The sequence below is a fragment of the Peromyscus californicus genome, unplaced genomic scaffold (assembly GCF_007827085.1).
Source record: "Peromyscus californicus insignis strain IS unplaced genomic scaffold, ASM782708v3 Scaffold_2__1_contigs__length_46816999, whole genome shotgun sequence".
Lineage (NCBI taxonomy): Eukaryota > Metazoa > Chordata > Mammalia > Rodentia > Cricetidae > Peromyscus > Peromyscus californicus.
The window spans coordinates 28,722,058-28,783,005 of NW_026294540.1; the positions used below are offsets into that span (position 1 = coordinate 28,722,058).

The 60,948-nt window shown below is 44.4% G+C and overlaps 2 protein-coding genes across 2 annotated transcripts; one reads left to right on the plus strand and one right to left on the minus strand.

The window, feature by feature from the left end:
* Window positions 1–9,361: 9,361 nt before the first annotated feature.
* LOC128120631 (NXPE family member 3-like) lies at window positions 9,362–19,647 on the minus strand. The gene is made up of 5 exons (XM_052754788.1): window positions 18,913–19,647; window positions 18,112–18,194; window positions 13,777–13,842; window positions 12,744–12,956; window positions 9,362–10,471 (listed from the first exon to the last, which is right to left on the minus strand). Exons 1-5 carry the CDS (start codon window positions 19,641–19,643, stop codon window positions 9,939–9,941), a joined length of 1,626 nt encoding a protein of 541 aa, XP_052610748.1. The 5' UTR covers window positions 19,644–19,647; the 3' UTR covers window positions 9,362–9,938.
* An 18,145-nt stretch (window positions 19,648–37,792) lies between these two features.
* LOC128120304 (NXPE family member 3-like) lies at window positions 37,793–60,537 on the plus strand. The gene is made up of 5 exons (XM_052754127.1): window positions 37,793–37,922; window positions 45,833–46,575; window positions 47,384–47,466; window positions 53,400–53,612; window positions 59,930–60,537. Exons 1-5 carry the CDS (start codon window positions 37,866–37,868, stop codon window positions 60,460–60,462), a joined length of 1,629 nt encoding a protein of 542 aa, XP_052610087.1. The 5' UTR covers window positions 37,793–37,865; the 3' UTR covers window positions 60,463–60,537.
* Window positions 60,538–60,948: the final 411 nt, after the last annotated feature.

The following is a 60,948-nucleotide window of genomic DNA, read 5'->3' on the forward strand; positions in this document are numbered from 1 at the left end:
AGCCAACTCATGCAATGAGCACAAGATCTGGTCCCATTACCTGGATGCCTCCCAAACAGATCAAGCCAATCAACTGTCTCACCCATTCGGAGGGTCTGATCCAGTGTGGACCCCTCAGCCATTGTTGTGCTAGAAACCTCATCCAACTACTGAGGGATCTGGATGCAGAGATCCATGACTAGGCCCTGGGTGGATCTCTGGGAGTCCAATCAACGAGAATGAGGAGGGTTTATATGAGCGAGAATTGTTGAGACCAAGGTTGGATAAAGCACAGGGACAAATAGCCAAATGAATGGAAACACATGAACTATATTTACACTTTTTACAAACTCACATTCAACATATATATATATACATGTATATATGTTGAATGTGAGTTTGTAAAAAGTGTAAATGTTGAATGTGAGTCTAAATGCTTAATGTACATACATGTAGTAAATGGCCATGCTAGTTGCAAATATAAGTTTAAATAAGAAGTGTAAAAAAAAGTAAATCAGAAATGTAGGTTTATATATTGGGATAGAATAAGCTTCAGGCATAAAGATATTGTGTAGGCTTATGTAATATATAAGTAAGGTTTATAAATTTAGTGTGAGAAATATAGAATTAGGGTAGCATAAACTTTAGGCATAAGGATATAGGCTTTAGGTCTGGGGACATGGTGAAGGTTTAATAGAGACATTACATGGTGAAGGAACCGGGGACACAGAAAACAGCATCCATAGCAGACTGTAAACTTTGCAGGTCTAAAAGCCACCAATAACAACTGCAAAAAACAGCTTCAGAGATTGCTAGCTTCAGAAAACAGCAACAAAACAAGTGTAGCTGAGACCCACGAGGCATCAGCACAGCACAGGTGGCAGACCCCTGAGACAGTGAGAGCAGCAAGGTTCTGCAACCTTTGTGATGCAATGCTGTGAGAAAAGTGAAGGGCAGGCAGTGGCTTGAAGAGCCCAGCGGTTTGCTTCTGGAAACCTGAATGGTGAGCAGCAATGGAGACTGTAGAGACAAGATTGCTTCTAGAGGCCTAGAGCAGAACAATGTTAGTTAGCACAGGATGATCACCTGAGACATGCAGGAGCCCAGAAAGTTGGAGGTAAGAGCTGTACTCCAGGCTAAACAGACCAGGGCCCTTTGGAAACTGCTGAATGCTCCAGACTGAACAGCCAGACTAGGACTCTGTAAGAAGTGCTGAAACACAGCCAAGATCCCAGCAGCAAGTTGTGGCTGGATCCATGGAGTTGCCCTAGGGCTACATTTGGTGGTGCAATGGGAGAGTGTATGGAGGATTGTGGGACACAGGGTGCTGAACACTGGACTGTCAACTGTTAGTGAAGCAGGTAATGGGACCCTCCCAGAACCAGGGTTGCTGTGGGAAAGCCACAGCTCAGCTCATAGCAGCTGGAGTGTGGCATGAGATGAAGCTCACTAGCCTCAGGACACGGAGGTCCTGAGAATGCCTGATTACAGAAGGCTACAGACTGCAAAGCACAGTGGTAGCTGAGAGTGAATGTTTCAGAGAGGCTTGCTTGAACTCAAAAAAATTTTGGATATGGGACTCCTCATATTTGGAGCTGTTTGCTTCAGAGTCATTATGACTCTGACAGGTATACAAAGACTTAAGGGCAGCTGCCAAGCCAGGCCCTGATTTTGAGTGCTCAGAGGAACTTTTAGGCCTGGTACCAGAACTCTTTTTGAACTTTTGAACTTAATAAATGAAATGGACAGTAGTGATTTCATTACAATGGGACAGTTTGAATTTAATTACACATACACAATCTATCAACTCTGATGATTTATGGAACTGTTTATGTAAAAATGGAACTGCTGAAAAATGGAACTGTTTAAATAGAGAAGTTTTTTTTTCTAAGTAGGCTTCAGATTTAGTTTAAAAAATTATAAGGAAAAGGGAGAATTAATATTCCTCAGTCTATACAATTTAAAAAAATTTTTTATGTTACTTGAGTGAATTAATGTTATGTTTGTATAGTTCTATAGATGCAACCAACCATCTTATTAAATAAGAAACACAGAGCTGAATCAGAGAAGAAAGCCAAGAGGTCAGAACTAAGAGCCTTACCCTTCCTGCTTCAGCCAAGAGAGCTCTCTGAAAGGGACCTACTTCCTGTGTGTATGTCTTTATATAGTCTAGCTGTTCTGCCTTCTCATTGGTTGTAAACCCAAACACATGACTGCCTCGTCACTGCCTGTCTGTAGAGAATTCCAGGTCTTCTATGGTTGGTATTGAGATTAAAGGTGTGTGTCTCCAATGCTGGCTGTATCCTTGAAAACACAGAGATCTACCTAGCTCTGTCTACCAAGTGCTGGGATTAAAGGCATACACCACCACCGCCATGCTCTTGCTGTGGCTCTAATAGCTCTGACCCTCGGGCAACTTTATTTATTAAAATACAATTAAAATCGCGTTTCAGTACAAGTAAAATACCACCATATAGTTCTATTAAGAAATTGCTTTTGAATGTAGGTTTGTCGGAAAGTATTAATGGTTAAATTGAGAGCATTGCTTTTGAATGTAGGTTTGTAGGAATCATAATTGTGTATAGTAATATTTATGTTAGAGTTATTATGTTAACCTATTGATATTGCTGCACCATAGTTTGGTGAAGTTAAGGAAGTATTTGCTTGATGTGAATACATCAGAAGTTTATCCTGTTTTGTTAGTAAGAAATTCAAATGGTTCTATTAAGAGTTTGCTTTTAGATGTAAGATTGGGAGAATTGTACCTATGTATAGCGATATTTATGTTAAAATTATGTTAATCTGTTAATGTTAATGATGAAGCTAAGAGAGTCTTTAAGTTTGATGCGGTTGCATGATGAGTTTTTATTTAAAGGGCTTGATGCAGCTAAGACACCTGTAATCACCTTAGACCCATTCAAAAAATAAATGTCATTTTTATCATCCTCTACTCTTGTACTGGGAGTTGTGACAGTTGTGGAGATTGCTGTGAGATCTCAATGGGGAGTTGTTTTATATGTATACATATATATAATGTATACAAATATATATAATATATATGTGTATATATATTATATATATTTGGAGAGAGAGAGAGAGACAGAGAGACAGAAAGAGAGAGAAGGGGGGACCTGTTTGAACCCATTTAGATTTCATAGTGGCTTTACCCAGCAGGTCTGCATAAAGAGGATGACTGGACCATGGGCCTGAGTACCAGGTATCTGAGATGGTCTGCACTTTGCTTTAGTGGGGGGAGGTCTTATGCTCCTCCCCTTGGTATTCCTTTAAAAAGCCTTTGGCCGAGACAGTCAGGACACAATGGACTAGGATCCAGGCCCTCCCGAGGATATCCTGTACTTTCTGTTTCTCTCCCCTCTATACTTGTATCTAATATTTCATATTGCTCCCATTCAAGAGTACCCTGGGGAAAAGTGGGTGTAGGATGGCCCCCCACAATTAGCCACCTCCATCCCCAGCTTTCTGGGAAGGAAACAAGTTACACAGCTCTTCCATTGAAGAGACAGCCCTGTGTGTCTAACATTCCTGGTTTCCCCAGGGCTTATCTGTGAGCACAAGGAACTTGGTGCTCCGAACGTCCCCTCTCTACCAAATTTTTAAAGAAGAAATTGTGGCTGTAGTAAAGGCCAAGACTGAATGCATTGCCTGCATAGCTAACCTAATTAACATAGACAAGCATAAGAGAATAATAAGAAGAGCTAAAGAAGCATCAAGGAAAAGTAAATCCACTGTAAACATGATAGCTATTCAAAGGTCACTGAGAGAGATGTGTATTTCTTTCTTTTTTTAACAGTGAAGGAGAAGGTTTATTGTAGATAAGTGAGAGAGCATACTCAGAGTCAGGGACACCTGGAAGAGTCCAGAGTGAACATGACCCTGAGCCATGTGAGGAGAAGGGGGGAAGAGAAGGGAGAAAGGGGAACCAGATGTAGCAACCAAGAGGACCAAAAGAAGAGCAGAGGAAAAGGTCTAGATAGACAAAATGGTTGGATTATACAGGAAAGGGCAGCTGGAGAAGGGCAGCCAGCTCCTGGACTGGAGAAGTTTAGGGTAGGGGATGGGGTATGCCAGTCAGGAGGACCCTGTAACAGATAAGGACTGAGGGAGGCAAGGAGAACCTAGAGGCCAGGTTCACTTGGATATGTTAAGTATGCTAGTTTCCTCTGCCTCAGCAGCCTGCCTCTGCCTCCAAAGCAGTTAAGTCATGACCTGTCCCCAGGCACCTTTCCACCATCATTTATGTGACATGTACACCCCTTACAAGTGCTTGCCAGGCACAGCCTGCTCTTTTGCCTCCTCTTTCCTTCTCTGCAGCCTCTTACTCCTCTCTTACCTCTCTTGCCTCTCTTCTTCCTCTTGTTTCTCTGTCTGCCTGCCTCTCTTGTGTCCCCACTCCAACACGGACTCTCGCTCTTTCACTCTTGCCTTCCTCCTTCCCACCAAGAACCTCTTGCACTAAATCTGTTGTGCCTGGTTTGCTTAGTGGCATACCTTGGCAGAACCTGCTGAAAGGTACCTTTCTTTTTTATTTATCATTACAAAGTAGACACCTCAGCTGTTTGTCTGTTCGAAAACCTAATATCCCAATCTTTTTGTTGATAATAAATAAAAGAAAAAGGGTTGTAAGGTCTTTTATATGACTACTTCCTGTAGAGATTGAGGCATCATTGTTGGAGGTGGGGATCAGGAAAGCTGGAATGCTGGCCATTGTTAGGGTCCTGGAGAAGTCCCACAAAAGACCACCACCTACATATGGAATCAGCAAGAGTGTTTAGTATTTTGAGAATAAAGGTACCAGCATGCTGGGGCTGCACATCTAACACAAAGGCAAAATGGCAAGCCCCCAAGAAAAGCTTTTATACACAACAAAACAGGCTCTTTTATACACAACTAAAGGAATTCTAAAGGAAGTGACATAATTCTATCTAGGATTGGCTTACCCAAGTGACTATCATATTGCACATTTCTAATTGGTTAGAGCTAGCAGGGGTGGGCTAAGGCTATAGCTTTTCCTTTCTTGGGCAAGTCTGGACAAGTCCCAGGCTTTGTCCTTATTTGGTTATTGCCTTAACACACCAGGTGGGGAAAGGAAGTTGGCCCTGACCTAGTATGTGCAGTTCTCCTCATCCTTAATTTTGGTGGCATTGGTGATTGATTGGCCTTTGTTTCCATCTTTCTTAGAAACTGTCTTGTTTAGTTTCACAAGGCAGGAATTGAGGATTAGTTTTTAACTGAGTTATTAGGATTCTGTCCCAGGGCAACCTGACTCAGCCACTATTCAATCACCCCTGTAACAATATAACAATATAAAGAGATTTCTATTAAGAGGTGTGCTCAACTGTGACTGGGAAAGTTGCAAATGTTCCAGGGAGGACCACCGTGACCTGTATGCATTCCCACCCTGATAAACCCCCTTGAGGTTTCAAGAAAAATGTGCACACTGACGTAACTGTATCCCCCTCTGTGATCACTCTGTAACCAGACAATGATTTTATGAAATTAGCTTCTAGACATAAATCAATCAAAGTGACATTGTATGGGAATTGTAATCTTGCGGGTTTTGTGGGGTTTTCCTTTAAAAGCCCTTATGGGGCTGCAGTAAGATGCGACTCTTGCTCTTTGGAGCAGAGTTTGCCCATCTGTATAGATGTTTCTTTAATAAAATCCTCGTGCTGTTGCATCAACTGGACTGGAGTCTGGGTTCTTGGGGCACCCACCTGAGACCCTAAATTTTGGGATCCAACACTCTCACCCAATGTGAGGTTGAACTATTGACCTTGTGTACATCCTACTTCACAAATGAGTCTGTCAGATACGCTAAGCCTATAGGCTGAAGATGATGCCCCAGCACTGCGGAGAAACCTCTGGTGACTGTCCAGGTAGCTGGCTGTTTCTGTCAACTCACAAATTTTTTGGAAGTTGCTTGCATGCACTTCCTGTTTTTATTTTTGTTAGCTAATATTATTTCCTTCTTGGGTCTCTGAGGGAGTTGAAGATTAGTTAGTTATAGTTGAAGACTAGTTAGGATAGAAAGTGAATTAGGTACATTTTGGACTTACCAAAATAGGATAGATGATGGAATTATTTTCTCTGAATTTGTTAAATAAAAATGGACTAGACATTGTTTAGATATTTATGACTTGTATATATTGTATATAGTCATTGTACTTTTGTATATAGTTTTTCTTTTGTTAGTTATAACCTTTTTCTTTTTTTTCTTTTTATTAAAATAGAAAAGGGGAAATATGGTGGTATTTTACTTGTACTGAAATGTGATTTTAATTGTATGTTAATAAATAAAGTTGCCCGGGGGTCAGAGTTATTAGAGCCACAGCAAGAGCATGGCGGTGGTGGTGTATGCCTTTAATCCCAGCACTTGGTAGACAGAGCTAGGTAGATCTCTGTGTTTTCAAGGATACAGCCAGCATTGGAGACACACACCTTTAATCTCAATACCAACCATAGAAGACCTGGAATTCTCTACAGACAGGCAGTGACGAGGCAGTCATGTGTTTGGGTTTACAACCAATGAGAAGGCAGAACAGCTAGACTATATAAAGACATACACACAGGAAGTAGGTCCCTTTCAGAGAGCTCTCTTGGCTGAAGCAGGAAGGGTAAGGCTCTTAGTTCTGACCTCTTGGCTTTCTTCTCTGATTCAGCTCTGTGTTTCTTATTTAATAAGATGGTTGGTTGCATCTATAGAACTATACAAACATAACATTAATTCACTCAAGTAACATAAAAATTTTTTTTAAATTGTATAGACTGAGGAATATTAATTCTCCCTTTTCCTTATAATTTTTTAAACTAAATCTGAAGCCTACTTAGAAAAAAAAAACTTCTCTATTTAAACAGTTCCATTTTTCAGTAGTTCCATTTTTACATAAACAGTTCCATAAATCATCAGAGTTGATAGATTGTGTATGTGTAATTAAATTCAAACTGTCCCATTGTAATGAAATCACTACTGTCCATTTCATTTATTAAGTTCAAAAGTTCAAAAAGAGTTCTGGTACCAGGCCTAAAAGTTCCTCTGAGCACTCAAAATCAGGGCCTGGCTTGGCAGCTGCCCTTAAGTCTTTGTATACCTGTCAGAGTCATAATGACTCTGAAGCAAACAGCTCCAAATATGAGGAGTCCCATATCCAAAATTTTTTTGAGTTCAAGCAAGCCTCTCTGAAACATTCACTCTCAGCTACCACTGTGCTTTGCAGTCTGTAGCCTTCTGTAATCAGGCATTCTCAGGACCTCCGTGTCCTGAGGCTAGTGAGCTTCATCTCATGCCACACTCCAGCTGCTATGAGCTGAGCTGTGGCTTTCCCACAGCAACCCTGGTTCTGGGAGGGTCCCATTACCTGCTTCACTAACAGTTGACAGTCCAGTGTTCAGCACCCTGTGTCCCACAATCCTCCATACACTCTCCCATTGCACCACCAAATGTAGCCCTAGGGCAACTCCATGGATCCAGCCACAACTTGCTGCTGGGATCTTGGCTGTGTTTCAGCACTTCTTACAGAGTCCTAGTCTGGCTGTTCAGTCTGGAGCATTCAGCAGTTTCCAAAGGGCCCTGGTCTGTTTAGCCTGGAGTACAGCTCTTACCTCCAACTTTCTGGGCTCCTGCATGTCTCAGGTGATCATCCTGTGCTAACTAACATTGTTCTGCTCTAGGCCTCTAGAAGCAATCTTGTCTCTACAGTCTCCATTGCTGCTCACCATTCAGGTTTCCAGAAGCAAACCGCTGGGCTCTTCAAGCCACTGCCTGCCCTTCACTTTTCTCACAGCATTGCATCACAAAGGTTGCAGAACCTTGCTGCTCTCACTGTCTCAGGGGTCTGCCACCTGTGCTGTGCTGATGCCTCGTGGGTCTCAGCTACACTTGTTTTGTTGCTGTTTTCTGAAGCTAGCAATCTCTGAAGCTGTTTTTTGCAGTTGTTATTGGTGGCTTTTAGACCTGCAAAGTTTACAGTCTGCTATGGATGCTGTTTTCTGTGTCCCCGGTTCCTTCACCATGTAATGTCTCTATTAAACCTTCACCATGTCCCCAGACCTAAAGCCTATATCCTTATGCCTAAAGCTTATGCTACCCTAATTCTATATTTCTAATACTAAATTTATAAACCTTACTTATGTATTACTTAAGCCTACACAATATATTTACATTGTATACGACTACTTTATAAACCTTACCTAAGACTTACTTAAGCCTACACAATATCTTTATGCCTGAAGCTTATTCTGTCCTAATATATAAACCTACATTTCTATGATTTACTTTTTTTACACTTCTTATTTAAACTTATATTTACAACTAGCATGACAATTTACTACATGTATTTACAATAAGCATTTAGACTCACATTTAACATTTACACATTTTACAAACTCACAATCAATATATATATATATATATATATATATATATATATATATATATATATATATATATATATATATATATATATATTGCTTTTTCAAGATAGGGTTTCTCTGTGTAGCTATGGAGTCTGTCCTGGAACTTGTTCTGTAGACCAGGCTAGCATCAAACTCACAGAGATTCACTTGCCTCTGCCCTCTGTGTCCTGGGATTAAAGGCATGCACCACCACCACCTTGCTTATTTATACTTCTTAAAAGCTTCTATTCTTAAGGAAACTCTATAGAACTACCTTAGCAAAGATACTTCTTACTCTTAACAGGACTAACTTACACTAGGAAGAACCTCTTAGAAAACTTTCTATAGGGCTACCATTAGCAAATAACTAACTTAGCAAACACCTGAAATAGATTTCTTTACACCTAGAAGAGATTTTAGGTTATCTTCCAACAAGACAGTGAGTAATTTTCTTTGGACTTCATTTAGGAAATAAAAATATAAAAGTAAACTGTTATCAAACTCAAAAAGAGAATGAGAAGAAAAATCGTCTAAGGAACATTCTGTTTCTGAATTGCTCACCTAGCCACTCCACAATAGTCAATTTCCCATCAGGAGAAGATAATTGTCTAAGTTGAAGTTGTGTTTCAGACCTGCATCATTCAGCAAGCTCCCCTGTTAGACTATTCGCCTTGAAAGCTTAATGTATTTCTTAGTGACTTCAGTGACCTTATAGGTAGATATTTGTCATCCAGCTACCATGAAAAACACTCTGTGAAGCTGTGAGGCAACATAAGGCATTTTCTCCAAGGTGCCTGTATAGCCAAAAGCAGTGCAGCTCCAAGCTTTATATCCTTTTCAGCTTTTTTTTTTTTTTTTGGTTTTTTGAGACAGGGTTTTTTCAGCTTTTCATTGGAGCTGAAATTCAACAAACTCTCAGACAATTTTCCTCCTTCTTAATTTTTTAAAACGTGTTTATTAAGTTTCCTATGAGCATTTTTAATCATATCAGTGTTTCTCTGGAATCTTAAACAAAACTCAATCTCATAAGCTTTTTTCATTTTAACTATCTCCTGGGAAGCAAGCTGTTTGTTTTCTCTCAGATTTTTGGGAGTCCTTCTCCGTCTCTGGTTCCTCGAGCTTTGATCTCCAATCCCTATTCCCAAATTTCTCCTTCTGTTTAAACTCTGTCTGCCAGCCCCATCTATCCTTTCTCCTGCCTTGCTATTGACCAGTTCTTTATTACACCATCTGGTGTTTTAGACAGGCACAGTAACACAGGTTCACAGAGACAAAAGGATCAGTACCCTCTCTAGCCACCAGCCTAACTCCAGGTCCACCACATACAACCTCTTGCCTTCAAAAAGAAGACACTATGTAAAATATGATCTCATTTTTATAAAAATAGATTTATCCATGTGGTGCACAGAGAGATGTATAAAATGGTGACCCAAGTGCTATAGTGGGTAAGCCAGGGGGAGCTTCATTTTTCCATCATTTGCTGTTCATCCTTTAGATGGCCACACTCAGTCTCTCCATCCACACAGCCTCAGGTCCCTCATGATTATTCAGGTGGGACAGACAAAGGACAGAAATAATTCCACTTCATTGCGGACAATGAGTTTCTTGGGATGGATGTCGTCTGGCAGATCCAAGCTGGAGGTCATTTCCCAGGCATCCACAAAGGCCACTTGGAGACCCACAAAGGCAGCTCGAAGAAACCTGTTCACCTGGAGTGTGAGCCAGTCACTGTCATACACGGATTTGTAGCCAGTATTGGCCAGTTTGATAACCACCAGAGTACTGGGTTCCCGGTCCAGCAGGGCTTTCACAGCTGCCCGAATCCCTGTCAGTCTTTGAGCAAAGATGGATGGAGGGAAAGTGGTAAAGTGGGCTCCCACACCCAGCACCACCACCGTGTAGGGTCCTCCAGCCAGGCCATGCAGTTCTCTGGCCACAGAGTGTAGGGAGGCCACTGGGGTGCGGAGAGAGCGCAGGGGCCAGCCGTGGGCCCTCCAGTGTATCACTGTCCCCCGAGTAGTTTCCACAGCCATCAGAGGACCTGCCTGATATGTGACATGTAGATCAACTGGCTTCAGGGCTGTTGGGAGGAGGAGAAAGAAAGTATTAACATAGGGGATCAGCAAGATGGCTCAGTCAGTAAGGGTGTTGCTGCCAACCCTGATGACTTGAGTTTGAACCTCTAAGATTCGTAGAGAGAGAATCAGCTCTTACACGTTGTTCTCTGATCTTCTCACATACACTTTAATACACACACACATGCATGAGCTCACAAATATTTAAGATAAAGTCTTTTGTTGCTGGTGCTAGATTTTAACCTTCTTTGTAGCTGAGAATGGCCTTGAGTTCCTAATATTTCCGCCTCCATCTCTAGAGCACTAGGACTACACGTGTGCACTTCCACACTCACACTGAAGAAGTATTCATGTCTCCACTTACAGGTGGGACACTGAGATCCTAGAATGTTCAGTATTTTACCTTGATCACAATGATGGCAGGAGATGTGGCTCAGCTCATAGAATGCTTGCCTAGTGTGGCTAGGGCTAGTGAGATGACTCCTTAGGTAAAATTCCTGCTGTGCAAGCCTGACCACCTGAGCTCCATTCCTGGAAGGAAGGAAGAGCTGACTTCTTATTGAGAGCTGCTGGTAGCAAAAGACCGTGGGAGTATACAGCAGGTGACAACTAGTGTTCAGAAGGTCAACCTATTAGAACAAAGGGTTCTGTTAGAGGAAACTACCATACAAGGTGTTATGGAATTACTGCCTTTTGAATGAATTGGTTGTTTCTTGTTGTAAACTTCTTGTGTGATAACAGCTACAATTCTCTCCATTTACCGTGCATTTCCATGTATGTGTACATGCAATGTCATGATTGCATCTCAATCTTATGGGCTCACATATTTGTGGATAATCAAGAAGATGGTTTCTTATTTAACTATACAATTTATGTGAATAGAAACATACTAAAATATGCTTCATAACAAGGTTTATTGTTCCATGTGGACTGTAGACACCCAGAGGTCTTGTTCTTTACCCTTATCCACTGACAAAGCAAAATTGGCCAGACTAAGTGTCCTTGTAGAACTTTCACAGAGTGGAATTGCAGGTGCCTGGCATTGTTAGATGAAAACTCTTCAGAAGAATTATACTGAACCAGAAGTGATAGTGCAGTGTCTGGCCTTGGCATATCTTAGTCTTTTAAGAGATCAATAGCACATATGTTACCCTAAACTTCCTTCAATGGCCCCTCCCCACTCTGATTAAAAAAACAGTTAACACTTTGTATTTATTTCTACACCAGTGTTTAATGCAAGATTTTAGGCTCAGTAGAATAGTTATATATAGGTCCTGAGATTCAGTGACTAACAGAAAAAGGCTGTTAACTGACTAACCATGTCTGGATATTACTAATCACATAAAATAGTACATGTATTCTTTGCCTTTTCCTTAAATCGCTCATTGGTTTAGTTTCTGCCCTTGTAACCATTGTACCTATCCCTTTAAGAGATAGTCAAAACTTCTTACAACCTCCAGCTGTTGGCAGCCACCAATTAAGCTGACCAAGTCTTTGCCAAGTGTGACTCTTATCAGAACACTTGTCCTTGAGAGTTTACTTTGTAGTTTTTACGAACAAGTTGTGATTGAATGGAGATATATATATGCTTGAGGGACAAAAAAGGAGGAAGGTGGTAAGAACTAGGTAGAATAATGAGAGAACAGCAGGAGGGACTGAGATGAGCTAATATGAGAACAGAAAATAACTTGTGTAGATAGAATTGATTTAGAAGAATAAAGCGAATGGACTAAAGAACTCAGTGTGCTTAGATTCATTTCACATCCCTCAGATCAGTATCCTAGATGCTTGTAGCTTCTGTTCTGGACCCTGGTAGAATTCGTGAACTTCTCAAAGTCTGTACACACGTTCCATGACACATGCACAGCTTTGAACACACTTATTACACACACACACACACACACACACACACACACACACACACACACACACACATGCATGCATGCACGTGCGCGCGCGCACACACGTGCACGTACTCCTAGCTGGGCTTAGTGGTATATGCCTTTAATTCTAGCACTCAGGATGCTCAGGCAAGTGGATTTTGTGAGCTTGAAGCCAGCCTGATACCCATAGTGAGTTCTGGGCCAACCAGGACTACATAGTAAGACCCTGTCTCATAGAACGAAGAAGACATCACACTCCTTCACTTATCTGCCTTTCAGCAAGGCCCAGCATCCTACCATACCTTTCTACTGAGCATGGGAGTCTCCTTCAATATTTTCTGGCTTTTCCATCATGAGTCCTCACAGACCCCCCTCTCCCCTCATGGTCACTCACAGGGCACTGTGTCTCGCAGATACTCCCACCACTGCCGAAGTGTGGAATCCCCCATCATGTAGACGATGCGGCCAGCCAGGCAGTTCAGGATGCTGTCCACAGTGGGGAAAGAGTGGCTAGAACAGAACGTGGAATGCCATCTGTCTCGGTGGTAGAAGCCAGAGGGTTTTGGAGACAGGTGGCCAGGGCGGCATGGGGGCCTTGAGGGCAGGGCTATAGGACACAGAAAAGCAGAGAAGATTAAACAAACAAAAAAATGAACGTTTCATAAAATATCAGGCATTCTTTATAGTTTATTTGTATTTTTTTGCATTTGTTTATTTGTGTGCAGGTGTGTGAATGCCACAGTACACATGTGGCAGACAGAGGGCAGCTTTTGGGAGTCAGTCTTTTCCTTTCACTGTGTATGTTCCAGGGTTTGAACTCAGGTCATCAACCTTGGCAGCAAGCCCCTTTGCACACTGAACCACTTCAGTGATCCAGGCATTCTTCTACATACTTTATATGTAGCACATCAATGCACTCTTACAGACCCTGTGACGTCCTATTATGGAGTGTGTGTATGTGTGTGTGTGTGTGTGTGTGTGTGTGTGTGTGTGTGTGTGTGTGTGTGAACACATGAGTGTTTGAAACAGTCTTATGTAGCTCATAATTGCCTTTAACTTCCTATGTAGCCAAGAATGGCCTTGACTTCCTAATTCTCCTGCCTTGACCTCTAGAGTGCCGGGACTCGAGGTGTGCATCTCCACACTCATGATGTAGCCCTGTTCACATCTCTACTTATGGATGGGGACACTGAGATCTTAGGATGCTAAGTGATTTAATGTGATCAAGAACAAGGAATGATGGGCCATTCGTGGTACCCATGTCTTGGGGAGGCAGAGGCAGATGTCTATGAAGTCAAGGCCAGCCTGGTCTACACAGCAAGTTACAGACCAGCCAAGGCTATGTAGTGAGACACTGTCTCAAAACAAACTAATGAACAAAAAGAACATAAATGGCTGTAGGTGAAGCTGAGTTTATGGATGCTCACCTAGTATGTTTGATGTTCTGGGTTCAAGTCTCATCAGTGAATAAACCAGTTCTGTCAGCTTCTGGCCTGTAACTCAGGAGGTGGAGGCAAAACGATCAGAAATTTGAAGTTGTGCCCACAAGATGGCTCAGTGGGTAAAGCCATTTGGTTTACAATCCTGGAACATGAGTTCTATTCCCCAGGGCCCACATAAATGTGGAAGATGAGAACCGACTCCACAGAGTTTTCTTCTGACCTCACATGTGGGGAGCCATCCCTCACCCCTTTATTTCTACAGAGTATTCTTGAGTAGGAACATCCAGAAATATTAGCTAGAAGGATAGAGGGGAGAGAAACAGAAAATACAGAATAGCCTTGAAAGGGCCTGGATTCTAATCCATTGGGCCTCAACTTCTCTGCCCCAGAGTATTTAAAAGATGCCAAGGACTAAAGCAAAAGACCTCCCCCAGCACAGCCAAGAGCAGACCAATTCAGACCGGCTCTCAGGCCCATAGTCTAATCATCCTCTCTATGCAGACCTGCTGGGTACAGGCACTAGGAAACCTAAAAGTGGGCTCCCACACTCACACACACACACACACACACACACACACACACACACACACACACACACACACACTAATCATGGCACATATGCACCCACATCCACATCACATGTCCACATGTAAAATAATCATAAACAGATAAGTAATTTTTAAAGGACATCAAGATGTCTCCATCACCAAACTTGATGGCCTGAGTTTGATGCAGGGACCCACATGGCCGAATGAGAAAACCCATTTCTGCAAGTTGCCCTCTGACCTCCACACCTTTGCGATGCCATGCATGGCTACACACACACACACACACACACACACACACACACACACACACACACACACACAATTGTTATGGGATGTCTTTCTATATGCTATAAATATGTGTTGCTATGATTTGTTAATAAAGAAGCTGCTCTGGCCTATGGTGAGTCAGGTTATAGCCAGATAGGAAATCCAAGAGATAGATAGGAAGAAAAAAGGCAGAGGAGACACCAGACTGCCATCCTAGGAACAACATGTAATGGGATACAGGTAAAGCCATGAAACATGTGTCAAAACATAGATGAATAGAAATAGGTTAATTTAAGATATAAGAGCTAGCTAGCAAGAGGCCTGCCATAGGCCATACAGTTTGTAAATAATATTAAGCTTCCAAATGATTATTTTATATGCAGTTGCGGGGCAATGTGGCCAGGTGGGACTGGAGAAAACTTTTGACTACACACAATGTAAAAAATACTTTTTTCAATTAAAAAAAGTTCAAGTTCATCCTTGGCTACATAGCAGGTTCAAGGCTTACCTGTGTTAACTAAGACTCTGTTTCAAAAGAAAAGCACCAGATGTGGTGGAACACACCTTTAATACAAGCACTTAAAATGCAAAAGAAGGTAGACGTCTGTGAGTTCAAGGCCAACCTGCTACACACACCATGTACCAACTGAGCTAGGGCTGCATTGTGGGATCCTATCTAAAACAACAAAAAGTTCAATTGAACAACTACAAAAACCCACCCAAAACTAGCGATTAGAAGCAGTGTGAAGAGGAGATGAAATGACCCCTGCAGACCAAGGCTGTGTACTGATTCATTTCTGCATTCAGTGCTTAGGCCCCCTGTCTCCACGACACACCAGGAAAGGTTGAAGGGGAGCCAAAAGGACACAGAGTCAAGGTGCAGGGTGAGCTGCCGAAAAGATCCACATGACTGACTGTTCAACCTGCTTCTCAGAAGATAAAGCCAGAATCCCAAAAGACCCCTTCAAAGTAGGGAGAAAGTACCCAAAGGGAGAGGAGGAAAGCTGGTGTTGGCATGGAAGGGAAGAAGCAGTTCAGCTGGGAGGGTGCTCGTCCAGCATCCATGAAGCACTGGGTTTGATTCTAAGTTTGAATTTAATACCAGTGGAATAATCCTTCTGTGAAGATGTGAAGACGTGTTGATGTGAAGATGTGTTGCTCTCATTTATAATAATAAAGAGCTGATTGGTGGATGGCTGGGCAGGACTTTCGGGGCAGAGAGAATGGTGGGGAGAAGGAGGGCAGAGTTGGAGGAGACGTCATGAGATGCAGGATGAACAGCATGGGAACTAGTATATGAGGGAAACGAGCCTTGGGACAGCACATAGATGAACAGAAATGGATTAATTTAAGTTTTAAGGACTAGTTAATGACAAACTGAGCTACTGGTCAAGCATTTATAATTAATAATAAGTCTCTGTGGGGTGAATTGGGGAGTAGCTGGCGGGTCAGAGCTGATCAGTGGTCTAGCTGATCAGTAGGTCTGCCTACAAGGTGAGTCCAGACTTGAACTTCTGATCCTCCTATTTCCAGAGTGCCAAAATAGTAGGTATGCACCACACCGCCCAGTAGAAGATGGATTTACCCTTAGTGTTCTTTTGTTTTCTTTTAACTTACATGCATGTGTGTTTTTTGTCTGAGTGCCAGTGCCTGCTGGCGCCAGAAGAGGGTATTGAATTCCCAAAGGCTGAAGTCACAGGCAGTTGTGGGTCACCCAACATGAAGTTGGGAACTACACTCAGGTCTTTTGGAAGAGTAGCAAGAGTTCTTAACCTCAGAGTCATCTCTCCAGCCCCTTGCTATCTTAGTCATCTGTCCTGACATCCTTAAAGTTAAAAGTTTGTCTTCAAGGAGGTGATGGGTATGTGTCTACTACGGATTGTGGAGATGTCTTCAAGAGTTTACACTTGTAAATTCAAGACATTGTCTATATTATATAGTGTAGCTGTTTGTATGTTTATTATAACCTCCTCAATAAAATACTTTAATATTTTTTCTTTCTTATCAGTACTAGGGATGACATCCTGTGCCTTGCCCAAGCTAGGCAAGTGCTCTCCCATTAAGTCTTACCTGCAGCCTATTGAGTGGGTTTATAAGAAGTTCAATGACAGACAGGGATAGCATTTGAAGCCAGGAAACATGCTGTTACAGCCCCTGTACTAACCACTGGACCACACTTCCCTGGCAGGAAAGAGGTAAAAGTCATAGAATAAAACCCATCTGAGGACTGGGGAGATGGCTCAGTGGGAGATGTACAAGCATGTGCAAGGGTGAGGGCCTAAGCTTGCCCCCTAGAACATGTGTAAACACTGGGTGTGCAATGCCTGGAACCCAAGCACCTCGGGAGATGGAGATGGACATCCCAGGGCCTCACTGACCAGCCAGCCTAGCTTCAACAGCAGTCTCCAGGCTCAGTGAGAGACTGTCTCAAAACACAAAGAGGACCTTTATTTATGTGGCCCCATGTTTATAGTGCTAGAACACTGACCTGCTGTCTGGGTCCTTCCTGTGTATAACGGAACCCTTCCTCCAGCCTGGGGCTGATGGCTGGCAACCAGCACCTTGTCTGGCAGGAGTGGTGCCCACACATGGAAACAGCTCAAGCACCTCTCTCAATGACCGTCCATTTAGGGATTAGAGGATGTTTGGGATGGGTTGGATCTTCCAAGGCTGGACACAGGCATCCCAAGGCCACATGGTTGGCCACTTGGATCCTTGTGCCTGGAGCTCTAGGCCCACTCTTGCCTCCTCTAGTGGCACTGGGGTACTCCGGGCCAAGAGCATAAAGCAACTCTGGGCAATGTTCTTTAGTGACTGAACAAAGTTTCCACAAAAACTTCATCTAGAGAAAGAGAGAGAGAGAGAGAGAGACTCTCATGTGGACTCTCAAGTACCACCTGAAGCCAGATGCTGGGGAGGACCTGGGATCCAGGTGTCCCTTACTTCTTTGACAGAGGCACCAATGCCTTCCATCTCTTCCTTTCTGAGGAAGTAGCAAGGGGGAGGCTGGGTCCCTCTGAATCCTGTGAGTGCTTGCTTAGTCAAGGCCATTATGAAAACATGGTCCTGGGAACCTCTATACCAATAACATGTGCACTGGCCCTCCCCTGCTTGCTGGCTGTGGCCTGAAAGATCGGAAATAGCTGCCTCCTGCTTGAGCTCTGTCCACCGCCACCCAGTCACCCTTGGGCTGGATGGACCCCAATTCTCCTCTCTAATCATTATCAGTTAACAAATCACTGCCAACTGAAACCACTTTCCCTGCAGAAAAAAAATCATAATACAACTTAAATGAAATAAAATATGATAGAAAACAATTGGGGAGAACATTCTGATCTGTACCTGGGCTCAGATACTTCTTCACAGAAGAGTGAACCCATCCATACCTATACAACACACACACACACACACCCATACAACACACACACACCAAATCAAAAAGCCTCCAATCCATCTCAGGTGATGACGATCCCTACCACCACCTTTATATTACAGCTTCACTCACCCACATTCCTAATCATCCCAGGAGCTGCTGGTGTCACCAGGATTGGAGATATGCCTGAAGGGAGTGGCTGGTCAGTCACATTCCTGAAGAAACACTGAGTGTGAACTTTGAGGGAGGTTGACCAGGTGAAAATTTGATTTTCAAGAGCATACCATGATTGACTGGTTGTCTCTCCTCTGCCTAATCTCAGGTCACTACAATCTAGTGAGCACTGACACGGCAATTGTAACAGTTAGGAGAAATACACAACAAAGAGAACAATCTTATCAGTTCAGTAATAGTCAAGGTAACCAAAGGGCCATGTAGTTCTCCTTTGTAATAAACGGAGTACCACAGCAAGTGAGAAGGTATAATTTCCCCAGCACTAGAGTCTAGAAAGAACATTAAATTTTGTTATTGTTGTTACACAAACAGTCAGTAGGGAATATAACAATACCTCCCACCCCACTCAGACCCTGATTGCCTTTTTGACACACGAAGTAATGCTCATGTATCCCAGGCTGGACTTGTAGTCACTATGCAGCCAAGGATGTCCTTGAACTCTTGAGTTTTCTGCCACCATTACAAGGTCACCCTCAACCACACGAGGAACACAAGAACTCTGAGCTGCAGGAATTTCTAAATAATGATGTCAGTGGGATGGTTCAGCATGTAAAGGTGCTCGCTGCCAAACCTGACAAACTGAGTTTGATACCTGGTCCCACATGAAGGAAGGAGTGAACTGACTTCCTCAAGTTGTCTTCTGACCTGCACATAGCTCTGGTTAGGATTGGGACACATGCACTATTCTAGATTTCTTACCCGGCCAGCAGGTCTTCATCATGTGGTGTGGTCACGTTCAGGTATCTTCCACTCGAGTGGCCGACTAAAGCATTGCAGGGTAAAGTAGAGGGTTGAGCACAGAACCAGTCCTCCCCAGAAACCACATCCCTGTACTGGCAGGTGGGCCCTTTGGCTCCAGTTGACTGGGGGTCCACATTGCAGATAACAGTCTCTTGAGTGCCGTTCCTTCCTCGGAAATATCCTCTAAAGTCAACAGTGGCCCGTTTTTCTCTCCAGATTCTCTGCAGGACCCCAACTGCCTCGCTGGAGTGGATCAGCCTCACTTGCACCTGAGCCCATCCAGCCCAGAGCAGAGGGAAGGACAAGAGGTACCTGCCATTCTCCAGATCCTTCACCTCCCCTGGGACTCCTGCTTTCAATTCCCGGCCCAGGAGCTTTGCCCGAAACAGATCTCCACCATGAGTCTTGGGCCTACCTTGGTGATCCCTAGCCACAAGGATGGCCTCTAGATTACTTCCCAGAGTATAGCTGGCCTGCACAGGACCTTTCAATCTGTAAGTGGAGGTTTTGGGGCTGGTAGAAGCCAAAAAGTGATCCCTGTCTCCACTAGTTGGGGGCCAATAAGGAAGGCTTGTCAGGTTGGTGAGTTCTTTTAAGAGAGTGTCCCAGTCGTTGGGCTCAGAGACATATTCAGAGGCATGATGGAGTCGTGGGAGCCAATGGTTCATGCGCTCAGGCCAACACATCATGAGATAGAACACCTGTGGGTAAAGAAAGAGGAATATACCAGTGTGGTGTATGTGCCATATTTTTTTCCTGGAAGGAGGTATTGCATTTGGTCAGGTAGCACCTAGGAGTCCTACCTGCTTGTGTCATTCTGTCTGTCATTCATAAGCCTGGCATTTGAGTCACCATGACCTTTCTTTGAAATAAGCAACTCAGGATGGGATGATACTGTTACTAGACTATCTGGGGAGTCCCACTGGAGTGGCCATATGTTACCAAAAATGTTGGGGTTCTTACTGTGCTGTGGGATGTTCTGTATGCTGTGAATGTGGTGCTCTGATTGGTTGATAAATAAAAAGCTGATTGACCAGTAGTCAGGCAGGAAGTGTAGTCAGGATAAACAAACAAGGAGAATTGTGGGGAGATGAAGGCTGAGTCAGTCGACGTAAGTTTGCCATCCAAGGAGCAGCATGTAATGGCTCACAGGTAAACCACAGAACATGTGGTGACATAGAGATTAACAGAAATGGGCTGAGTTTAAATGTAAGAGCTAGTCAGTGGTAGGCCTGAGCTAATGTCCAAACAGTTTTACTAAATATAAGCCTCTGAGTGATTATTTTATAAGCGGCTGCGGGGTCTATGTGACTGGACAGGACCGGAGAAAACTTAAACTACAAATTCACCCAACATGGGGCATGAACCGACGACAACGACGTTATTAGTCATATTCAATATCTTTTAAAAGAAGAAAGGGGTATATGATATGAAGATATAGGATATAGATCTGATAGGATAAAAGGATGGATTGTTGAACTTTCTTTTAAAGAGCAACTTATTTAAAATGTTTTATATTGGTATAGGTTTTAGTTTATTGATACAAATTTAAAGTTAATTTTTTAATTCTTTTTTTATTTTATAATTTAATTCAATTTTATATATCAGCCACGGATTCCCCCATCCTCCTCCCTCCCACCCCCCCTCCCCCCAGCCCACCTCTCATTCCCACCCCCCCCCAGGGCAAATACTCCCCTGGGGATCCAGCTCAACCTGGCAGACCCAGTCCAGGCAGGTCCAGTCCCCTCCCCCCAGGCTGAGCGAAGTGTCCCTGCATAAGCCCCAGGCTCCAAACAGCCAACTCATGCACTAAGGACAGGTCCCAGTCCCACTGCCTGGGAGCCTCCCATACAGTTCAAGCCAATCAACTGTCTCACTTATCCAGAGGGCCTGATCCAGTTGGGGGCTCCTCAGCTATTTGTTCATAGTTCGTGTGTTTCCATTAGTTTGGCTATTTGTCCCTGTGCTCCCTTCAATTTTGGTCTCAACAATTCTTGCTCATACAATCCCTCCTCCCTCCCACCAATTGGACTCCTGGGCCTCCACCTGGGGCCTGGCCATGGATCTTTGCGTCCGCTTCCCTCAGTCATTGGATGAGATTACCAGCATGACAGTTAGGGTGTTTGGCTATCCTATCACCAGAGTAGGTCAGTTCGAACCTTCTCCCGACCACTGCCAGCAGTCCATTGTGGAGGTATCATTGTGGATTTCTGGGGACCTCTCTAGCACTTTGCTTCTTCCTATTCTCATGTGGTCTTCTAAAGTTAATTTTGTTATACTTTATGTATATTTCTACTCTTGTTTAAGGTATTATGTTTATATGACTCATTTAGATTGCAATGGATAATTAAAAAATACAGATTAATAATTAATCTTCTATGATAGTCAAACTTATAGTGATGTTACATTTTCTAGGTATACATAGATATAATTCAGTTACATAGGTAATCTTCAAACACTTCAAAGACCTACAGAATGCGACATTTAAAATGTTTTAAAAACTTAGACTTTCTGGACAATGAGACACGTCTGCTCCTGGCAGCACAAATTTACTTCAGAGAGAAAGATGGGCATCAAAGACACTCCAAATGGAGTTTATCTTCTTCTTGGCAATAATAGCCATTTGGGCAAGAGGCTGCTCTTGCCTGGACTGCTGATAAAATGTTGTATTGACTGGACAATACAGGACCCATAGGTAGGTAACCATTGAATTTTGCAAGGTGAGATGGTCCTTCAGGTTCCTGCTTCACAGAGGAAACTGCCAGACATTCTACAGGACACAGAGAAAAGTAACTGAGAGACTCTAGGCCTGTGGGCTGAAGATGGATCCCCCAACATTACAGAAGAACTTTGGGTGACTGTCCAGGTAACCAGCTGTCTCTGTCATCCTAGATTTTTGGAAGTTGCTTACAATGATCTTCCTGTTTGCTTAGGTAATATTGTATCCTTCTGAAGTCTTTGATGTAGTTGAAGACTAGATAGTTATAATTTTCCTTGGTTATGATAAAAGATAAATTAGATATAAAAACTTTAGACTCACAAATATAGGATAGACAGAATATCTTCTTTAATTTTGCCAAATACAAATAGATTAAATGTTATAACTGAAATTCTTGCTTGATAACTGTTTTGTTGTATGTAATTTTACTATGTTAAAGTTGAACCCTTCCTTTTTTTTTGTTTGAGACAGGGTTTCTCTGTGTAGCTTTGGTGCCTGGTGGATCTCGCTCTGTAGACCAGGTTGGCCTCGAACTCACAGAGATCCGCCTGCCTCTGCCTCCCGAGTGTTGAGATTAAAGGCATGCACCACCACTGCCTGGCAAAACCCTTTCTTTTTGATTAGATAGAAAGGGGGAGGTCCTTTGGGATGTTCTGTATGCTGTGAATGTGTTGCTCTGATTGGTTGATAAATAAAAAGCTGATCAGCCAGTAGCCAGGCAGGAAGTATAGGTGGGATAAACAGACAAAAAGAATTCTGAGGAGAGGAAGGCTGAGTCAGTAGACGCAAGTTCACTGTCCAGGGAGCAGCATGTAATGGCACACAGGTAAAGCCACAGCATACATGATGACATATAGATTAACAGAAATGGGCTGAGTTTAAATGTAAGAGCTAGTCAGTGGTAGGCCTGAACTAATGGCCAGTTTTAATTAATATAAGCTTCTGAGTGATTATTTTATAAGCAGCTGTGGGGTCTGTGTGGCTAGGCAGGACCAGAGAAAACTTCAGCTACATTACTGTGGTTCTTTTCTTTTTTAATGTTTATGTGTAGGAGTGTTTTGCTTGCATGTATATATGTGTTCCATGTCCATGCCTGGTACTGAAGGAAAGCAGAAGAGAACTTTCGATACCTACAGAGTTAAAAATGGTTGTAAGCTGTCATGTGGGGGGTGTGAACCAGGTCCAGAAATCTGTAAGGGCAGCCAGTGCTCTTAACCACTGAACCATTTCTCTAACTTCAAATAAAAAGGCCAGAATGTGTTTCCATCTTAGACACAGGAACTATCCCATTGTAAATATTGACCTAAACCAGAGTTCAGGAAATCCCCCAGCCAAATTTGACCAATCAGCCAAACAGTTTCAAGCCTTGTCTTATGAAGCAGAAAGACACAAAAGTTACAGGATATGGCTGTTACTGACCATACAGGACTAAAAAGCCCACCATGGGTGGAATTTTAATAGCCCCATCTAGCCCTGTCCAATTAAAATGCACCTCATGCAAGTGCTTCCAGAATGCCCAATTAGAACAGAGATACTTAGAATTCCCAAGTCTCCTTTAAAATGTACTGGGTGCCATTATCCTGGGTCATCATCGACATTTTGTGGGGATAATCATCAACCCCTGCCTGCTGGTTTTTCCTGCAGAATAAATGCACTTTGTATTTGCATATTATTTGAGTGTGGGGTCTTCCTTCAGTGATTCTCAGACCCTTACAAAATGCCTCAGGTTTTTTCTTTTTAAACTCTGTGTGTATGTGTGTGTGTGTGTGTGTGTGTGTGTGTGTGTGTGTGTGTGTGTGTATGTATGTAAACACGTGAATTCACTCATGTACTTGCACACTATAGCCTGCATGTGAAGGTCAGAGGACAATTTGTAAGGTCATTTCTCTCCTTCCACCATTTCCAGGGTACCAGATTGAGGTCATCAGGCTTGGCAACTAGTCCCCTTACCTGCTGAGCCATCTTGCTGATCCCAGTGTTGACATTATCTGACATGCTGGAGAACAGTAGCATTGATGCTTACAGACTCTGTAGACCCAAGAACTTAAAAATCTAAACTGGCAGTGGCGAGACAGAACCAAGGGAATCTCATCGTGTACATTGATGGATCATGAGGCTTGAAGGTAGGTAGGACTAAGAAAATGGGGTTAAGGAGGGTCAGGAAATGCATTGTTTGAGAGTTTACCTAAATAGTAGGCTCATGGGTATGGAAAGTACATACTACAAGTATATAAATGCTACTCAAGTTGACATGTACATTACATACACTGAGGATCAAAATCCTAATCCCTTGTATGTGTGTTTGTAAATTATAAGATGATTATGACATTTGTAAGCATGATATAAGACCAGGTATAGCATATTTGTGGTTCCAGCACTTGGGAGGCCTGGGCAGGAAGATCAGTAGTTTCAGGTCATTCTTGGCTAAAGGACAGCCTTTGTGGAGGAGTGGAGGAAGGCCTGGGTGAATGTGTGTCCCGAGTGGATGTGTGCTGTTGACATGGGCACAGTCACGTCAAGGACCCCAATGTCTCAGACCTATGGGAAACTGGTAAAGCCTTCCCCATGCTAGGCTCAGGGAAATGGCAAAGCCTTCCCTCCTGGTCTGAGTGTAAATGTTGATAGTGTGTGTCCACCTTTGCTTCCTCCTCTAAGATGTTTACTGCCTGAAAACTGCTCCCTTACAGACACGGACTCTACCAATATTTGCTAAACCTGCTTCCTTGTTGAGCAAGATACTATAAACCCACCTCCCTCTTCAGCTGTATATAATAAATTTGGTGATCTCTCTCCCTGCTGCAGCTTCACCACCAGAGCCCAATCAATTGGATCTCAGCTTTTCTGTGTGCCCATGTGTTTATCATTTATTCATTTCCTCCCCACCTAGTCATATTAGTCCCTGAGGCTGTGTATGGATAGATATGAAAAGCCTGGGGAAACTGGGGACTGTCACAAACAAAAACAAACAAACAAAAAACATGAAATAGGGCCAGCAAGGTGGCTCAGTGGGTCAAATTGTCTGCTGTGTAAACCTGATGCTCTGAATTCCATAATCCATGATGGAAGGAGAGAATTACCTCCCAAGTCCTTCCTGTATATTCCCCCTGCAACACATATACCATCCCACACTACACCATCCCCCACCCCACACCATCTCCACCATCATTCCCCGACTCCACATCATTACCCACCACCATCCCCCCCAACACACATCATCCCTTTCACACACCATCTTGTAGGTGGAGTTTTTCATTGAGACCCTGATCAGCTCTGTTCAGCTAGCCACTTCCCACAAAAACCACTCAGAGACTTACTATTAATTATAAATGTTTGGCTGATAGCTCAGGCTTATTACTGACTAGCTCTTACAACTTAAATTAACTTATTTATGTTCATCTATTTGCTGCCCAGAGGCTTGTGGTTTTACCTCTCCTGGATGTCTTACTTCCTTTCTATCTGTCTGTGTACTCCTCTGACTCCACCCATCTTCCCAGCATTCTCTCTGCCCTGAAAAATCCTGCCTAGCCATCAACCAATCAACTTTTTATTAACAATGAAAGCAATACATGTTTACAGTGTGCATAGATTGTATCACAGCACCATCTCCCCCCCACATCCTTCAACCACATCATCCCCCTACACTATCCCCTATACACCATCCCCCAACACCATCACCCACACAACATCCCTCCCCACACCATCCCCCACATCATCTCCTATACACCATCCCACAAACACCATCTGCACACACACTATCTCCCACCACATCATCCCCCCACACCTTTGCCCACACACCATCCCTCCCCACACCATCGCTCCACCATCCCCCTACCACCATCTCATACACACCATCCCACACACAACATCCCCTATACACCATCCCCCACACACCATCCTCACACACACTATCCCTCACCACATCATCCTTCCCCATCCATCTCCCCCCCACACCATTTCCCCCACACCATCCTACACACACACACATAATTCCCCTTCACATGATACCCCCACATATACCATCCCATATACACACCATCCTCCCCACACCATCTGCTCCCCAACACCATTCCCCACACACCAACAATCCCATACACACACACCATCTCCCCACACCCCACAACATCCACCCACACCGTCCCTCAAATCGTCACCACATACGCCATCCCCCACACATACACAAAACAATAGTAAATTTGTGAGACTGAGTGTATGTGGGTGTGAGAGTGAATGTCTGTGGGTGTGAGAGTGAGTATGTGTGTGTGTGAGAGTGAGTGTATGTGTGTGTGAGTGAGTGTATGTGTGTGTGAATGTATATGTGTGTATCAGTGTATGTGTGCCCTAACTTGTTTTGTTGTGGGAATCAAGCAGAGTCACTGTATCTAGGGTAAACATTAGAACAGAGTAATGGTTTTCTAGAAGTACCTTGAAGAATCTTTACATGCCAGTGGCCATGTCAGAGGAGAAGCAGGTGGCAATTGACTTCAGGGAATCAGCCCATGAGGAAGCAAAGCTCTGATGTGTGAATCTCAGTTAGGCAGGACACTGAGAGCGTTGGCTCCAGAATGTCTCTTGCTACTGCTGTGTCTTTACATGTTTGCCCCTGATATTTTTGTCTGGCATCTGGCATAGTGTGAATGGGTGTGGGGAGATACCCATGCCTTTAATGTGGTGTGGTTACTTCATGGAAATATCCCATTGTACGGGGTATTTTTACGTGTGGATTGTTATGAAGATTATATCCTCCTAAGCTGTACTGTTTAAGTGAACTAATAATTTTATACAATAGTGTTATTTAAATAGGATTTTGATAGAGGTTAGCTTAGTAGAAAAACTAATATAGGTGAAAGCAAGCCCAAATATTATTAGCTGACATGCCTTTTCCCTAGGATTGGTTAGTGATCAAAGATGATGATTAATTCCTTGTACCCATATCTGCCCTCAGCTTTCTGATATAAAGAAAACCCACAAAACTGTTCGTATGCAACGGGATTTAAAGTAGAGATGACTGATTGTTTTTTCATATAAAAAGTTTAGGTTTGTGTTTCTTTTTTTATTTTGTTTTTGTTTTTGTTTTTGAGATAGGGTTTCTCTGTAGCTTTGGAGCCTATCCTGGACTAGCTCTGTAGACCAGGCTGGCCTCAAACTCACAGAGATCCACCTGCCTCTGCCTCCCGAGTGCTGGGATTACAGGTGTGCGTCACCACCGTCCGACATAGGTTTGTGTTTCTTTTAAGTAATAAAATGATTGGTCCTTTCTTTGTAACCACAAAAGGCAGCCTGCCAGTAAAAGAGCTGGCTGAGAAAAATACCTTGCTTGCTTACACTATGTTATCTATAACAAGTTGCTTGGGTGTGAATGTATGCTTGGGGCAACATGTTTTTCACCAATAATAAGTAAGATGTTTAATCATGTAAGGGACATGAAAAATATGCTTTTTTAAAAAACTTTTATTCATTGTAATCATTCACCTAAAAATAGATTGTAACCACAATATAATTTTTACATTGCTTGACAGACTCTACTGGGGTATACAAGTTTGAAGGGAAAAAAAAAAGACATGAGAGAAAGAAAACACCAAGAAAGATGTAGGAGGAAAGTTAGAAGGAAAACATCAGGAGAGATAGAGGGGAAACATCAGGGTAGGAAAACAGAACAGAAAAAGAACAGAGTAGAAGAATCAACAGTGAGAACAAAAATATGAAGAACTAAGCTTTGGCCCTCAGAAAAGTCCTCATGTGTCTGTGTGTCCAGTAGTTAGCCAGCTCTGCATCTCCTCTTAAGTTTCTCTGACCTGCTGAAGGCGTGCCATATATCGGCACCCTAGGTGAGATCCTGATATGTTGAAGATGTACGTGTGTGTGTGTGTGTGTGTGTGTGTGTGTGTGTTTGTGTCTGTGTCTCTGTGTCTCTGTATGTCTGTGTCTGTATGTGTGTGTATGTGTATGTTTTCCCCTTTATTTGCCAGCCCCAGGGAGTTAAATTTTGTCCCCTTTTGCTGACCCCAGAGATTTAAGTTTTACTCCCTCAGATAGAAAATCAAGTTCAGTGATTAGTCCTCTGACTACATAGGATCCCCTTCAAATCTAAGCTGCTGGAGGCTGGTCCTCACAGAAGCAATGTTGGTGGAAATCACTGAATGTTTTCTGTGAATTTTACAGCTGTTTGCCTGAAGCAGTTTTACAGCCTTTGCATGACTCTGGTCACAAGACACTTCTGGCACACTTGCAGCTCTTGAGTTAATGACTATTGTAAAACACACACACACACAATAAAAGACTAAGTAAAATGGCTGGAGCGTAATGCTCTCCTTCAGAAAACATAGAGATTAAACAATGGACTTTGTATGAGGAACTTGTTTACCCAAAAAACAACTTTGTGCAACAATAAATAAATATGCCTTTTTACAGTGGTTGTAGGTTCAGTCCTGCTGAGGAATAATCCTTTTGTCCACTGTGAAGATGTGTTACTCTCATTGCTAATGAAGAGCTGACTGGCCTATAGCTGAGCATGAAGAGATTGGGTGGGAGAGCCAGACTAGGAGGATGATGGGCAGAAGTGCAGAATCACAGAGGTCTAGAGGAAATGCAGAGGAAGTAGGAGATGAATATGCCACATGGCAGAGGGTAGAGGAGAAATATGGGTTAATTTAAGTTGTAAGAGGTAGTTAGTAACAAGCATAAGCTATCAGCCCAGCATTTATATGAATAATAAATCTCTGTGTGGTTATTTGGGAGTGGGCTGGTGGGACAGAGCTGACAGGGGTCCTGACAAAAACCTTCCTACACAGTCAGCCCATCAGAGGCTGGACCTTCTTGCTGCCACACAGGCTTATAAAATTGATATTGGGAGTGACCTCTTTTCTCAATTGACTCAAACAACACAGAAGCCCCTGATAAGTTTCATTAAGGTGACTTACAGGAGCCTAGGCAACTTCCCAGAGGCTACACCACTTGAAGGAAATCTCCCTCTTCCCACAGCATACATTAACAGTCTGTGGATCCAGGGAAAGAAAAGCCCTTCTGAGCCACTCTCCGGTAATTACTGTTATGTTTGCTCAACCCCCCTTTGGTTGTTGTTGAGACAGCTCACGGTAATTGGCTTGGCTTGTTCCATAGGTCAGTCTCCAACTCATAATTCTCCTTTCTCTGCCTCCCAAAGGCTGGGACTCCACGGGGTAAGTCACCATCTCTGGCTTTCCTAGGTTACAGTCATGTCCATAAATGTCTTTGATCTCCTTGGACATTTGATGTATGTTACAGCTTAACTCCTTTCAGTATGTGTGAAGGTTGACGGGAGGGCACACAGCACAAAGTTGCTGTGGAAATGCAATCAGGAATCAACGTCTTTGCAAAGAAGGAATTCACTTTTTCTTAACCTCTTTCACTCTTTCACTGCTCTCAGAAAAATGTCCAATTTGTCAAATCATGTTTCAAACCATTCCTTTTCTAGGAAAGGTGAGAAACTGCATTTCCAGGCAACAAAGCCTTGCTGCTTAAATATCAGCAACACCCTCTGAGTTAAAATTTGACCTATGAACAAACAGGACAAGCTTCCTCCTGAACAGTGTTGGCTTTTTCTAGTACACAACTTCAAAGAAGAAACAGTGGCTCATCCTAAACTCTTCTTTCTTGATTTCCTCCAGGAAGGGATTTAAATGTATTTATTTTCTGTGTCAATTTCTACACATAAACAATGCATATTGATCATATTCACCCCTATTATCGTCTATCACTCCCCCACTCTCACTGGCCCCTTTACCAGTCCTTTGTGTATGTGAGTGTGGGTGTAGGAGAGAATATGTGAGTGCATGTGAGTGTGTGTGTGTTCATGTGTACACAAGGCTTTTTCTATTTCCTGACTTTTTTTATATCCCTCAAGGCTAAAAGCAGAACCAGACACCAAAAGACTTCTTTCTCTTAAACTGGGACAGAGAGAACACCATCTTCTATAGTTGAGAGAACCGAGAACTTGAATTGCTGATGTGGAACACAGCCATCACTGTCTTCATTAGAGCAGCTGTGAGGACAGGCAAGAATGCCTCAACAAGTCCTAGTCTGGGACTTTTGCTTGTGGAAGGAGGGTTTGGGAGAGTATTAAAACCCTCACCTGGGATTCAGCTTCCCCCACCCCTAACCTTTCCCAGTTATCTGCAATTCTGCTCCATCCTCTTGCGGTGTCTGGAGGTGCTGGAGCATAGAGAAGGTGAAAGCTAGCAGCAGGGAGAACTCCATTATGAAGCTGTAGGGAAGTTGTCTGGCGAGCCCATTTGTTGATGTGGTTGTTTGGGAGTAACATATGTTCCTTACGCAAGCCCAATAAACCCACTTACTCAGCACGCGAGACTTGGTAGAATTGTTCTTTTGTCTGCTGGTGGTGCCTTACGTAGGGCAAGCAAACATTTGCTCATTTCTTCCCAGCAGAAGTCCACACACTTGCTTATTTAGATTTCCTGATGGACTCCAACATGCAACCTGCTCACACTCCTTAGAATGATGTTCTCCCCTGCAGTTGATGCTCCCAGATACCCCTCAGGGATGGAAAGAGGGAGCATGAGAGCTTCCCTCAGTCCACTCTCCAATATTAAGGCATTTAACCAATCCAAACATAGGGAGAAGCAGTAATGAAGCCAATAAGAGGCAAGAAAAGTACTTACCAAAACCAGAAAGACTAACCCCGCAGTCAGAATCTTGTAGCCCTTGAATTGCCCCATGAATAGAGCCACACAGCCTAGACTCCTGTGGAACTATAAATACAAATGCAGCTCTCTCTCTCCAGGCATCATGAGTTTGAGAGCTCTCCCACCATAAAGGAGCTGATTCACTGTGTAGACTTCTCATTTCCGTGAACACTGTCCTGTGACGTATGTATTTGATATCAGATAGAGGGATATGGTAATAGCTGCAGGGATATGGAAATAGCCCCAGCCATTGGTGGGGAGGTCCATTTGGCTGGATTACATAGGTGCCGAGGCAGAATTCAGGTGGAAAAACAGGATTTTAAGTCACATATGTACTTACTTATATGTGGTAAGATTCCTGGCTTCTCGTGAGCCAATGGGAATGTGTGCCCAATGGAGTGTTTGTCTGGGAGCACAAAGGTCCTTGGGCACCAGCTGCCCTGTGGCTCTTTACTGCCAGGTGTGGCAGAGCACAGATAGATGTACATCAGATGCAACACCCCTGTTCCAAGGAGTGGAGCTGGCAGGGCATGTGGGGACCTCCTCTGCCACTTGAACTATGGCTCGGCTGCCGTGGAGTTTAGTTTTTGTTTGTTTCTTCATTTGTTGACTGTTTTCCCTCACAGATAGGTTAACCATGATCAAATCCTCTATGTAACCACCAGGCAGGTCCTTATAGAGCAGCCCCCTAAATGGATGAAAGCCTTTCATCCCCTCTGAAGTCAGTTATGGTGGTAGCTGCTGAAAAGAAGGTGGAGCCAAAGCAAGGAGGCAAGCCTTCTGTGCCATTGTACCCTGTCCTTCAGTCTCCAAGTGACCTGGAGAAAGAATTCTTCTGGTTCCCAATTCCCTACCCTAAGTCAGCTCAGGATGGAGGGGTCATGGGATGGGTGCAGGCACAAGGGGAGGCTGGAGGGGCAATGGTAGGGAAAGAGGAGGGATTAAGGAGCCCTCCACACAGGCCTGCTAGGGCTTGGAAGGAGAAAACACTGGCAGAAGCTGTCTCCATGGCTCGCCCACTACACACTGTGCAACCACCAGATGCCAATGGCAGGCAGCAGCTGGTCCGTTGGCCTTCCCCCACTAGCAAGCTATATAATGGGAAGATACAGAACCCTAAGTTTTCTGAGAAGCCAGCAAGGCTCATTGACCTGTTAGATTCTGTGCTTTTTATTCACTGGCTGACCAGTCACTCCAGGTCCTCTTCACTACTGAGGAGGGGGAACGGATTCTGGAAGAGGCCGAAAAATTGGTTCTAGGCCCAGATAGAAGGCCAATTACCAATGCAGACCTCATAAATGCTAGCTTTCCCCTGCTGTGATCCGACTGGGAGTTCAACACGGAGGAAGGTAGGGAGAGATTAAAAGTCTGCCACCAGACTCTAATAAGGGGTTTCCAGGCTGCTGTAAGGTGGCTCAGACTCCCCCACTTCATGCCCCCCTAGCTTTGGGGAACCCTAAAGGTGAAAGGGAAACCAATAGATTTTCTGGTAGACATTCTTTCTATCTGGCCTTTCTACTCTGAGGACAGTATGCACAATCAAGTTTCCAATTAGTCCCCATTACCTTGACTACCTTCTGTGTTACTTCAGAAATGAACACAGGACCATTGTCTGAGGCTAAGAGTGCTGGAAGGCCATACCTTGGGATAATCTCTTCTAGAAATGTCTTGACTTCTATTGTAGCCATGTCATGTTTGCTTGCAAAGGCTTCAGTCCATTCTGGGAAAGTATCCATAAAGACTAATAAGTTCTTAGAGCCACATAGGACTGCTCTTACCTCAGTGAAGTCACTTTCCCAGTTGGCTCCTGGTCGGGTTCCTCTTTCCTGGTGTCCTTTGCGTTCACGAGACGATATGTGGGGCCTCGACTTATGGCCTCTGCTGTCTTAGATTTAAGTTTAAATATCTTAAGGTATGTTCTCCTCAGAAGGTCTTGTATTTTCTTCTCTCCCAGATGAGTACTCTGATGTATTTGCAGGACTAGTTGAGTGTCAAAGTCTGATGGGAGAACAATCCTTTCATCTGTGGTCTTGAACCATCTTTTCTCATTGTAGGGATCTGTGCATGTGTGGATTCTCTGAAGCTCTTGGTCAGTGTAATTTGGGACTTCTGGCAGAATAGGTGTTACCATCTTTGGTGGTGTGACCAACAGGATGGTCATCTTCTGGAAATCAATTTTCTTTGCTGCCATATCTGCCTGGTTGTTTCCCTTTGAGATGGGGTCCTCTCCTTTCTGGTATCCCAGACAGTGCATAACAACTATTTCTCTGGACAACCATATAGCCCGTAGGAGATCTAAAATCTCCTGTTTGTTTTTAATAGTCTGTCCTTCTGCAGTTAATAATCCCCTTTCCCTGTAGATGGCGCCATGGACATGTACTGTGGCAAATGTGTGTTGGCTATCGGTATAGAGATTAAGTCTCTTATCCTTCTCCAGCTGTAGTGCCTTAGTTAGAGCTACCAGTTCAGCCCTCTAAACTGATGTCCCAGGAGGCAGGGCCTCTGCCCATAGGACTTTGTCCTCAGTGATAACTGCTGCCCCTGTATACCTGGTACCATCCTTGATAAAACTACTGCCATCAGTATACCATGTTACCTCAGCCCTCATCAGAGAGATGTCCTTGAAGTCTGGTCTGACCCCATGAAGATGACTCAGGATGTCCACATATTTGTGGAGAGGTTGGTCCAGGTTCATATCTAGAAGCAGGGTGGCATGACTGAAGGCACTGTTGCTGGTGAACTGGATTCTGGGTGGGTTTAAGAGCAGAACTTGATAATGGGTCAGCCGAGTGTTAGTTAGCCATCTATCAGGAGGGTGTTTAAGAACCCCATCAATAGAATGGGGGGTTGTCAACTTTAGGGTTTGTCCCAAGGTTAGTTTGTCCGAGTTTTAACTAGCAGGGCTCTTGCCGCTATTCTGTGAAGGCAAGGGGACATGCAGTGGCCAGTGGGTCCGGTCTTTTTGATAAGTAGGACACCAGCCTCTTCCATGGGCCAAGGGCTTGCATCAGTTACCCCCTTGGCAACTCCCTTTTTCTCATCCACATATAGGTGGAAGGATTTGACGACATCTGGTAATGCTAGAGGGGGTGCATTTAGTAGAGCTGCCTTGATTCATCAAAGGCTTTTTCCATCTGTGTAGTCCAGTCAAGAGGAGCCTTCCCTCCCCTCATGGCCCCATATAGGGGCCATGTCAACTCAGCAAGTCCTTGAATTCAGAGTCTTCAGAACCCAGCAGATCCCAGGAATTCTCTCATCTCTCAGTGGTTGCTGGGCCTGGGGATCCTCAGGATCATGTCTTTTCTGCTGTTGACAGCCATCTCTTCCCCCTGTTGAGTGTGTATCCCAGATAAGTTACCTCAGTCTGGCAGAGTTGAGCTTTCTTTGCTGACACACACTACCCCAGGTCTCCCAAAGTTTTGAGCAGCTCCTTGGTGGCAGCATTGCAGGTCTCCAAGGTGTCAGCCACAATTAGGAGATAACCCATGTAGTGTAATAGGCTGATATTAGGGTGGGTATGTCAGTACTCAGCCATGTCCTCATGAAGGGCTTCATCAAAGATGGTGGGAGAGGTTTTGAATCCCTGGTGTAGTTGTGTCCAAGTTAGCTCTCTGTTGAATCCATCGTCTGGGTCCATCCATTTGAAGGTGAACAAGGTTGACTGGCTGGTGCCAGTGGCAGGCTGAAGAAGGCATTGTTGAGATCTAACACAGTCCTTTCTGGGGCAAGGTACTAAGAAGTATATAAAGGTTAGGCACTGTGAGGTGATTGTCTTCAACCCATTTGGTAGCCTTTCTGACGTCTCGTACTGGTCGGTAGTCATTAGAGCTGGGCTTTTTAAGAGGCATATTCCAGGCCTACTGGCAAGGATATCCAGGTCTCTGATATGAGGGATAATCCCCAATTTGGTCTCTCTAGGCATTGGATATTGTTTGATGTGGGTCAATATAACGGGTCAATGAGCCTTGCAGGCTTCTCAAAAAACTTAGGGTTCTGCATCTTCCAAGTATATAGCTTGCTAGTGGGGAAAGGCCAATGGACCAGCTGCTGCCTGCCATTGGCCTCTGGTGGTTGCACAGCGTGTAGTGGGTGAGCCAGTGTTTCCTCCCTCCAAGCCCTAGCAGGCCTATATGGAGGGCTCCTTAAAACCTCCCCCTTCTTGCCAGGCGGTGGTGGTGCACGCCTTTAATCCCAGCACTCAGGAGGTAGAGCCAGGCAGATCTCTGTGAGTTCGAGCCCAGCCTGGACTACCAAGTGAGTCCCAGGAAAGGTGCAAAGCTACACAGAGAAACCCTGTCTCGAAAAACCAAAACAAAAAACAAAAAAACAAAAAACCTCCCCCTTCTCTATCACTGCCCCTCCAGCCTCCCCCTGTGCCTCTACCTCTTCCCCAACCCCTCCCTCCTGAACCTACCTGGGGTAGGGTGGTGGGGCTGAGAAGAATTCTTTCTCCAAGTCACTTGGAGATGAGAAGACAGGGTACAATGGTGCAGAAGGCTTGCCTCGTCCCTTTGGAGCGCACTAAACCTTCCTTCCATTTCTGTCTCTTTCTTGCTACTCATGAGTCATCCATTCCAACTTACTGTTTGCTAGACTCCATCCTCCAGGACCTTATTCCAAAGGTTTCTATCCTTCTATTACACTCTCTCTACACTCACAGTCCTTCTGCAACATTCTTTTTCTCTCAAGTTAGAAAGGATGAGCTGTAGTAAACTTTTTTTTTGTCAGTTGCCAGCTCACAAATATCATACAGGAGAGTTATGAGTTGTATACATTTTTTTTTTGGTTTTTCGAGATGTATACATTTTTATACTCTATATCCTGTTAACCTATGATTCCAGTAGGTGATGAGGCAGAAGGAAGGGTAAGTAATGGATAAGGAAGTAAGGAATTAATTCCATGAGGTCTTGTTCTGGTTGGTAGTCATTAGAGCTCGGCTTTTGAACAGGCGTGTTCCAGGCTGATTGGCAAGGATATCTAGGTCTCTGATATGAGGGGTAATCCCCAATTTGGTCTCTCTAGGCACTGGATATTATCTGATGCATGTTGGCTTTGTGTCAGCTTTCAGCTGTATTAGTATGGGGGCCCTGTGTGTTGCCAGCCCAGATCCCCCAGTCTCTACCCATGCCTGTGGAACTTTGTTGAGCCATTTTTGTAGCAGGTTTTTATTGCCTTTTTTATTTGGGGGGCTGATAAACAACTTATATACATCCACAAGTGACATGGTGAGCATATGTAGTGCCCCCCCTTTGATCAGTCATTGATATTCCTCTCCAGTCAAAATGGATGTGGGCCTCCACCTTGATTAAGAAGTCTCTTCCCAATAGTAGGTATGGGCATTCAGGGATGACCATGAAAGAGTGGGTTGCCCAGCCCTTTCCTGTGTCTACTGATCTTTGGGTAGTCCATGAGTACTGGTTCATCCCTGTGCCCCTTGTGCCCAGGATTGCTTTTGGGACATTTGGGCCAAGGGTTGTTTGAGGATGGAGCGCTGTGCTCTGGTGTCTACCAGAAAAACTATTGGTTTCCCTTTCACCGTTAGGGTTCCCCAAGGCTAGGGGGGCATGAAGTGGGGGAGTCTGAGCCCCATCCCCTTCAATCACTTATTTCTTCCAGTTCTAGTACTTCTAGTGGCTCTGATTTTGAGCACTGCCATTCAGGGCATTTGTTTTCCAGTGACCCAGTTTCTTACAGTAGGCACACTGGTCTCTTTGTAAGCTGGGCCTATTGCCTGGCCTTGTCTGTAGGTTCTTCCCTCCTTGTTTTGAGTTTCCAAAAGCCAATCTGCTTGCCTGTCTCTTAGCTTCAGGATTGCCTGATGCAGCCAAGAGGACCTTGGTGAGTGAGTCCTTGTGTCTGCTTATCTAAACCCTTTGTTAGCCCTCTGGTCCATCTTTCTTCCAGGGTCTCTCTATTATTAAACACTTTTTCTGCATCTGCAATGAGTTCAATCAACATCTTACCTTCAAAATCTTCTAGTCTTCGTCACTTACAGCCGATGTCCAGAGCTGACTGGTTGACAAAAGCCAGACTCACTGTAGATCTATTCTCTGATGCTTCAAGATCCAAGGGCATATAAGTCTTATAAACTTCTATCAATCTCTCCAAGAAGGCTCCTGGTGTTTCCTTGGTTCCCTGATGCACCTGACTTACTTTGGACAAATTTGTCCAAAAGAGAGACTTTTAATCTCTCCCTACCTTCCTCCGTGTTGAACTCCCAGTCGGATCACAGCAGGGGAAAGCTAGCATTTATGAGGTCTGCATTGGTAATTGGCCTTCTATCTGGGCCTAGAACCAATTTTTCGGCCTCTTCCAGAATCCGTTCCCCCTCCTCAGTAGTGAAGAGGACCTGGAGTGACTGGTCAGCCAGTGAATAAAAAGCACAGAATCTAACAGGTCAATGAGCCTTGCTGGCTTCTCAGAAAACTTAGGGTTCTGTATCTTCCCATTATATAGCTTGCTAGTGGGGGAAGGCCAACGGACCAGCTGCTGCCTGCCATTGGCATCTGGTGGTTGCACAGTGTGTAGTGGGCGAGCCATGGAGACAGCTTCTGCCAGTGTTTTCTCCTTCCAAGCCCTAGCAGGCCTGTGTGGAGGGCTCCTTAATCCCTCCTCTTTCCCTACCATTGCCCCTCCAGCCTCCCCTTGTGCCTGCACCCATCCCATGACCCCTCCATCCTGAGCTGACTTAGGGTAGGGAATTGGGAACCAGAAGAATTCTTTCTCCAGGTCACTTGGAGACTGAAGGACAGGGTACGATGGCACAGAAGGCTTGCCTCCTTGCTTTGGCTCCACCTTCTTTTCAGCAGCTACCACCATAACTGACTTCAGAGGGGATGAAAGGCTTTCATCCATTTAGGGGGCTGCTCTATAAGGACCTGCCTGGTGGTTACATAGAGGATTTGATCATGGTTAACCTATCTGTGAGGGAAAACAGTCAACAAATGAAGAAACAAACAAAAACTAAACTCCACGGCAGCCGAGCCATAGTTCAAGTGGCAGAGGAGGTCCCCACATGCCCTGCCAGCTCCACTCCTTGGAACAGGGGTGTTGCATCTGATGTACATCTATCTGTGCTCTGCCACACCTGGCAGTAAAGAGCCACAGGGCAGCTGGTGCCCAAGGACCTTTGTGCTCCCAGACAAACACTCCATTGGGCACACATTCCCATTGGCTCACGAGAAGCCAGGAATCTTACCACATATAAGTAAGTACATATGTGACTTAAAATCCTGTTTTTCCACCTGAATTCTGCCTCGGCACCTATGTAATCCAGCCAAATGGACCTCCCCACCAATGGCTGGGGCTATTTCCATATCCCTGCAGCTATTACCATATCCCTCTATCTGATATCAAATACATACGTCACAGGACAGTGTTCACGGAAATGAGAAGTCTACACAGTGAATCAGCTCCTTTATGGTGGGAGAGCTCTCAAACTCATGATGCCTGGAGAGAGAGAGCTGCATTTGTATTTATAGTTCCAGAGGAGTCTAGGCTGTGTGGCTCTATTCATGGGGCAATTCAAGGGCTACAAGATTCTGACTGCGGGGTTAGTCTTTCTGGTTTTGGTAAGTACTTTTCTTGCCTCTTATTGGCTTCATTACTGCTTCTCCCTATGTTTGGATTGGTTAAATGCCTTAATATTGGAGAGTGGACTGAGGGAAGCTCTCATGCTCCCTCTTTCCATCCCTGAGGGGTATCTGGGAGCATCAACTGCAGGGGAGAACATCATTCTAAGGAGTGTGAGCAGGTTGCATGTTGGAGTCCATCAGGAAATCTAAATAAGCAAGTGTGTGGACTTCTGCTGGGAAGAAATGAGCAAATGTTTGCTTGCCCTACGTAAGGCACCACCAGCAGACAAAAGAACAATTCTACCAAGTCTCGCGTGCTGAGTAAGTGGGTTTATTGGGCTTGCGTAAGGAACATATGTTACTCCCAAACAACCACATCAACAAATGGGCTCGCCAGACAACTTCCCTACAGCTTCATAATGGAGTTCTCCCTGCTGCTAGCTTTCACCTTCTCTATGCTCCAGCACCTCCAGACACCGCAAGAGGATGGAGCAGAATTGCAGATAACTGGGAAAGGTTAGGGGTGGGGGAAGCTGAATCCCAGGTGAGGGTTTTAATACTCTCCCAAACCCTCCTTCCACAAGCAAAAGTCCCAGACTAGGACTTGTTGAGGCATTCTTGCCTGTCCTCACAGCTGCTCTAATGAAGACAGTGATGGCTGTGTTCCACATCAGCAATTCAAGTTCTCGGTTCTCTCAACTATAGAAGATGGTGTTCTCTCTGTCCCAGTTTAAGAGAAAGAAGTCTTTTGGTGTCTGGTTCTGCTTTTAGCCTTGAGGGATATAAAAAAAGTCAGGAAATAGAAAAAGCCTTGTGTACACATGAACACACACACACTCACATGCACTCACATATTCTCTCCTACACCCACACTCACATACACAAAGGACTGGTAAAGGGGCCAGTGAGAGTGGGGGAGTGATAGACGATAATAGGGGTGAATATGATCAATATGCATTGTTTATGTGTAGAAATTGACACAGAAAATAAATACATTTAAATCCCTTCCTGGAGGAAATCAAGAAAGAAGAGTTTAGGATGAGCCACTGTTTCTTCTTTGAAGTTGTGTACTAGAAAAAGCCAACACTGTTCAGGAGGAAGCTTGTCCTGTTTGTTCATAGGTCAAATTTTAACTCAGAGGGTGTTGCTGATATTTAAGCAGCAAGGCTTTGTTGCCTGGAAATGCAGTTTCTCACCTTTCCTAGAAAAGGAATGGTTTGAAACATGATTTGACAAATTGGACATTTTTCTGAGAGCAGTGAAAGAGTGAAAGAGGTTAAGAAAAAGTGAATTCCTTCTTTGCAAAGACGTTGATTCCTGATTGCATTTCCACAGCAACTTTGTGCTGTGTGCCCTCCCGTCAACCTTCACACATACTGAAAGGAGTTAAGCTGTAACATACATCAAATGTCCAAGGAGATCAAAGACATTTATGGACATGACTGTAACCTAGGAAAGCCAGAGATGGTGACTTACCCCGTGGAGTCCCAGCCTTTGGGAGGCAGAGAAAGGAGAATTATGAGTTGGAGACTGACCTATGGAACAAGCCAAGCCAATTACCGTGAGCTGTCTCAACAACAACCAAAGGGGGGTTGAGCAAACATAACAGTAATTACCGGAGAGTGGCTCAGAAGGGCTTTTCTTTCCCTGGATCCACAGACTGTTAATGTATGCTGTGGGAAGAGGGAGATTTCCTTCAAGTGGTGTAGCCTCTGGGAAGTTGCCTAGGCTCCTGTAAGTCACCTTAATGAAACTTATCAGGGGCTTCTGTGTTGTTTGAGTCAATTGAGAAAAGAGGTCACTCCCAATATCAATTTTATAAGCCTGTGTGGCAGCAAGAAGGTCCAGCCTCTGATGGGCTGACTGTGTAGGAAGGTTTTTGTCAGGACCCCTGTCAGCTCTGTCCCACCAGCCCACTCCCAAATAACCACACAGAGATTTATTATTCATATAAATGCTGGGCTGATAGCTTATGCTTGTTACTAACTACCTCTTACAACTTAAATTAACCCATATTTCTCCTCTACCCTCTGCCATGTGGCATATTCATCTCCTACTTCCTCTGCATTTCCTCTAGACCTCTGTGATTCTGCACTTCTGCCCATCATCCTCCTAGTCTGGCTCTCCCACCCAATCTCTTCATGCTCAGCTATAGGCCAGTCAGCTCTTCATTAGCAATGAGAGTAACACATCTTCACAGTGGACAAAAGGATTATTCCTCAGCAGGACTGAACCTACAACCACTGTAAAAAGGCATATTTATTTATTGTTGCACAAAGTTGTTTTTTGGGTAAACAAGTTCCTCATACAAAGTCCATTGTTTAATCTCTATGTTTTCTGAAGGAGAGCATTACGCTCCAGCCATTTTACTTAGTCTTTTATTGTGTGTGTGTGTGTTTTACAATAGTCATTAACTCAAGAGCTGCAAGTGTGCCAGAAGTGTCTTGTGACCAGAGTCATGCAAAGGCTGTAAAACTGCTTCAGGCAAACAGCTGTAAAATTCACAGAAAACATTCAGTGATTTCCACCAACATTGCTTCTGTGAGGACCAGCCTCCAGCAGCTTAGATTTGAAGGGGATCCTATGTAGTCAGAGGACTAATCACTGAACTTGATTTTCTATCTGAGGGAGTAAAACTTAAATCTCTGGGGTCAGCAAAAGGGGACAAAATTTAACTCCCTGGGGCTGGCAAATAAAGGGGAAAACATACACATACACACACATACAGACACAGACATACAGAGACACAGAGACACAGACACAAACACACACACACACACACACACACACACACACACACACGTACATCTTCAACATATCAGGATCTCACCTAGGGTGCCGATATATGGCACGCCTTCAGCAGGTCAGAGAAACTTAAGAGGAGATGCAGAGCTGGCTAACTACTGGACACACAGACACATGAGGACTTTTCTGAGGGCCAAAGCTTAGTTCTTCATATTTTTGTTCTCACTGTTGATTCTTCTACTCTGTTCTTTTTCTGTTCTGTTTTCCTACCCTGATGTTTCCCCTCTATCTCTCCTGATGTTTTCCTTCTAACTTTCCTCCTACATCTTTCTTGGTGTTTTCTTTCTCTCATGTCTTTTTTTTTTCCCTTCAAACTTGTATACCCCAGTAGAGTCTGTCAAGCAATGTAAAAATTATATTGTGGTTACAATCTATTTTTAGGTGAATGATTACAATGAATAAAAGTTTTTTAAAAAAGCATATTTTTCATGTCCCTTACATGATTAAACATCTTACTTATTATTGGTGAAAAACATGTTGCCCCAAGCATACATTCACACCCAAGCAACTTGTTATAGATAACATAGTGTAAGCAAGCAAGGTATTTTTCTCAGCCAGCTCTTTTACTGGCAGGCTGCCTTTTGTGTTAACAAAGAAAGGACCAATCATTTTATTACTTAAAAGAAACACAAACCTATGTCGGACGGTGGTGACGCACACCTGTAATCCCAGCACTCGGGAGGCAGAGGCAGGTGGATCTCTGTGAGTTTGAGGCCAGCCTGGTCTACAGAGCTAGTCCAGGATAGGCTCCAAAGCTACAGAGAAACCCTATCTCAAAAACAAAAACAAAAACAAAAACAAAATAAAAAAAGAAACACAAACCTAAACTTTTTATATGAAAAAACAATCAGTCATCTCTACTTTAAATCCCGTTGCATACGAACAGTTTTGTGGGTTTTCTTTATATCAGAAAGCTGAGGGCAGATATGGGTACAAGGAATTAATCATCATCTTTGATCACTAACCAATCCTAGGGAAAAGGCATGTCAGCTAATAATATTTGGGCTTGCTTTCACCTATATTAGTTTTTCTACTAAGCTAACCTCTATCAAAATCCTATTTAAATAACACTATTGTATAAAATTATTAGTTCACTTAAACAGTACAGCTTAGGAGGATATAATCTTCATAACAATCCACACGTAAAAATACCCCGTACAATGGGATATTTCCATGAAGTAACCACACCACATTAAAGGCATGGGTATCTCCCCACACCCATTCACACTATGCCAGATGCCAGACAAAAATATCAGGGGCAAACATGTAAAGACACAGCAGTAGCAAGAGACATTCTGGAGCCAACGCTCTCAGTGTCCTGCCTAACTGAGATTCACACATCAGAGCTTTGCTTCCTCATGGGCTGATTCCCTGAAGTCAATTGCCACCTGCTTCTCCTCTGACATGGCCACTGGCATGTAAAGATTCTTCAAGGTACTTCTAGAAAACCATTACTCTGTTCTAATGTTTACCCTAGATACAGTGACTCTGCTTGATTCCCACAACAAAACAAGTTAGGGCACACATACACTGACACACACATATACATTCACACACACATACACTCACTCACACACACATACACTCACTCTCACACACACACATACTCACTCTCACACCCACAGACATTCACTCTCACACCCACATACACTCAGTCTCACAAATTTACTATTGTTTTGTGTATGTGTGGGGGATGGCGTATGTGGTGACGATTTGAGGGACGGTGTGGGTGGATGTTGTGGGGTGTGGGGAGATGGTGTGTGTGTATGGGATTGTTGGTGTGTGGGGAATGGTGTTGGGGAGCAGATGGTGTGGGGAGGATGGTGTGTATATGGGATGGTATATGTGGGGGTATCATGTGAAGGGGAATTATGTGTGTGTGTGTAGGATGGTGTGGGGGAAATGGTGTGGGGGGGAGATGGATGGGGAAGGATGATGTGGTGAGGGATAGTGTGTGTGAGGATGGTGTGTGGGGGATGGTGTATAGGGGATGTTGTGTGTGGGATGGTGTGTATGAGATGGTGGTAGGGGGATGGTGGAGCGATGGTGTGGGGAGGGATGGTGTGTGGGCAAAGGTGTGGGGGGATGATGTGGTGGGAGATAGTGTGTGTGCAGATGGTGTTTGTGGGATGGTGTATAGGAGATGATGTGGGGGATGGTGTGGGGAGGGATGTTGTGTGGGTGATGGTGTTGGGGGATGGTGTATAGGGGATAGTGTAGGGGGATGATGTGGTTGAAGGATGTGGGGGGGAGATGGTGCTGTGATACAATCTATGCACACTGTAAACATGTATTGCTTTCATTGTTAATAAAAAGTTGATTGGTTGATGGCTAGGCAGGATTTTTCAGGGCAGAGAGAATGCTGGGAAGATGGGTGGAGTCAGAGGAGTACACAGACAGATAGAAAGGAAGTAAGACATCCAGGAGAGGTAAAACCACAAGCCTCTGGGCAGCAAATAGATGAACATAAATAAGTTAATTTAAGTTGTAAGAGCTAGTCAGTAATAAGCCTGAGCTATCAGCCAAACATTTATAATTAATAGTAAGTCTCTGAGTGGTTTTTGTGGGAAGTGGCTAGCTGAACAGAGCTGATCAGGGTCTCAATGAAAAACTCCACCTACAAGATGGTGTGTGAAAGGGATGATGTGTGTTGGGGGGGATGGTGGTGGGTAATGATGTGGAGTCGGGGAATGATGGTGGAGATGGTGTGGGGTGGGGGATGGTGTAGTGTGGGATGGTATATGTGTTGTAGGGGGAATATACAGGAAGGACTTGGGAGGTAATTCTCTCCTTCCATCATGGATTATGGAACTCAGAGCATCAGGTTTACACAGCAGACAATTTGACCCACTGAGCCACCTTGCTGGCCCTATTTCATGTTTTTTGTTTGTTTGTTTTTGTTTGTGACAGTCCCCAGTTTCCCCAGGCTTTTCATATCTATCCATACACAGCCTCAGGGACTAATATGACTAGGTGGGGAGGAAATGAATAAATGATAAACACATGGGCACACAGAAAAGCTGAGATCCAATAGATTGGGCTCTGGTGGTGAAGCTGCAGCAGGGAGAGAGATCACCAAATTTATTATATACAGCTGAAGAGGGAGGTGGGTTTATAGTATCTTGCTCAACAAGGAAGCAGGTTTAGCAAATATTGGTAGAGTCCGTGTCTGTAAGGGAGCAGTTTTCAGGCAGTAAGCATCTTAGAGGAGGAAGCAAAGGTGGACACACACTATCAACATTTACACTCAGACCAGGAGGGAAGGCTTTGCCATTTCCCTGAGCCTAGCATGGGGAAGGCTTTACCAGTTTCCCATAGGTCTGAGACATTGGGGTCCTTGACGTGACTGTGCCCATGTCAACAGCACACATCCACTCGGGACACACATTCACCCAGGCCTTCCTCCACTCCTCCACAAAGGCTGTCCTTTAGCCAAGAATGACCTGAAACTACTGATCTTCCTGCCCAGGCCTCCCAAGTGCTGGAACCACAAATATGCTATACCTGGCCTTATATCATGCTTACAAATGTCATAATCATCTTATAATTTACAAACACACATACAAGGGATTAGGATTTTGATCCTCAGTGTATGTAATGTACATGTCAATTTGAGTAGCATTTATATACTTGTAGTATGTACTTTCCATACCCATGAGCCTACTATTTAGGTAAACTCTCACACAATGCATTTCCTGACCCTCCTTAACCCCATTTTCTTAGTCCTACCTACCTTCAAGCCTCATGATCCATCAATGTACACGATGAGATTCCCTTGGTTCTGTCTCGCCACTGCCAGTTTAGATTTTTAAGTTCTTGGGTCTACAGAGTCTGTAAGCATCAATGCTACTGTTCTCCAGCATGTCAGATAATGTCAACACTGGGATCAGCAAGATGGCTCAGCAGGTAAGGGGACTAGTTGCCAAGCCTGATGACCTCAATCTGGTACCCTGGAAATGGTGGAAGGAGAGAAATGACCTTACAAATTGTCCTCTGACCTTCACATGCAGGCTATAGTGTGCAAGTACATGAGTGAATTCACGTGTTTACATACATACACACATACACACACACACACACACACACACACACACACACACACACACATACACACAGAGTTTAAAAAGAAAAAACCTGAGGCATTTTGTAAGGGTCTGAGAATCACTGAAGGAAGACCCCACACTCAAATAATATGCAAATACAAAGTGCATTTATTCTGCAGGAAAAACCAGCAGGCAGGGGTTGATGATTATCCCCACAAAATGTCGATGATGACCCAGGATAATGGCACCCAGTACATTTTAAAGGAGACTTGGGAATTCTAAGTATCTCTGTTCTAATTGGGCAATTGGGAAGCAGTTACATGGGGTGTATTTTGATTGGACAGGACTAGATGGGGGCTATTAAAGTTCCATCCATGGTGGGCTTTTTAGTCCTGTATGGTCAGTAACAGCCATATCCTGTAACTTTTGGGTCTTTCTGCCTCATAAGACCAGGCTTCAAACTGTTTGACTGATTGGTCAAACTTGGCTGGGGTATTTCCTGAACTCTGGCTTAGGTCAATATTTACAATGGGATAGTTCCTCTGTCTAAGATGGAAACACGTTCTGGCCCCTTCAATTTGAAGCTGGAGAAATGGCTCAGTAGTTAAGAGCACTATCTGCTCTTACAGATTTCTGGGCCTGGTTTGCACCCCCCACATGACAGCTTACAACCATTTGTAACTCTATTTGCAAGTGATCCAAAGTTGTCTTCTGATCTTCTTAGGTGCCAGGCATGGACATGGAACACATATATACATGCAAGCAAAACACTCCTACACATAAATAGTAAAAAAAGAAAAGAACCGCAGTAAGGACCTCAATTTCCCTGGTAACATGTGGCCACTCCAGTGGGACTCCCCAGATAGTCTAGTAACAGTATCATCCCATCCTGAGTTGTTTGTTTCAAAGAAAGGTCATGGCGACTCAAATGCCAGGCTTTTGAATGACAGACAGATGACACAAGCAGGTAGGACTCCTAGGTGCTACTTGGCCAAATGCAATACCTCCTTCCAGGAAGACATACACCACACTGGCATATTCCTCTTTCTTTACCCACAGGTGTTCTATCTCTCGATGTCTTGGCCTGAGCCCAGGAACCATTGGCTCCCACTACCCCATCCTGCCTCTAAATATACCTCTAAGCCCAAAGACTGGGACTCTCTCTCTCAAGAACTCACCAACCTGACAAGCCTTCTATATTGGCCCCCAACTGGTGGAGACAGGGATCACTTTTTGGCTTCTACCAGCCCCAAAACCTCCACTTACAGATTGAAAGGTCCTGTGCAGGCCAACTATTCTCTGGGAAGTAACCTAGAGGCCATCCTTGTGGCTAGGGATCACCAAGGTAGGCCCAAGACTCATGGTGGAGATCTGTTTCGGGCAAAGCTCCTGAGCCGGGAATTGAAAGCAGGAGTCCCAGGGGAGGTGAAGGATCTGGAGAATGGCAGGTACCTCTTGTCCTTCCCTCTGCTCTGGGCTGGATGGGCTCAGGTGCAAGTGAGGCTGATCCACTCCAGCGAGGCAGTTGGGGTCCTGCAGAGAATCTGGAGAGAAAAACGGGCCACTGTTGACTTTAGAGGATATTTCCGAGGAAGGAACGGCATTCAAGAGACTGTTATCTGCAATGTGGACCCCCAGTCAACTGGAGCCAAAGGGCCCACCTGCCAGTACAGGGATGTGGTTTCTGGGGAGGACTGGTTCTGTGCTCAACCCTCTACTTTACCCTGCAATGCTTTAGTTGGCCACTCGAGTGGAAGTTACCTGAAGGTGACCACACCACATGATGAAGACCTGCTGGCCGGGTAAGAATAGTGAATGTGTTCCTAAGTGATCTCTCTCTCTTTCTCTCTCTCTCTCTCTCTCTCTCTCTCTCTCTCTCTCTCTCTCTCTCTCTCTCTCTACATTTGTGGGGGGGGCAGATCATGTGTCTGCCATAGAGTACATGTGGAGGTTAGAAGACAACTTGAGGAGTTAGTTCTCTTCTTTCACTTTGTGGAGCCATTTACCATTCTCAGTTTATCACACTTGGCAAGAAGAACTTTTACCTGCTGAGGCATCATAATCATTATTTAGAGATTCCTGCAGCCCAGCTTGAACTTAAATTCTTTGTGTGGTTTTGGGTGACCTTGTAATGGCAGCAGAAAACTCAAGAGTTCAAGGACATCCTTGGCTGCATAGTGACTACAAGTCCAGCCTGGGATACATGAGCATTACTTCGTGTGTCAAAAAGGCAATCAGGGTCTGAGTGGGGTGGGAGGTATTGTTATATTCCCTACTGACTGTTTGTGTAACAACAATAACAAAATTTAATGTTCTTTCTAGACTCTAGTGCTGGGGAAATTATACCTTCTCACTTCCTGTGGTACTCAGTTTATTACAAAGGAGAACTACATGGCCCTTTGGTTACCTTGACTATTACTGAACTGATAAGATTGTTCTCTTTGTTGTGTATTTCTCCTAACTGTTACAATTGCCCTGTCAGTGCTCACTAGATTGTAGTGACCTGAGATTAGGCAGAGGAGAGACAACCAGTCAATCATGGTATGCTCTTGAAAATCAAATTTTCACCTGGTCGACCTCCCTCAAAGTTCACATTCAGTGTTTCTTCAGGAGTGTGACTGACCAGCCACTCCCTTCAGGCATATCTCCAATCCTGGTGACACCAGCAGCCGCTGGGAACATGAGTGATGTGGGTGAGTGAGGCTGGAATATGGGGGTGGGGTGGGGATGGTTGTCAGCTGAGATGGGTTGTGGGCTTTTTGTTTTGGTGTGGGCTGGGGGTATATGGGTGGGGTCACTCTCCTGTGCAGAAGTATACGAGATTAGGCGTACATCAGAATTGCCCAAATTGCTCTTTATTTTGTTTTATTTGACTTTAAATTGTATTACAGTTTCATTTACTTGTTTTGTGTACACATGTGTGTATCTGTAGTCCCAGGATTTGAACTCAGGTCACCAGGCTTGAGAGCTGGTGCCTTTACCTGCTGAGCCATCTCACTTGTGGTTTTATGTTGTTGTTGTTTTCTTTTTATTGCAAGCTTTTTCAGCATTTTGCTCATCAATAGTAATCAGAGCAAAAATGTGGGGTTCTGCCAGCCTAAGGGTGACTGGGTAGGTGGTATACAGAGCTAAGGTAGGCTGGAGGAGCTAATTCTGCTCTTTCAGGCCACATCCACAAAGGAAGGGAGCCCGGCAGGACCCAGGTCCAATGCATATATTATTTCTCAAAGAGGTTCCAAATGCAGTGTTTGCACAGTGACTGCCTAGAGGCCTTGACTGACCAAACACCCATAGTATTCAGAGGGACCCAGTCTTTCTCTTGCTACTTCCTCAGAAAGGAAGAAATGGAAGGCATTGGTGCTTCCCTCAAAGAAGTAAGGGACCCCTCGATCCGTCTTCATCTGCCACCAAAGGTGAGGCTGAAGGGGAAGACGGAAGATCTCTGAGGTCCTACCCAGCAGCACACAGAGCTCCAATCAGGATGGTCCTCCAAAGTCCACATGAACACACACACACACACACACACACACACACACACACACACACACACACACACAATCAGAATGAAATCTATGTGGAAAATATGCTTAGCCACTAAAGAACATTGGGCACAGGGTAGAAAGTATCTGTGGCGATGTTTTGTTTGTATGTTAATAAGTAAAGTTTGTGCAGAGATCAGAGGAAATAGCAAGCCATTTTAAGCAGACATAGAAGTCAGGCAGTGGTAGCACATGCCCTTAATCCTATCACTTATCAGGCAGGGTCTCTGTGTGTTCAAGGCCATATTAGGGAACAGAGCCAAGTGTGGTGACACATGCCTTTAATCCTAGTACCAACCATAGAGACCTGGAGGTCTGTACAGACAGGCAGTGACAAGGAAGTGAGGTAGCTGGGCTAGAGAGCCACTGAGAGGGCCAAACAGCAAGGCAATAAAGGCATATGTAAGACAGGAAGTAACACACATTTGGAAGCTTCAGAGTTGGTGAGTTAAGGTCGGCTGGTGGCTTCTTTGATCTCTAAGGCTTTCTCCTACATTTGGCTCCACATGTTTTTTATTTAATAAGACCACTTAGAAATTTGTCTAGAAGTATCGATTATTTTATGCTCCAGAGAATACCAGATACAGTGCCTAGAGGACGCACTGGTGGGCCTAGAGCCTCAGGCACAAGGATCCAAGTGGCCAGCCATGTGGCCTTGGGATGCCTGTGTCCAGCCACTTGGAAGGTCTGGACCGGAGTTCCAACCCATCCCTAATATCCTCTAATCCCCAATGGACGGTCACTGAGGGAGGTGCTTGAGCTGTTTCCATGTGTGGGCACCACTCCTGCCAGACAAGGTGCTGGTTGCCAGCCATCAGCCCTGGGCTGCAGGAAGGTTTCCGGGTATACACAGGAAAGACCCAGGTAGCAGGTCAATGTTATAGGACAGTAAACATGGGGCCACATAAAGGTCCTCTTTATGTTTTGAGACAGAGTCTCTCACTGAGCCTGGAGACTGCTGTTGAAGCTAGGCTGGCTGGTCAGTGAGGCCCTGGGATCTCCATCTCCATCTCCCGAGGTGCTTGGGTTCCAGGCATTGCACACCCAGTGTTTACACATGTTCTAGGGGTCAAGCTTAGGCCCTCACCCTTGCACATGCTTGTACATCTCCCACTGAGCCATCTCCCCAGCCCTCAGATGGGTTTTATTCTAGGATTTAATCCTTTTCCTGTCAGAGAAGTGTAGTGCAATGGTTAGTACTAGGGCTGTAACAGCATACTTCCTAGCTTCAAATGCTGTCATTGAACTTTAAAAAAAAAAAAAAAAAAAAAAAAAACCTTGATAGACTGGAGATAAACTTAATGGGAGAGTACTTGTCTGCCGCGCCTGCATGGCAATTGGGCCCAAAACCTGTCGAGGGAAGTCAGGATGAACACAGTGCACACCAGTCAAGTTACAAGCATCGGGACTCGCTTTATTCTTTCTTCCCCATCTTGTATACCCTTTCAGGAGGAACAAACAAAATTGTTTATCAAGCACCCAGGGTCAAGGAATGGTCAGCATGCCCCAGGAAGCCACAGCTGCCAAACCACGAGATATACCAAATAGTAAAACATCCGCAGAACAGCCTGACCTCAGCGCACTCAGAACAGGGGAGGTGGGGGCAATCTTAGAGGGGTCAGAGCCATTCTGATCCCAACATCTCCTCCCTTTTTATTTATTTAAGTGGCACCTGTCTTAGGTCGACCCGGTAGTATGAACTTACCCGTCATAGGAAAGTGCCCTCCATACTTCCTGTCTTAGGTGCCCATGCTATCCTAGGAAGTTACCCGTCTCTGGTTACTGCTTATTAAGCATCTGAATCCACACTTGAGTGGATTCAGTATGTGCTGAGACAGCTAGTAGGGCCTGTCGGGTGACACCTGCATGAATGGTAAATTGCGTTTTAAGTTGGCAGAGAGCCCAGAAGCGTACCCCGATTCCAAGACATCCTAGGATTGCCATAGCAAGGGATCCTGACCATTTTTGAAACCAGCCTCCAACCTGGGCCACCCAACCCCATCATCCAATATCTGAAATTGGAATAATTCTAATATCATTAGTGGCTTGTATGGCATGAAAAAGCTGCATAGTAAAATTTACAAATGTCATATTCCAGGACCCTGAAACATACTTATTCAGCCTCCAAACTTCATGAGAGGCATTAACAACTTTCCCCAGGGTCACACACATAGATATGTACATCTGAGAGCAGGTCGAGTGTTGTTGAGTTCATAACAAATCAAATTGTTCTTGTACCAACACCATCTGTTGATTAAGTGTTGGCAGTCCAGAATGTACATGTTCATTTATCTGATTTTGAATGTCCAAAGCATTAGAGACTCTTTTCACTACATCAGCTTGCTGGATCTGTTGAGAAAGGGCAATTCCTGCAGTAGCAGCAGCAACGGCAGAAACAGCAACGACAGTAACAATGGCGGCAGTGATTCCAAAACCTCTTTGTTCTATACAATTGTACAGGAAACTGGGAAGATGCTTTCATCGGCATCGGAATGGCAGGAGGAATTCTTCATAATTAACACATTATCTTCATCAAGTCAGCAACTGCTAAGGCTGCAATTCTGAACAGAACAATTTTAATAAAGCACCCCCTCCCACCCCAGTATCATTCCACACTGAAAAAAGGAAAGGAGCTAATAAACAGGGAAAGGAGGAAATGCTAAAATTTTTCCCAGAAGAATAATTGACTTTAACAGACTCCTCAAAAGTGTTAGGTTAGATGCCTGGTAAGATTCTACCAAAGATAAAGTAAAAGGAGCCAAGGCACCATAGCTGGATACAGCTTCCTTCAACTGCCTCATTTCCTTGAAGGTGAGGGCAACACACTGTCTGATTCTCTGACAGGGTTAGCAGGATCATCTGTCTCTATGACCGGGAATGGATGGGCACCTGAATTTTGGAAGGCTACTCCTCGATACTCTTTTACATTTGGCCATTTCTAATCCTCCTCCTCATAATAGGCTGGAGGTAGAGGTGGCGCAGATGGCTGAGTGCCAATAGCGTCCTCTTTGCCTGAACTGTCTTTTGGCTTCACTTTACATTGCTTTAATTTTGTCTTTAACTCCTTGATTTCTTGCTTTAATCTCTCCTCCTCTGAGTCCTCTCCTTCTGATTCTGACAACTCGGTCTCCATGTCCCATAACACATCTGATTTCTCATCAACAGCGCTTACAGATTTCTTAGTTTCTTCCTCTTGAACCTCATTAAAAAGTCTAGTAGCCTCAGCTAATTGTTCTTGTACTTTAACTTTCTCTGTTAGCAAGGCATCTTTAACTAATCTCCATAAGGAAAATGTAGCTATGGGTAAGTTATCTGGGCCCCTCTTTCCAGGTCTCAGTGAGACCTCCACTTGCTGCGCCTGCACGGCAATTGGGCCCGAAACCTGGCTAGGGAAGTCGGGATGAACACAGCACACACCAGTCAAGTTGCAAGTGTCAGGACTCGCTTTATTCTTTCTTCCCCATCTTATATACCCTTTCAGGAGGAACAAACAAAATTGTTTATCAAGCACCCAGGGTCAAGGAATGGTCAGTATGCCCCAGGAAGCCACAGCTGCCAAACCACGAGATATATCAAACAGCAAAACATCCGCAGAACAGCCTGACCTCAGCGCACTCAGAACAGGGGAGGTGGGGGCAATCTTAGAGGGGTCAGAGTCATTCTGATCCCAACACTTGTCTAGCTTGGACAAGGCACAGGATGTCATCCTACTGCTTTTGGCCCTTATCCTCGTTCTTGATCATGGTAAATCACTTAAGATTCTAGGATCTCAGTGTCCCCATCTATAATTGGACATGGATAGTTGTTGTGGAATGTTTAACTATGTAAAAATGCATTACATTTGTTTATGCTACATTTGTTTAATTATGTAAAGATGTGTGACTGTTTCACTTTGCCTGCCTAAGGCACTTGATTGGTATAATAAAAAGCTGAATGGCCAATAGCTAGGCAGAGAAAGGATAGGCGAGTCTGGAGGGGAGAGGAAATAAGTAGGAAGAGAAATCTAGGCTCTAGAGAAGGAGAGAAGAGAGATGTGTGTGTGTGTGTGTGTGTGTGTGTGTGTGTGTGAGAGAGAGAGAGAGAGAGAGAGAGAGAGAGAGAGATGCCTGGGGCCAGAAGCCAAGCAGCCACCAGCCAGTCATGGAGACAGCAGGAAAGTTATATATACAGAAAGAAAGAAAGGTAAAAAGCCCTGAGGCAAAAATGTAGATGAAGAGAAACGTTTTAAGTTGTCAGAGCTAGTGGGAGAAACATAAGATAAGTCTGAGCATTCATAACTAATAAGTAGTCTCTGTGTCATGATTTTGGAGCTGGTTTTTGGCCCAAAATAAAAAACCTGCTGCAGACAGTGCTACATCCCAATTGTGAATATGCACACCTGTAGTCCCAGCACTCTAGAAGTGAAGATGGGAGGATTAAGAAGTTAAGGCTGGGGCTTGAGAGATGACTCAGTGGTTAAGAGCACTGACTGCTTTCCCAGAGGACCCGGGGTTCAGTTCCCAGCACCCACATGACAACTCACAACTCATGACAATTAGAGTCTGTAACTCTAATTCCTGGGGATCCAACAACCTCACATAGATATATGTGCAGGCAAAAACACTAATACACATAAAAAATTTAAAAAAAAGAAGTTAAGACCATTCTCAGATACATGGGAAGTTTAAGGCGCTCACGAGCTACCTAAGACTGTTTCAAACACTCATGTGTACACACACACACACACACACACACACACACACACACACACGCTTCACAGGCTCTGTAAGAGTGCATTGATATACTACATATAAAATATGTAGAAGAATGACTGACTGGACCACCAAAATGGCTCAATGTACAAAGGAGTTTGTAGCCAAGGCTGATGACCTGAGTTCAAACCCTGGAATATACACAGTGAAAGGAAAGAACTGACTCCCAAAGGCTGTCCTTTGAGTACCTCATGTGTACTGTGGCATTCACAGCACACAAATAAACAAGTATAAATAAAAGTTAATTTGCAAACAATTTTTAAGACTATTGACGTTTTATAAGATGTTCATTTTTTTTTCTACTTTAAATCTGCTCTGCTTCTCTGTGTCCTATAGCCCTGCCCTCAAGGCCCCCATGCCGCCCTGGCCACCTGTCTCCAAAACCCTCTGGCTTCTACCACCGAGACAGATGGCATTCCACGTTCTGTTCTAGCCGCTCTTTCCCCACTGTGGACAGCATCCTGAACTGCCTGGCTGGCCGCGTAGTCTACATGATGGGGGATTCCACACTTCGGCAGTGGTGGGAGTATCTGCGAGACACAGTGCCCTGTGAGTGACCATGAGGGGAGGGGATGACCTGTGAGGACTCATGATGGAAGAGCCAGACAGCATTTGCATTGAAGGAGACTCCCATGCCTATAGGCCAAGCTAATGGAGGCATTTTCTCAATTGAGATCTCTCATCCCAGATAACTCTAGGCTGTGCCAAGCTGACAGAAAACAAGCCAGGACACCCAAGGATCCAGCCCCACTGCCCAGCACTAGGATTACAAACACACATGACCACACCTAACTTTTTTATTATTATTAAATTTTTATTTATTTTACATATCAACCACAGTTTCCCCTCCCTCCTCTCCCCCCACTCCCTCCCCACACCTTCCCATCCACTCCTCAGAAAGGTTAAGGCCTCCCATGACAGTCAACAAAGCATGGCATATCAAGTTGAGGCAGGACCAAGCTCCTCTCCCCTGCATCAAGGCTGAGTGAGGTATCCCACCATAGGTTCCAAAAAAGCCAGCTCATATGCCAGGGACAGGTCCTGGTCCCACTGCTAGGGGCCTCACAAAGAGACCAAGCTACACAACTGCCCTCCACATGCAGAGGGCCTAGGTTGGTCCCATTCGGGTTCCCTAGCTGTCAGTCCAGAGTCAATGAGCTCCCACTAGCTCAGGTCAGCTGTCTCTGTGGGTTCCCCTCTCATGATCTTGACGACTGCCCCCCTTGCTTGTATAATCCTTCCTTCCTCTCTTCAACTGGGCTCCCAGAGCTCAGCCCAGTGATTAGCTGTGGATCTCTGCAGCTGCTTCCATCAGTTACTGAATGAAGGCTCTATGATGACAGTTAGGATTATAGGAGAAAGCCAGTTCAGGCACCCTCTCCACTATTGCTAGAAGTCTTAGCTGGTTTCATCCTTATGGATTCCCAGAGTTTCCCTGGCATTAGGTTTTTTCCTAACCCCATAATGCCCCCTCTATCAAGATATCTCTTTCATTGCTCTCCCTCTCCATCATTCCCTCAACCATCCTGATCCCTCATGTTCCCATTCCCCCATTTCCTCCCCTCTACTGCAACCGCCCTCCACCCCCAGTTTACTCGGGAGATCTCATCTATTTCCTCTTTCCAGGGCAATTCGTGTGTCCCTCTTAGGGTCCTCCTTGTTACCTGGTTTCTCTAGGGCTGTGGATTGTAGCCTGGTTATCCTTTGCTTTACATCTAATATCCACTTATGAGTGAGTACATACCATGTTCGTCTTTCTGGGTCTGGGTTACTTCACTCAGGATGATTTTTTTCTAGTTCCATCCATTTGCCTGCAAATTTCATGATGTCATTGTTTTTTACAGCTGATGTTGGAGGCCACCTTCAACCTGTTGAAGGGTTCTTGGAAGGAGGAGAGAGGAATGAGGAAGTATTAGAAATATAGACGGAGACTACAAGAAAGACAGAGACACAGGATAGCTTTGAGAGGGCCCTGGGCCAATACACAGTCTCCTCAAGTTTTATTCTAATGAGCTTTTATTTATTTATTTATTCATTCATTCATTCATTTTGGTTTTTTAGACAGGGTTTCTCTGTGTAGTTTTGGTGCCTGTCCTGGATCTCGCTCTGTAGACCAGGCTGGCCTCGAACTCACAGAGATCCGCCTGCCTCTGCCTCCCAAGTGCTGGAATTAAAGATGTGCACCACCACTGCCTGGCTCTAATGAGCTTTTTATACACTACCAAGGAGGAGAGGCAAAAGATCTCCCCTTTTCAAGATCAAAGCACAACATACAGGCAAGTGTAAACTCTTCAAAACACCTGGTAACCACACCTATGGCCTAATCATCCCATTTTCATCCCTGCTGGGTAAAGTAAGCTCAGATTTTCTGACCTTCAGTAAGGCCTTGCTAGGGAGCCTCTGTGGGCCCCCACAACTGAGTAATATACCATTGTGGATATGTGCCACATTTTCTTTATCCATTCTTTGATTGAGGGGCATCTAGGTTATTTCCAGGTTCTGGTTTTTATGAATAATGCTGCTATGAACATAGTTGAGCAAATATTCTTGTGGTATGATTGATCCTGTTTTCAGATTCATTCTGTTAGCCTGTGTCTTTTTATAGGCCAATTGAGTCCATTGATTTTTTTTCCAGAGCTGAGAACTGAACCCAGGGCCTTGTGCTTGCTAGGCAAGTACTCTACCACTGAGCTAAATCCCCAACCCCGGTATTAAGAGATATTAATGACCAGTGATTGTTAATTCCTGTTTTTTGGTTTTGGTGGTGGTGGTGGTGGTTATAGTGTTCGTGTTTCCCTTCTTTTGGTATGAGATTATCTATTGCCTGTGTTTTCATTGTTGCAGTTAACTTCCTTGGGTTGGAGTTTTCCTTCTAGTACTTTCTGAAGGGCTGGACTTGTGGATAGGTATTGTTTAAATCTGTTTTTGTCATGGAACATCTTGTTTTCTTTGTCTATGGTGATTGAAAGTTTTGCTGGGTGTAGTAGACTGGGCTGTATGACATCCATGGTCTCTTAGTGTCTACAAAATGTCTGTCCCTAACCTTCTGGCTTTCAGGTTCTCCATTGAGAAGTCGGGTGTAATTATGATAGGTCTGCCTTTATATGTTATTGGCCTTTTTCCTTTGTAGCTCTTACTATTCTTTCTTTATTCTGTACATTTAATGTTTTGATTATTATGTAGCAAGGGGACTTTTTTGGGGGAGGCGTCCAGTCTATTTGGTGTTCTGTAAGTTTCTTGTATCTTCATAGGTATATCCTTCTTTAGATTGGGAAAGTTTTCTTCTGTGATTTTGTTGAATATATTTTCTGTGACTTTGAGCTGGAATTCTTCTCCTTCTAATATCCCTGTTATTTTTAGGTTTTGTCTTTTCATTGTGTCCCAGATTTCCTGGATGGTTTCTGTTAAGAATTTGTTGGATTTAACAATTTTTTTCTTTCTTTTTTTTTTTTTTTTTTTTTTTTTTTGCAATACAGTTCAGTTCTACATATCAGCCACGGATTCCCTTGTTCTCCCCCCCTCCCGCCCCCCTCACCTTCCCCCCAGTCCACCCCTTATTCCCACCTCCTCCAGGGCAAAGCCTTCCCTGAGGACTGAGATCAACCTGGTAGACTCAGTCCAGGCAGATCCAGTCCCCTCCTCCCAGGCTGAGCCAAGCGACCCTGCATAGGCCCCAGGTTTCAAACAGCCAACTCATGCAATGAGCACAGGACCCGGTCCCACTGCCTGGATGCCTCCCAAACAGATCAAGCCAATCAACTGTCTCACCCATTCAGAGGGCCTGATCCAGTTGGGGACCCCTCAGCCATTGGTTCATAGTTCATGTGTTTCCATTTGTTTGGCTATTTGTCCCTATGCTTTATCCAACCTTGGTCTCAACAATTCTTGCTCATATAGGATTTAACATTTTTTGACCAATGAATTTATTTCCTCTATTGAATCTTCAATGCCTGAGATTCTGTCTTCCATCTCTTATATTCTGTTGTTTATGCTTATAATATGTAGTTCTTGTTCATTTACCCAGATTTCCCGTTTCCAGCATTCCCTTAGTTTGTATTTTCTTTATTGCCTCTATTTCAATTTTCAAGTCTTGAACTGGTTCCTTCACCTGTTTGATTGTTGTTTTCTTCCATTTTTGTTTGTCTTTTCCTCGATTTCTTAAAGGGAATTTTTCATTCCCTGTTTAAGGGCCTCTATCATCTTCATAAAGTTATTTTTAAGGCCTTTTTCTTCTGCTTCATCTGCGTTGGGATATTCAGGTCTTGCTGTTGTAGAATCACTAGGTTCTGGTGGTGCCATATTACTCTTTATGTTGTTGAATGTATTCTTCCATGCTGTTTACCTATCTGGGTCTTATCTAATTATAGGTATATGTATTGATTCCTGTGATTTTTTTTTCTGGATGGGTCTTTTGTTCCTATATTGTCTGTTTCCTTTATTGTCTTTTGGTCTGAATGGCCAAGGGTTCTGCTAATTGGCTGGTTGTCAGGTGGAGGAGCGTTATCTCAGCTGAGGTTTGTGGGATTTGAGTGCCTAGATCCAACATATCGTCCAGTTCTTCTGGCTGGTGTGGGCTTTACTTGTGCCTATGGGGTCTGTTCTTCCAACTGGTGTGGGTGGCGCTTGTGCCTATTGGATCTGCTGATGTTGCTGGAGAGGGCTGTTCATGGGGAGACTGTTCTTCTTCCAGTTGGTGCAGGTGGTGCTTGTGCCTCTAGAGGCAGCTGATTTTATGGGGGTTGGTTTGCCAGGGAGAGGACAATGGGTTCAGTTTGTTTGGGTGGCAGAGTGGGTCTTGTAGGTTACAGAGTCCAATGGGTGGCAGTAGTGGAGCGGCCTCCTCGCAGGACTCTTACCTGCTGGCCTGCTGCTGGGGCTGAGATGGGAGGAGGAGGGACATGGGATGTGCCTTGGAACTTAGGGTCTAGGGACTGGGGCAGTTTAGCTGGGAGACCAGTCACTCACCTCTTCTTCCAATTGGTGCATTTTGTGCTTATGCCTCTAGGGGCTGCTGATTTTGCGGGGGATGGTCAGCCAGGGGGAGGATGATGGGTATGGTGGGTTTGGGCATCGGAACAGATCTTGTAGGATCTTGTAGGTCCAATGGGTGGCAGTGGTGGTGGAGCAGCCTGCCTGCATGACTCTAATCTGCTGGCTGGTCGCTCCACACCTAACTTTTTAATATAGGCTCTGGGGGCTCCAGCTCAGGTCCTCATGCTTGCACTGCAAGCACATTTTAAAGAATGAAAATAATGAAAGAAAGAAAAGAAAGGAGAGAAAAAACTGGGTTTGATAGTACATTCAGGAGGTAGAAACAGAAGGATAAGGAGTTCAGGGTCTTCCTTAGCTACATAGTGAGGTTGAGGCCAGCCTGGGCTATTTGAGCCCTTGACTGAAAATGAAAACAAGCAATGACAGCAAAAGCATCTGGAAGTCATTCTCAAGATATCAGTTGACTGGGGTGTGGTGGGGGAGAGTCAGGAAATAGAGAGTAATTTGTGTAGCGACAGTAGGTTTGTTTTATCCATGCTGCATTTGAGGCAACAGAGAAACATTAGATACTGTTCCAAAGGACACTTGAAGCATGGAATGAGACTCAGGAGTCTGGTAGCTCTTTGACAGAAACCGAAGAAAAAGAAGTGGTTGGATTCCTCACAGGGTGAAGACGGTAAAGGAAAATGGGTGGAGGTCAATACAATGGTTCAGCGGGTTAAAGCATTTGCTCTTCGAGCCTGGTGACCTGAGTTCAATCCTGGGAGCCATTATGGTGGAAGGAGAGCTGACCCTCCAAAGTGGACCATGTGCATGTGCACTCCATGGTACACTCGTGTGCACACTCACACACACATATCATAAACACACATCCTCACACATGGAAGGAAGGAAGGAAGGAAGAAAGGAAGGAAGGAAGGAAGGAAGGAAGGAAGGAAGGAAGGAAGGAAGGAGGAAAGAGAAATGGAAGGGAGGGGAAGGCAGAAGAAGGAAGGAAGAAAGAGAAAAGAGAAGGAAGGGAGAGAAGGAGATGGTAAAATGGGACATGGTGGTGCCTGACTGTAGTCTCATCAGGTAGAGAGAGGAGGATCATGAGTCCAAGGCCAACTTCAACTAGTCTGGGCTACAAGATCCATTCTCAATCCTCTCTCATACCACAAGGGGGGAAAGGAAAAAGGAAAAAGAAGGAAAGTCGATAACAGAGACAAAACTTTATAGAATTCAGGGCTGGAGACATGGCTCAGGGATGAGTGCTTGCAGAGGACCTGAGTTTGTATGTATGTGTAATATATGTATGTGTGTATATATGTATTATTTCTATATTTTATATGTATATTTGAGACATGTTCTTATGTATAACATGTATAATATATAGCTATATTATATAGTATATATGTATAATATATGATGTACATTATAGGTATAAATATGTACATATATTTATAAATGGGTTTTGTAATGTTGCACCCCTTTAATGTCAGTACTAGGGAAGCAAAGGCAAACAGATCTGTGACTTCAATGCCAGCTTGGTCTACATAGTGAGTTTCAGACCAGACAGGGCTACATAGCGAGAATTTGTTTTTGTTTGTTTGTTTGGTTGGTTGGTTGGTTGGTTTTTTAAAGGTAATTTACAGTTCTGTGTTAAATCACAATTCAAATTTTTATTACATTTAATCCTTTATGCATGTATATGGACAATCATATGCTACAGTGTGTGTGAGGAGATCAGAGAACAATGTATAAGAGCTGATTCTCTCTCTATGAATCTTAGGGGATCAAACTCAAGTCATCAGGGCTGGCAGCAAGCACCTTTACTGGCTGAGCCATCTTGCTGATCCCCTATGTTAATACTTTCTTTCTCCTCCTCCCAACAGCCCTGAAGCCAGTTGATCTACATGTCACATATCAGGCAGGTCCCCTGATGGCTGTGGACACCACTCAGGGGACAGTGTTACACTGGAGGGCCCACGGCTGGCCCCTGCGCTCTCACCACACCTCAGTGGCCGCCCTGCACTCTGTGGCCAGAGAACTGCATGGCCTGGCTGGAGGACCCTCCACGGTGGTGGTGCTGGGTGTGGGAGCCCACTTTACCACCTTCCGTCCATCCATCATTGCTCGAAGACTGGCAGGGATTCGGGCAGCTGTGAAAGCCCTGCTGGACCGGGAACCCAGTACTCTGGTGGTTATCAAACTGGCCAATACTGGCTACAAATCCGTGTATGGCAGTGACTGGCTCACACTCCAGGTGAACAGGTTTCTTCGAGCTGCCTTTGTGGGTCTCCAAGTGGCCTTTGTGGATGCCTGGGAAATGACCTCCAGCTTGGATCTGCCAGACGACATCCACCCAACAAAGCTTATTGTCCGTAACGAAGTGGAATTATTTCTGTCCTTCGTCTGTCCCACCTGAATGCTCCCACAGGACCCAAGGCTGAGTGTGGCCATCTAAAGGATGAACAGCAAATGATGGAAAGCTGAAACTACCCCTGGCTTACCCACTATAACCCTTGGGTCACCATTTTGTACATCTCTCTATGCACCACAAGGATAAATCTAGTTTTATATAAATGTGACCATATTTTACATAGTGTCTTCTTTTTGAATGGTGGGAGGTTGTGTGTGATGTATGCACATGTGTGTACAGGTGCCCTCTCCCATGTGCACACAGAGGCCAGAGGAGAACTTAGGGTGTCCTGTTCTATCACTGTCTACCTAATTCCCTCAAGACAGGATCTCTCACGGAACCTGGAGCTAGGCTGGCAGGCAGAAAGCCTCGTGGATCCTTTTGTCTCTGTTACCCACAGCCCTGGGGTTACAGCATAAAGTTCATACCAGTTTTTATGTGCTGCTGGGGTTTCACACTCAGGCCCTCATATTTGTGCCCTTACCCACTAGG

What these genes read in the sequence shown, in the direction of transcription:
- LOC128120631 (XM_052754788.1), bottom strand. Translation starts at nt 19,643, where the DNA reads ATGATGTGTTGGCCTGAGCGCATGAACCATTGGCTCCCACGACTCCAT. An exon ending in GATGAAGACCTGCTGGCCGG is followed by an intron (nt 18,195 to 18,912) that starts GTAAGAAATCTA and finishes GTGTTTCTTCAG; the next exon opens with GAATGTGACTGACCAGCCAC. An exon ending in TCTGCGAGACACAGTGCCCT is followed by an intron (nt 10,472 to 12,743) that starts GTGAGTGACCAT and finishes TCCTCCCAACAG; the next exon opens with CCCTGAAGCCAGTTGATCTA.
- LOC128120304 (XM_052754127.1), top strand. Translation starts at nt 37,866, where the DNA reads ATGGGGCAATTCAAGGGCTACAAGATTCTGACTGCGGGGTTAGTCTTT. An exon ending in GATGAAGACCTGCTGGCCGG is followed by an intron (nt 46,576 to 47,383) that starts GTAAGAATAGTG and finishes GTGTTTCTTCAG; the next exon opens with GAGTGTGACTGACCAGCCAC. An exon ending in TCTGCGAGACACAGTGCCCT is followed by an intron (nt 53,613 to 59,929) that starts GTGAGTGACCAT and finishes TCCTCCCAACAG; the next exon opens with CCCTGAAGCCAGTTGATCTA.